This window comes from Papaver somniferum, chromosome 2, assembly GCF_003573695.1.
Source record: "Papaver somniferum cultivar HN1 chromosome 2, ASM357369v1, whole genome shotgun sequence".
NCBI lineage: Eukaryota > Viridiplantae > Streptophyta > Magnoliopsida > Ranunculales > Papaveraceae > Papaver > Papaver somniferum.
In genome coordinates, this window is record NC_039359.1 from 106,348,162 (window position 1) to 106,420,250 (window position 72,089).

Consider the following 72,089-nt stretch of genomic DNA (forward strand, 5'->3'; position numbering starts at 1 on the left):
CACTCTGTATTTTTTTTTATCGGTAAATAAAATTATATTAAGAAGTAGGCATATTACAAAGCTGCAAAAGCCACCATACAGAGGAAAGCCAAAAGCACTACGTAGAAACGGAGAGATCGAGATACACGCCAAAAATTACTAAAGGATATGCAAACTACAAGCACTAGTATAAACTGTCACATAGGCCACATCTTCAGATCAAAAGCCTAGCCACACCAAAATATTTTTCCGTGGCTACAGGCATATATTGTTGTTGTGGCCACGTTGATCACTCTGCTGTAGCCATATGATACTATTTGTCTATGGTTTTAAGTATAAACCCATGACCTGTAACCATAGATAGGTATATGGTCACGTTAAACAATTGTGTGCGTGTCTAATGCGTAGGGTGGCAACAGACACGCCTATTCAGCCGAGGCGGAAAACAAAATTATTTGGCCATATTAATTCTTTTATATGTCCAAAATCTAGGGTTTATTAGACACTTTAATTCACTGAGGCAAAATCAAATATATTAGCCACTGGGATTTTAAAGAAATAGACACAGTTGTCCAACATATCCAAAGATAGACATATAACTACATGAAATTCAATTTTTTTGGATTATCATATAGCACGAATACGTTTACGTATTCAGAGTGTTTATATATCATATGCAGTTGCTATCCGATAAAAATTAGCTATGTACGATCAAGGTCATTAGTAGTGACTGGTTAACACCGTGTACTATGTGCACATGGCCTTAGCAACTTCGTGGTCGGTGTATCCATTTTTTTCCTTCTCTGAGAAACCGAATGAAAATATCAGTTCCTCGATCAACTGCAACAAGTGTTTTATTTTGTGTTATATCTTTTTTGCCTTCTATTTTGTATGTTGGCCGGGCCAGAGATAGTTGGAGATTTCTGTATTCAGCTGCTTCATCATAAAACCAAATGTTTGGCACTATTGATTAAAAAAAGTGTCATCTATTGGCTTTGGAGAGAGTAGAGTAATCATAGAATATTGTTTAACATCACAAAACAAATTCAATAAAATGTCGGACTGTAACATTTTTCTTCATAAGAAATTTATTAGTTAGAACAAGAAAAAAAATGTATACAGATAATGCATTTTATATTTTTGAGAAAAAATAAAATGTATATGACAAAACATGAAAACTTTTGCACATATAGTAACTCAACAAAGTCAATATCTTTTATTGCACACGAGTAACTCAAAGTCATTGAATATCTTTCGTTAAGATTAGGCATCAACAATATCAATTAACCAAGCAAAAGTTACACAGCTCGTCCAATGTTTCACTAGCCTATAACAGTCATTCTTTTTTGCTCAAAAATAAAGACAGAAACCAAAATTTTCGATGCAAATAGATGGACTAATTAACTTTCAGGAAACTAAACAACAAGATTTACGGCACTAGCAATCCCTGGCTACATTCCTTCCCAATTGGACCAGTAATTGCTGATCCTGAAATTCAAACAGTAGAAAATTTAAACAGTAAAAAAAATTACCATAAAATTACAACCAAACGAGTATATTTGTACTTGTACGAAGAATCACAAGAACTAAACTTCCACATATATACGTGGATTTGTAGCTAACATTTTACCGGTCCAAAGATTAAGCTCGGGAAACATACAGTAGTGCGGGAAACAAAAAACTAGTAGTAATAAGAGGCAAGAAAACAAAAATACAAAAATTAAGCAGATAGCCCACAATCAGGAATTTTACATTAAGCAGGTCAAAAGTACTCAATGGAAAGTTGACAACCAAGTTCCAAAGACTAGTAATTATGTATTGATATTTGAGACACCAAAGTCGACAGAACTTTCAGAATGAACCTAACTTAAGCTACCAACAACATGAAATTGAGATATCTAATTTCATAAATGTCAACCAAAATGCACAGACTCAAAGAGATCATACAACAAAGCAAATATAAACGTTTCACTATATAACAAAAATAAATACCAACATTTTAAGCAACATGACAAAAAATATACCAACTGTCATTCTCTTGGATCTTTATTTAAGAGTGACCAGAGTAGGAAGTTTCCAAGTACAAGAGTAGCAATTGCAATTGAAGTTCCATATGAGACACGAATGAAATCATGTCATTTTCGAGCATGCTAAGGAACAGGAATAAACAAAAGGACCATCATTTCCGTTCTATCAAAATCATGTCACTAACTGAATAACCACAGATTAAAGGAAATAAAGCGACGTACCAGCGGGAGTGTGTCATTTTGGCTTGCGTATAAGTAAACCCCGGCAGTCAGTTCGGAAGTAATCATTTCGAGATTCTTTACCCAAGTCTTGTGGATCTACAGCCGACAAGACATTATCATTCCGAGAAAAAACTACTGTACTGAATTCCTCATCGTTGCCATCATCATCATACGCATCTCTATAATTTTTGGGAGGTGTCACAAAAACAATAGACTTTTTCTTATTTAGCTGGTCTTTGACATAAAATACCTGCCTAGCTTGTGAGGCTAAAATAAAAGGATCATTTTTGTGACCCAACATGGTAAGCTCAACAATATTGTAGCCAAGACTATCTCTTTTGACCCCGCGTTTATTGTCAACCCAATTGCACTTGAACAAATGAACATTTCTTTCACCGTAATCTAACTCCCATATCTCTTCCAAGACACCATAATAAGACGATTTACCATATGTTACGCCATCATCTCTAGATATGTGCATGTCATTTTCCGCAGCGCTAACCCCACTATTCTGGAGAATTTTACCATCACGAGATTTTGTGCGGAATAGATATCCATTGATGCGATATACGATGTATTTCGTTACTTCGTAGTGCGGGCCGTGTGATATCCATCTTAAGTTCTCTGAGATACTTTTTATGTCCACTGCCAACTGTTTCTCAACCTGAAATTCATTATCATGATGAACCTTGACTATAAAGGAATATAACACATCAAACATGACACCTTTTCTATAACCTATTACCTCATTTCTTAACCAATCGCCAAACGAGTTAAAGTGCTCTCTCTCCTGCCATGCTCGCTTTTTAGTAGAATATTTAGTTTGCAAATAGAGCTTATGTCGGATGGTATGTACAAAACCAATGTTATTATATTTTGAACTCTCGGAAAAAAAAGAAGGAAAATAAACAAATTAATACTTACTCTATGTAGGGCTCAATTTCAGGCGTGTTCTCCATTACATAGAAATGTGCTTGTCTCAACTGGTCACAGGTAACTTTAAACGGCTCTCCATCTAATAGCGGTTCTCCATCCATAACAGCTTCAGAATCCTGACCATGGTGAGATGTATTATGCCTATCCAAAGGAATACCAATTGTCCTGATGCTTCTATGGTACTCAAAATATATCTCAATCGTCTCTTCTGCAACATTCTCTTCGGCAATGCATCCACAAGGTTGATTCTTGTTCCGCACATGCCCCTTGATAACCTTCGTACACCCTTCGAAAGGATACATCCATCGAAAGCAAACCGGACCACATAATTTCACTTCCCTGGTAAGATGTACAGTTAAATGAATCATGATGTTGAAAAAGGATGGAAGAAAATACTTATCTAGTAAGCATAACGTCACACAGAGATCCTCTTGCAATTTATCTAGCTCTTCCACGTTGATTTCTTTGGCATATATTGATTTGAAGAAGAAACAAAACCTGATAATAGCATATCTCACAGTTGTAGGCATAATTGATCGAATTGCCACAGGAAAAAATTGTTGCATAAGCATATGATAATCATGATATTTAAGTACGATCAGCTTACGCTCTTTTTTTTTCACAAGGGTGGAAAAATTCGAACAATACCCTTATGGAACTCTTAACTCAGATAGTGTCTCCAAGAATATGTCATTTTCTTCCGTGGTTAATGTATAACATGCTGCGGGAAGTATCGTTCCTTTGTCTTCTGTATTAGGTTGCAACTCTGGTTTATGAAGTCACTGCGAGCAAGAGAAGCCAAGGATAAACAGATTTGGTGGAAGATCAAGAAACCAAAGACCATTACAAATTAAGGGGGAGTGTTAGAATATTCTAATTTGTAATGTTCTCCTTAGTAAGATAAGTGTGAATAGAGTTTAGTCTTGTTATGTGAACAAAATAAAAAAAGTTATGGTGTGTCTACCAGTGTGTGTACATATTACATTTAAGGGTAACTGTTATTTCCTCTTGACCCCTTCTAGATATAGCTTCTATCAGATTTGTAGACAACATCATGTTCTCAGCTTTGATTCATTCAGAAGTAGCATTTTCGGATGAAGCTCTTCCAAAGATTGTTCACCAAAATCAACCGTTTTGAGAATCAACTCACAAAGTACCTGAGAATGTGAAAACACAATTGAGTTAATCTGTCGTTTCCAATGGAGAAATCGAATACAAAGTTGTAAATCAAAAACTAAGCAGAAATTTACCCTTTTCCCCAATTGTGGTTGAACCTAATTGAGTTTTGACAATTTCTTCTACATTAATAAGAATGATTTTAGATTCAAATATTGTTGAATTTAAAAATTAAAAATGACTCTTACACAGTCGATAATGAAGATTCGCAATGGCGATTCTCTGTGATTCGAGAAAGAAGTGAGAAATCTAGACCGAGAGAAGGAAATTTCCTGCGTGTAATTTAAGGGGTTTCTGGTTTGGTGTTTGGAAACATAAATGGGGACTGGTGTGATAGTGCACGTGTCTGGTGTATCAGCTAGGTGCATTTTTTTTCCTTTTTTTTAAAGCAAACTAGGTGCATTTGAAAAGGGAGAATTTCATTATTAAAAAGGAAAAAAAAGTAAAAGAATAAAATAAATTATATTAATTAAGAAAATAAATTCAAATCTTATATTTAATTTTTCTGGTCGATAACGAATATATATAATGTTAAGCTCAAGATTTCGATTGAATTACGAGCACAATTGAATTGAATTAGATGATACATGGTCATTACGGGCACGGTCGAGTGATCTTCTGGTAAAATTGTGGATATTTTGATTGAACTAGAAGGAAATACATACACAATAAGCATAATCACCCATAATGACTATGATCAAGTGATTTTTGAGTGTAATTTTTCATTATGATAAAACTTGATCGAACTTTAATAAAAAAATATTTATATTGTTTTTGATTTATTATAATTGAAGGGTCAATTTTTATTCATGTAACTAAATTTTGACACAAATTGCCTCAATTCAAAAAGATGAAGTTACCTTACTCGAGCTCGTTCCAACTCGATCGCTTGAATATGAAAGGATGAACTTCCAATTTATTCAGTTTTCCTCGAATTCGTTCCAACTCGATCGGAATTTCAAATGAAGTGTCCAGTATTGATTATGTAACTAAATTATGACGCAAATCGTCTCAATACGAAAGGATAATGTTCCAGTTTCTTTAGTTTTCCTCGAACTCGTTCTAACACGATCAGATTTTTGATTGAAGTGTCGAGTCTTAATTATGTAACTAAATTTTGACGCAAATCATCTCAATACGAAAGGATGATATTCCTGTTTCTTCAGTTTTCCTCGAATTCTTTCCAACTCGATCAGAATTTCAACTGAAGTGTCGAGTCTTGATTATGCACCTAAATTTTTACCCAAACCGCGTGAATTCGAAAGGATGAAGTTCCACTTTCTTCAGCTTTCCTCAAATTCTTTCTAACTCGATCAAAATTTCAGTTTAAGTGTCGAGTCTTGATTATGCAACTAAATTTTTACCCAAACCACATGATTTCGAAAGGATGAATTTCTCGTTTCTTTAGTTTTCCTCGAATTCTTTCCAACTCGATCAAAATTTCAGTTGAAGTGTCAAGTCTTGATTATGCACCTAAATTTGTACTCAAACCGCGTGAATTCGAAAGGATAAAGTTCCATTTTCCTCGAATTTTTTCCAACTCGATCAAAATTTCAGTTGAAATGTCGAGTCTTGATTATGCACCTAAATTTTTACCCAAACCACGTGAATTCGAAAAGATGAAGTTCCGGTTTCTTCAGTTTTCCTCGAATTCCTTCCAACTCGATCAAAATTTCAGTTGAAATGTCGAGTCTTGATTATGTAACTAAATTTTTACCCAAACCGCGTGAATTCGAAAGGATGAAGTTCTAGTTTCTTCAGTTTTCCTCGAATTCTTTCCAACTTGATCAAAATTTCATTTGAAATGTCGAGTCTTGATTATGCAACTAAATTTTTACCCAAATCGCATGAATTCGAAAGGATGAAGTTCCAGTTTCTTTAATTTTTCTCGAATTCTTTCCAAATCGATCAAAATTTCAGTTGAGATGTCGAGTCTTGATTATGCAACTAAATTTTTACCCAAACCGCATGAATTCGAAAGGATGAAGTTCCAGTTTCTTCAGTTTTCCTCGAATTCTTTCCAACTCAATCAAAATTTCAGTTGAATCGTCCAGTCTTGATTATGCAACTACATTTTTACCCAAACCGCATGAACTCGAAAGGTTGAAGTTCCAGTTTTATCAATTTTCCTCGAATTCTTTCCAACTCAATCAAAATTTCAGTTGAAGTGTCGAGTCCTGATTATGCACCTAAATTTTTAACGCAACCGCGTGAATTCTAAAGGATGAAGTTCCACTTTCTTCAATTTTCCTCGAATTCTTTCCAACTCGATCAAAATTTCAGTTTAAGTGTCGAGTCTTGATTATGCAACTATCCGCATGATTTCGAAAGGATGAAGTTCCTGTTTCTTCAGTTTTCCTCGAATTCTTTCCAACTCGATCAAAATTTCAGTTGAAGTGTCAAGTCTTGATTATGCACCTAAATTTTTACCCAAACCGCATGAATTCGAAAGGATTGAAGTGTCGAGTCTTGACTACCGACAACATCTCGCTGCAATTCCACTGTAACATTTATAGTCAAGTAACATAATTTTATGCGAAACTGGACAACTACCGTAATAATTGCAGCATGCCATATAACTAATAACCACCGACTTGATTATGAGCGAGACCAGGAAATATTCCATCGATCACAGAGTATCATATACAATAACTCTAATTTCTAATTTTAATTAAATTTGTGTGGCAATATTATTTTATTATACTCACAAAAACAATTTTACCAAAAAAACTTTACATTCTTTTTTTATTGGTGCCAGTCAACCCAGTCAAATCCGTTTAAAAATAGTAAAAGATAACTTTGGAGTGGAAAGAGCTATAGTTTAATGCCAAGTCACATTCGAGATTGTGTGAGTCTCAGTAGAGGTATGTGCTTGGTGGGCTTATGGCGTGTACGTTTACTAAAAGAAATATAAAAAGAAAGAAAATAAGGAAAGACGCGTGTCGTTGATGTCACGGATGTCAAAAGAAAGTTTTCTTCCAAATCTGTTCTAGATCTACCGTATCTTCCTCACTTCATCCCATCTCTATCCTCATCTTCGGTAAAAAAAAATTCTTTCGGAAATTCTAATATTTTGGCAGAAAATTAGGGGTTATTTAGAGGAGATATGGTCTGCAATTTTGGAAATTTTTCAGCATTGTCGTAGGATGAAAATCTGATGTAAACAAGGATATCTTGACAAGGAATGGAAGAAGAACATCTAGCGGGAATAATCTCGGTCAATATTTTTCTCGATTTGAACCTTAACAATTTCATTTGGCGGGATGAAATCAAAAGAAAATCGTTTTGGGCGGGGATTATTCCCGCTTGCTGTGAATCTGTCCGCCTATATAAAGAGCCCTAAAATGATAAAGAAATTGCATCGAATTTCATCTTCATCTTATTTAGGTATGTTTTCTTCTGGATTTCTCATCAACTAGAAAGGGAACCCTTAGCCTTGAATTTTTTGTTTAAACCCTAATTGGTTTTAATTTCTGTTGACAGGGAACTTATCTGAATTGGATTGTGGTTTTCTTAAAGGTATAATTCTCAAACTTGATTTTACTGAATTACAATTTTCTAAATACATTCTCGGTTTTTTTTATATCTTGGGTAAAATAGTTACAGGTTATGAATATTTTCTTTTGATACTGTGGGTTTTACTCTTCATGGTTTTGTTGTGGCTGGTTAATTCCCTAATGACCTAGATGTTATGTTTGTTCAATTTGATTCTGATGTTACTTGGCATTTTTAATTCCCTGTGTATTTTTTCTTGTATCACTTGGCATTTTAATTATTAGTCCTAATGTGTAAATTTCCATTGAGATGTGCTCATTATTTTCTCTCTTAATATCAGGTGCAATTGTCGCAGCTGAAGCCGAAGAAAGGGAAGCCGAATAATACGTTTGGATTGAGTGAGTATTTCCATGTGGATAAGCTGAGGATAGAATGTTTGTCTTAGTTTATGTTTCTCGTATTGTTGTTATGTACGTATATTATCTTGTATGGAAGTCAGAATTAGGGAGCACTTAATATATAAGATCTTGTACAAAGTTAGTAGTATCCTGTAACATAGCTGGACACCTAGGAAAAACATTGAGCTCACTGCAAAAGCTTTTCCCTGTCATATACGTTCTCTTGTCATATCCAATCTTTATTTGTCATGCGATTTTTTGGCGATCTTCCCTATAAAAATATAGTACACAAAGCTTGTGCAAATTCTCAAAAAGCCTCCACATTCTGATGCAGGTGTTTAGATTAGACCAGATGAGGGACCTGGGATCTGGACTTTAGATGGATATAGGTTGGAGTCGTTAGACCAAATGTCAGTCAACAAATTAGGTAGATGTAGTGCAAAATATGTATGCACATATTTATTTTCCACCTGCAATAGCTTATGTAGGCGATATTTCTTTAGCAGAACAATACTTATGCAGAAAGTAACTAGCCTGCATCATAGAAGATTTGTCTTAGTTTATGTTTCTCGTATTGCTGTTATGTAGGTATACTATCTTGTATGAAAGTCAGAATTAGGGAAAACATAATGTATAGGATCTTTTACAAAGTTATTGGTATCCTGTAACATAGCTGAACACCTAGGTATTATATTTGAGTTCTATGTTTGGATCACTCGTAAATCATCTTAATTATGTTCATGTATATGCAGTTTCTGATATGTCTACACACAAGAACTTGAGTTGCGATCCAGAGTATGATGATGAGTATGCTGACAATGAGACTGCAGTCTTGGAGGCTCGAGCCTTGCAGAATGGAGAAGAGTCAGAGGATGAAGGCGAAGATAGCGACGATGGTAGCTCCAGTTCTGATGGCAGTAGATCCAGTTCTGATGATGAATCTGCTGAAAGTTCTGAGCATCTTGGTAATGTTAGACCTGTTATACTAGCCTGATTTCTATTTTGGACTTAGATAGAATGAGTTTTCTCTTACACCAGGTTTACTCTTATTGTGGGTTTTTAATCTATAAAAAGACACAGGGGAACCAAAGAGTAAAGCAGAGTCTAAAGAGAAGAATGTCCGAGGTTTAACTAGGCTAAAGAAGCTAAGGAAAAATTGGAATGGCCAGAAACGTGTGATAGAATTTGATAAATTGGGTCATTTTAAGGGGAAGTACAAATCTGAAATTGCTAGTTACATGGGTGTAATAGTACGTCGGGACGTAGGTCTCAGGCACTTGAATTGGAAGAAAGTAAAGATAGAGTTGAGGGATAAGTTATGGGACGAACTAGTGGTATGTGTATACTGATTTCTATATTTAATGTTAATATATATTTGTTACTAATTTTTGCTGAGTTACCGCCATTAACATCCAATTCATATTTTGGCAGCGGTTTTATGAAATTGAGGAGACTAGGAGAAATCGAATTATGAAATACTTCGGTGAACATTTGCGCAATTTTAGAAGAAAACTGTATGTAGGGGTGTAAGTAATACCCGAAAATACTCAGCCTGCCTGTACCCGCCCGAGCCCGCCTGTAAACGAAGTAGCCCAAAGCCTGTTATGGTCCGTCATGGGACACCCGACATGGCCTGGCTTAATTTATTGGGCGGTCCCGGGGTTTGCAATTAATTATGGTACTCGGCCTGATACCCAGCCTGGTACCCGGCCTGGTACCCGGCCTGAAAGCCTTCTATGTGCCATTAATCATTTAATATCCTCTTAAAAAGACTTAAGCATTACAATTTTATAATTGTAAATTTTGTGTCAAGAAAAATAAAGTATATAGTTGTTTTTACTTATAATTAACCTTTTCAAAACATTAGTGGTAATATATTTTCTTATTAGAAAGTTTACTATACTCTAATTAATTAATTATTATAGGCTAAAATTTAAAATTTGTCATTGTAATTTAAATATAAAATAATACTATCACTTACGGTATGCAATGTTAGAAAGGAAAGGATATCGTATTAAAAGTAAATAAATTTAATATCGTTCATTTGAAAATTTAAACTGAAAAAAAAATTGTGGCATGTCCGGCCCGATCTGGCCTGCCCGTATAAAAAGCGGGCTTTGGACGGTCTTTGGGTAGCAAATTATCTACTTTTGCCCGGTCTGAAATTGTTTACGGGCTCATAAATATTAAGCCTGGCCTGCCCGACCTGTCTTAGTTTTTGGGCCGGGCGGCCCGGCCTGCCCGAATTTACACCCCTAACTGTATGTGAAGTTTATAGTGCCCAATTTGGGTAAACCTGCTAAACTTATGACTATTCCTGAACAATATCGTTTGTTGCTGAACCAAGAACAATGGGACAACTTCGTAGACTTGAGGCTGTCTGCTGAATGCAAGGTTGTATATTACACGCTTTAGTATCATTATCAATATTAATTTCATTAATTAGTCTAAATTTTTTATGAATGAAATTCTTTTAATCTATGTGTTCAGAAATTGTCCACTAGGGGAGTTGAGGCGCGTGAGCACCACAAATATGACCATAGGTTGGGAAGAGCAGGATATGCGGCACTCCAGTTTGTTATCATACGACAATGTCCTGATAGCTTGTATGCTTAATTAGAGGGTACATCTAATAATGATATGAAGAGTTTATCTAATATTTGGCTTGTGTATCTAATAATTACTAGATTGAAGAAAAAAAGATTCGTGAAGATGAAAATCCTTCACGGTCTTTACTGTGGAGGAAGGCACATCAAAACAAAAATGGAGAATATGATGATGATGGTGTTAGGGAAAAGGCAACACAACTTGTAATGCGACTGAAACTACCTAGATATTTGTTATGTGTTTGAGTGAATGTGCAAATTAAGTTTGTTTTAATTGATTAACACTTTTAATCCCCTAAATTTTTTGTGCAGGAGGAGTTTTATAAGCAGCTGGAAGATGAACTTTAACAAAAAAGCCAGGCACAGATTCTGTCACACTTGTGTTTGGGGAAGAACATGGTGGGCGTGTAAGATGTGCAGGCAAGGGAGTAACTCCAACAACATACTGGAACCTGCCACGGAAAGGAGCGTCCAAGGAGCACATTGAACTGAAGAAACAGCTGGATGATGAAAGACGTGTGAACCAAATGGAGAGAGATAGGAAGGATAAAGAAATGAAGGAACTGAAGGAAGCAATGAATGTACAAGCAAAAATGATGAACAGCTTAATGTCTCAGCTCAAATCTCAAGGAGTATTGGAAAAAAAAATCCAACAACAAAAAGGCACGGGTAAGCATATTCCATATTGCTTATAGGTATGTTTTGTTTTGATTTGTGCTGAATTTCTATGTTGCTGGTTTATATCAGTATTTTTAACTAGGTATGTTTAAATTCATCTAAGCAATTTTGATTAAGTATGTATTTCCTAATAAAATTGAAGTATCTAATATTTCTTTACCCTGTCAACTGCACTCTACAGAAATCTCCTATTATAGAGAAGTCTCTTATGCCTGAGGTCCCTGTTAGAAGCAATTCTCCAATTGAAAGACAGTAATCAAATTCAAATAGCAAGTCCCCTGAATCTCAACGTACATCTCAGTCGGCGACATCGAAAGACAAATATGAACTCCAAATGGTGTTCTTTTTTTTGCCGGTAGTTAATAAATATATAGTGTTTTGAGAGTTAAATATGTTGATGTTAATATAGCATATCTGTTTGCAGACTGGAAAATTCAAACAAACGTCTCTTGCTTCTGAGCATCAGTCCCTTAACTCTCAGGACGAATCTCAATCTAAAGACCAAACTGAGTTGTCAACGATATGTCCTTTTTGTAGATGTTTAAATCCTTAGCGTTTTGAGAGTTGAATCTGTTGATGTTAATATAGCATATATGTTTGCAGATTGGTAAGTGCAAACTGGCTAGTGCGACACTGAGAAACATCATTGCATTGGGTACCATTCTTCCATCAAAACCAAATCAGTTAGTACATGGAGATCCACTCAAGGATGATTGTGTTAAAGTGTCGGTTGATAAAGCGATATTTCCGAATCATTCTCTGCCAATCCAATCTTCTCATCTCAAAACAGTAAGGGATGCTGAAAAATCTTTTGTAGCTTGGCCCAAAGAGTTTGTGATCTCTTGCTCTACTGTAAGTTCCTATATTCCTTAATTTAGTCCATCTGTTATAACAAATATGTGCGACCATGCACAAGCTTGCTTGTGTAGCTTTGACATCATCTCTGAACATGCTTGACTCAACTGAATGCTATGTTCAGTAATGTAGCCGTTAACACAAGCAAATATGAGATAACTATATTTTGTCCCCGTTGCACATATTTTTTATGTTTGTTGAGGCAGTTAACGGAGAACATTTGAGTTATTACCTTAGCATAGTTTGTTGCCTTATACATCCACTTGCTTGCTGCAGAACCAACCACTTTCAGACCCTGGTGAACATGATGCCGACCCAAAGACTAAGAAGACAAAGAAGAAGAAGAAACCTTCGACGAAGAGTGGGGAACTGAAGTCTCAGAGATCCAGCAAGAGACTCAAGACTGCAGCCTAATTAACTAAGAGAAATAGTTGTGGACTGAAGAGTTCGGATGTTTAAGATTTAAATTTCCCTTTCAAATTTTGTTATCTTAAGGTTATTGCCCAACTGTTCAGATATTGAGATGTTTATCATATGATTAATAAAATTTATTTTTGGTTCAATTTTAATCCTGGTGTGATTAAATTTTGTGAATGGTTATTAAGATGAGTTTTGCTACACGTGATAGAAAGAGGAGGCCAATAGGTCCCTAAAGACTCGGTATAGGTGGCCAATACTGCATTCATGTGGTTGAGTATAAGATACAACCACCATTTAGATTCAAAACCATGGCCAAAGAATAAACCGAGCTATGAAAATTTCAATATTTTAGCGTCATGGTTTATCAATATTTTGAGTGGTTAAAAACTAATATTTGCCATATTGAATACGTTTTGTGTGATTTTATAAAGTTTAGCGCCATGGTTAATTGTATCTCCCATGTCTGAAACGTGAACAACTGAAAACATTATGTGTGATTTTATAAAGTTCAGCGCCATGGTTTATCATATTTTCCTTGTGTCCAAAACGTGAATAACAACCACATTGAAAACATTTGGTGCGACTTTCGATAGCTTTTATCCATGGTGCTGCAAATTTGTAGCAGCCATAACTAATCAATTGGCCATGTAAAAATATTTATCATGTGTTCGAAAATATGGATGGTCATGGTAATATAGATTGAACGTGACTGTAAGTCATGTATTGTTCAATTATTTTCCGTGTGACCGAATGATAGAGATGGCCATCGTTAAGAAAAATTAGTGTGACGCTAGGGTAATTGTAACTCATGAATTGGCCATATAAAATGAATTTTGCGTGTCCGATTGATGACAAAGGCCATGGCTAAAATAAAGTTCACGTGACTTTAAGTTAAATTTTAGCCACGTTTAAATCAAATTGTGTGTTTATAAGGATCTTATGGCCACGGTGATAGGTAAAATTCTTGACTACATAAAAAAATATGAGTATCATATAGACACGGTTATAGAGGTTTCGGCCATGGTAAATCATGTCTAATAGTCACACAAATTTTATGTAGCCATAAAGGTATCCATTTGTCACGACACTTGATACCACATTTCTGGAATGAAAAACACCGATAGAACCCTAATAGTTAAGACTAGCTATAATGCAGATAACCTAGTATCAAAAGCACACGCAAAAAAGAGGTTAAAAAGTATTGGTTTACACAAGAGATAACTGGAATTCCCCGTCCCATAGACGAGTGACATCAGTTCAAGTACGAGGGTGGTCAACACAGACTAGGATGAAGAGGAGTTCCTGTCTTGTTTTTAGTCATTCTTATTAATTGGTGTTGCTGGTTGGTATTGTTGTTGGTGGCTGCTATTGAAGGACAATGCTTCCTCTTCATTTGTTCCTGATACATGATCCTATTTTTTGCCTCTTGGTGGAGTTGTATTGTGCAGTCAACTGCAAATATTCTTCATGAAAAACTTGGTTGTGAATGCTGATTTTCGATGAGGAACCAATGTGTCTGCTAAGTAGGCTTTGCCGCCGCTCCAGATTATATATCTTTAGAAGACCATATTTTTGTATGTGTGATGGGCTAGAAGTTTCATATGATAGGAAGTCTGGTTAAATGTCAGAGCATAGAAGCTAACAGAGCTTCGAGATTTAGGCAGTGCATGGACTTCATTAAGCTGTACAGAAATGATCTCATCATTGGGCATTGGATTAGCTTCAACTTTCCACTCTGACCATGTTCTTTCCGAGTCAGTTGATATCCCAGAATAGAAGTTAGCTTGATTGTATCATTCGCCAGAGGCAGCACCCGCGGAGTAAGATAATACTGATTGTTTTTACCACGTTCTTACCGGTCTCCAATACGTTGAATAGATGACCGTGCAACGGTGGGGTTTTTCTTTCTTTTTATGTAATAAAACAGATGAAGGACATTGTTTGGACCCTGCAGGATCCCGTCATTGACATACATGATATTGACATTGATATTTGTTTATGCCGAATGTAAGTTTTGAAGTAATTGCAACAAGTTTGGACCTTACCAAATAAGTTTCCTAGAGCCATGGAATTGGCTGCTAACTTTGCTAAACTGACTGTCGTTTTGTTCTGATCCTGTCCCACCCTGATCGGGTTGTCTAGCTGTTGATAGTGGATTTTCGACAAGGGCTAAAATCGTAAAACCATAATCTTACCTATTCCTGATCCAGCAATCAGATGAATATTGAGGCTCATGTCTCTCATGAGAGCATGAAAACTCATGCCACAAGAACCTCTGACTGAGTATACTGTCTACCAGAGCATACATGAATATGCAGTCTCTCAACTGAGGCAACGACACATTTCATGAATACTAAGCAATTTCAGTAATCACTTTTACATAGAATCGAACGATTGGACGGCTCCTAAACAGCTTGCCTGCTAGTATAGAGAGAAACGTCTCCAGGACGTAACAATGTTTTCCCTGACTATATAAAAGACATGTGTATAGAATCTTAATGATTGGATGGCTCCTTGGTAGGCCTTTAAGAGTGTAAGAAAATAAGACAATGAAGCAGCCTACATGTTATACCTGCAAGTGCACAGGGTCAGTTGTAGCTTGTGTGCAAGAACAGGGTCATTCCACAGGGACTTGGGTGTGTGATTGAAGATTTCCTAAGCTAATTCTCTAAGCTAAGCAGTGAAAGTAAGTGACAGTGGCAGTGAGCCAAAGAAGCAAAGGCAATGAATAACAGTGAGCAATGAGCAGTGAGTTCTCTAAGTAAAACAGTGACAAAGAAGTAAAACACTAAGGTCTTGAATCCACCAATAACCTATGCTAAGGCAATCTCAGTTTCAATATCACTCTTGTCCCTGGTGTAGATATCAGTGAGCTTCTAGGCTTGCTGACTATCTAGATGGCAGTGAAGGTTCAAGCCTGCTGCTCATCAAAGGGTTGTTTCAAGAGGATGGTTTAGTATCACTAAGATAATTATCTAATCCTAGTATTAGCTGTCCTCTCACAAAACAAACTAACCGCAGATCAATCACTTAGATGAGTAAGCAATCCTGAAGGATAATTTATCCTAAACAGTTCTAGCACAACAAGAACAATATCTATGATTTCAACTAACTAGCAGTGGCATTGGTTTCATCTCAACCTTAGCACCAGTGATTTAGAACATAATGAAATAGCACAAGAAAGTTAACTACACATGACAGAGCATACTTGAAACTTAAACATTAACAAAACATTGAACACTAACACAACAGACATTAACAGTGGATAAGAAGAAGATATGCATTGGATTGAAAAATCAAATTAACCCAATTAGGGGGTTTCTCGGATGACCCAAGAACCGTTTTAACATCCTACATCAGTTTCTATTTATAGCTTACATCAAATTCCTAATTTCTAAAAACCCTAATTTTGAAAACCCTAAATTAATTTGGGGAAAATCAAATTCTCTCACCCATGTGTGAATTCTGCTCGACCCATGCCCTGTTGATGTTCTACTGCTCCTCCTCTAGCTCTTGTTGCGCTGTTGGCCTAGCCCTAGACTTCTGTGAACCCTAGCTTCTCTCACTGTCGAGTTTGTAGCATCAGGACTCGATGCTACAAACGAGAAAGGAAGAGACAAGGGTGGTGATGGAATACTGAGTTTGTCGGGGGAAGGTGGTAGTGGTGGTGTTCGAGATGGTGATGGAAGAGATGGTGGTGATGGAGATGGCAGAGTTTTCTCTGCAGACGGAGTGGAGGAGAAGAACTCGATGTTTGGGAAGAAGGGTGTGTTTGGTTTAGGTCGATGGGTTCGATGGCTAAGGTGTTGAGCGGAATCATCTGAAGTTGATGCACAGCGATGATATCCGTTGGATAATCACTTACTAATTGAATCGAACGGCACGATGTAAACAAGCTCTGAGCGAACGTTGGATTAAGTGATACAACGAAGCTGACGGCTCCAGATGGAGTTAGGTGCTGTAGTGTTAGACAGGAGCTTCAGACTTTGATGTACGGCGATGCTACGACCGTAGGATGCTGAGATGATCCAATCTGACGGCTAGAAAGGGTAACGGGTATGGATATAGGAAATGGATTTGGGTGAGGGTTTTGGGACTTGGGTATGCCAAGCCCATATCTTCTTTAAGAACAATTCTTCCTCTTCAAGCCCACTTCTAATTGATCCGGCTCTTGCAAACATCATTCTTCGCTTCCTCCTAGCGGGAGTCTTTGCCGGTTCTTTTGCTCTTTTCGCTCCGTGAGATAACCAGGCTTTATTTAGTACCTAAAAATGCAAAATTAATTAAGAAAAGTATTTATTCTTGAAAACAACGAAAACACAGAATATGGGATAAAATGTAGAATTAATGCACAAAAGATGAGTTAAATGCCAAGAAAAATATATAGAAATATGCACTTTTTAGCACTCATCACTCCTAGACAACTTGCCTGCTAGTATAGAGCAATAACGTCTTCAAGATGCAACAACGTTTTCCCTGACTATACGTAATAAATAAATATGACGCTTCAACTATCTCATATCGCCCAATTCTCAAATAATTAATGCTTCTAGACAGCGTGCTTGCTAGTATAGAGCCATCAATTATTTATTTCTAGTCATTAAATTCATTAACTGAATACTAGAAAATATTCTACGTTTACATAATATTGCATTACTTCAATTCATGGATATTCCCATCAGAATTCCATGGGTTAGTAATAAATATTCAACGTACGAGTATCTGAATCGCTCTCGAGTAAGCTCCGACCAAAATAGAGCAAGTGTACTCAACAATAATGCACTAACGAGCATTCAAAATACGAAGGAACGATGAACCTATGCAAAATAGGAAGAAAAATAATATTAATAAAATATTGGCTAAGGCGCCAGGGGACTGGGCCCACCGGACGGCCGGTCGTGTCGTGGCCAGTGCCACGCCTAATTATTTATTTTATCATATTTTATTATTTTTCCCCGATCTCATGAAAATCCCTTCAGTTTGAACAAATCTCATTCGTTTTAAGGAAACTCCCCAGTTTCATGGTGTTTCCTTCGTATCAAGGAAATAATATAAAATAAAAAAAAGTGTCACGCGACCGGGTTCACTAGCCGGCCGGTCATGCCCTAGTTGTGTCCGGTCCCACACCTTGCGTTCCTCATTATTTCTTTCGTCCCATGAAATTCCTCAGTTTCATGATATTTCATTCACATCAAGGAAATAATATAAAATTAGGAAAGGTTTACGTGACCGGGCCCATTGACGGCCGACCATGCCCTAGCCATGGCCGGCCCCACACGCCCCTTATTTTATTATTATTATTATTTTTATTATTATTATTATTATTATTATTATTATTAATGAGAGAACGATGATTACATAACTAGTTGGAAGCCTAACAAGCTAAGCTCCAACGGCGTACTACTACATGAATTAACAGGTTGCTGTGCTAGCCTACCAGCGGGCCTCATGGGTAACCTTTCCAAGGGGAGCCGAAACGGCGGACTGGGAGGCGAGATTGTGTCACAAGGGGGGCAAGCGAACTCTAGCGTCCATAATAATTCCTGAAATATTACGCCATGGAAGACTCGAACCTGGGACCTCCTGGAGCGCATCACCTTTGGGGAACGGGGATGACCAGCTGAGCTAGTGCCCATTATTATTATTATTATTATTATTATTGTTTCCTTCATCTCATGGAAACTCTTTCACTTTAAGGAAACTCCTTTGTTTCAACAAACTCCTTGATTTCATGATATTTCCTTCAAATCATGAAAATAATACTCCCTCCGTCCTAGTTTACTTGCCAAAATATCATTTTGCAAAAATTTGAAACAAATTCAAATTACTTCCACATACGCCATCAATCTTCCAAGTTACTTGTTTACTATATTAGTTTTTATATCCTAGTTTTTATTTCTTTCTTAATAATTAGAAAATTTTAGTGGAAAATATAGTAATTTTTTGGTACACTTTTGCTAAAAAAAACTCAATTTTGGCAAGTAAACTAGGACAGAGGGAGTATAAATTAGGAAAAGTGCCATGGGACCGGGCTTATTGGCCGGCCGTCCATGCCCTATACATATCCGGTCCCATACTTTATGATTCCTTATTTTATTATTATTTCCTTCATCTTATGAAGTTCATCAGTTTCAACAAAACCTTGATTTCTTCATATTTTCTCAAATGTTGCTCAAACGCGCATCAGAAAATATCAAAATCCTCAGGACTGAGACACGAGCGCTTTGGTGACATGGGCATATTACCTTGACCGACCAAGGTTGGCCCTTTATCTTGCAAGAAGCCGGTCCCACATATTTTCATAATTTGACCTAATTTGTTCATATTAGGTTCAAACTCTTCCAAACAACTTAGAATTTCATCAAACGATCGTCATTCGATCCCACGACCAACCAAGGCTGGTTCCATGACCCCTTTGTCGATCCCTCACTCGTCATAATTAGGTTTTATCACCTAAGGCTCAGACGAGCATTATTTTAATAAATGATTAAACCAGCATTTAATCATCCTTTCACCAAGAGACTTTGGTATTTGCTCACTCGAGCATCTGGGCGCTACATGGCCAGTCCATCATCCCATGTAGCCGGTCCCTCCTTCACTCCGTGGTTGATTTTCAATAAATCATCAATTAACCAGCAATTGATAAAAATTAGGGTTTTGAATCCAAGGCTCATAATTTTCAGCAGGTTCTAACATTGATAATTTTACGTTGATCCCGTGATAAACAGTTTAATTATTATACTCGGCCCAGTTGTCAGTATCTTAAATTATTATTTCATTTGGTCCCGCTACCAATAATTCATCAAACGCGCAACATTCGCTCAGATGAGCAATATTTGCTCAGACTAAGGAATATTGGTTCAACTGTCAATATTCAACAATTCATCAAATGAGCAACATTTTCTCACCTTAAATTTCAACAATTTATTCGACAATTATAACTCTGTCTCAACAGACACGTTCAATTCACGAGTCCTAGAACATTTACAAATCACGTTCGACTCAGCAATACAAAGACTCATCGTCTCATAAAGTCAACATCTGACTAACTAAATACATGTCTGCCTTGCAGACTCCACAATCACGAGACATCAATCGTGTCACATGGGGGATATCAACTAGGGTTTTGGTCTGGTGGTCTACGGAACCTGTGTTCATACACAGGATGAGAATGTGAGCAAGTCGTGCAAGCAGTTAGAGGAGTTAGCAAAGTAGTGGGTATGAAATCAACCAAGTCTCCGCACGATGAAAAATTGATTTTAACACGATTTTAACTTCCCCAGTAACTGTCACACTTCGTGGGATCAAGGTGTCTACAATTCTTGCAATATAAATAAGTCTCTGAATCATTATTGAAAAAAATAAGATAATCTCTCATCAACAGACAACAAGAGATTAAGAACTCAACGTCTGAGAAATCACTCTTAACAGAGCAACTTCAACCAATCAGAACTTATCTTATTTCTTCATACAGAATACACAACACACCTGCAATCTTCGATCACCATTGATCTCACACATTTCTCAGCTTTTCTCCTACAGATCGACCCATCCTCTCTTGTGACCGAATTGACTCTGGAACGGACATTGTCTTGGTTTAGGACGGAGTCCTACAGATTGATCTCTCGAACTTAAAGCACTCCCTTCTTGCAGTGCATTTATGTGAGGTTAAGCAGTTTGCTCGGTTCAAGGAATCTCCTCCGCCCAGTCGTCTCCTCAATTCCTTAACAAACAATAAATCGTTTTCCCCATTTAAAGATTGGCGACCACAGTGGTAGATTAATATCTCGGTTGCAACCTCAAACTTTCAAAAGATGGTCAGTCTTAGGTCTGGTTCAGTTACCAATCCGGGTTAAACACCCAACTCTAACATTGCAAGTTATAGTGGTACTACTACAAGTACTACTCCTCTCAAAGTTGCAGGCTCTAGTGGTACCGCTAACACCACTCTTTCGGCCAGCAACATCACGCCACACGCTACTACTACTCCTCCGAGTGTTGATGCTCCAATGATCACCCCTGTCAGTGCTGCAATAAATGCTACTGACACTATCAACAACCCGCCCACCATAGGTAATCTCATGAAGGTGCAAAAGACTCTTGGCAATAATCAGATCGATATGGACACCACTCAGAAGGAGTTATGCAATTATCTCAAGACTCTTACAGACAAGATGTCAGAGAAAACTCAAGAAAAAGGAAAAGCTAAAGAAATATCTCCTGCCGTTGATCCTGAAGTCACTCCAATCCATGTACCAGATGATGATGAAGTTCACAAGGTTTCAGACAACCCACCAGTGAAAGAACCGTCTAGTTTCATCACTCGTGAAGACTTGGAACGCCTCTTGGAGGACCTTGGAATGATAAGACGTCCTCTGTCCACCGTCACCAACCTCCATACCTTGCTGCTAAACAAAGGATTCCTCTGCCAAAAGGTTATACCTCTCCAACATTCACCCTTTATGATGGAACAGGCAATGCTCGAGAACATGTTTCTCGGTTTCTGAAGGCATTGGGTGAACATGAGCACAACCATGTCGTCCGTCTGAAGGAATTTTCAAAGTCTCTGAAAGGCAGAGCATATACCTGGTACAACAACATCGTACTAGGAAGTTGGGGAGAAATGATTAACGCGTTCTACAGAAAATATTTCTTCGTTTCAGAGGAAATCACCCTCTCTGATCTTGGAAGGATGTTTCAAAGGAGCAATGAACATCCGAACGATTATGTGAAGAGGTTCAAAGTCCAAGCTTTGGATTTTCATGACCTGAATGTCACTGAACAACAACTGGTAGACTTGTGCATCAACGGAATGATCCCGGTCTACAGAGCCTTGCTGAAAAATCTCTGGTTCCAGAATTTCTCAGAGATTCATGAAGCAGCCAAACGATTAGCGACCACTGCACCTGCTTTACTGGAAAGAGCAAAGTATGCAAGGTCGAGGAACCTCGAAGCAGACGACGCCTAGTCAACAATCAGTACAATCTATAGCCTTCAACAAACGTTGTTGCTAAAAAGGAATTAAAGGAAATCCGAGACACTGCATCAGAGCGCTTCTCCAATATCCCATGCTCCTATGAAGGCGCAAAGAAAAGATAACCAATCCTGAAATGTACAAACCTCGACCCGGCATCAACAAACGGGAAAATGATCAGACAGACTCAAGATCCTCTCTTCTCATGAAGGAGTGATCGAATCACTGGAAGTATGGGTGGTGCAAAATTTTCGTTCATCAAGAGAGAGCCAACTGAAGAAGAAATGGAGAATCCTTGGTACTGTCTCCTTCTTAGGTTCATCGATCATCCAACAAGTAACTGCAATATTTTGAAGCACATATTTAAAGAGAAGGATGATCCATAATAGCTTCAACTGGGGACTTAAGGAGTACACAAAAATCCTCTCTCAGTCAGAGCCTTTACATTCTGAACAACCAGTCAAAGAAGCAGTTCAATCGTTGATCTAACATATCTGTGAATTTTCTCTATCTGGCTAAGGCACAAAGGAAAGGCATGTTCACAACACTGAATTACATTGTGTCAGACGTCTGTCCATCCCGGAAATACTCCTTGAACCTTCATCCATAGTGTTTGTGGGTGAAAACTGCTTCTGCCAGTTTTGGTAATTTTGTGTGTGTGGATGAGAAACGAGTATAGACCCTAAACAATGCACTGCACGGGAGTACTTTTGATTCGAGGGATCAATATGTACAATCCTGGCCTAAACCAAGAAATGGTCGTTCCAGGCTTGCTTCAGTCACAAAGTGAAGGAGAAGGGTTGGTTTTAGGGAGGGAAGCGAAGAAAGTGTTGAGACCAGAATATTTGATTCTGAAGGTGTGGTTGTTTATGACTTGTATCAGAAAGTATAACTGGATAGCAGAATGGAAAGCTACCAGGAGATTTCTGGATACTATGTTGTTCTCCGACCAAAATTTTTTGTCTGGTGGAAATAGGTGAGACCTATTTATACAAGTCGCAATAAAACGTACCCTGGTCTCGTAGGAAATGGAAACGATTGAGAGGTGGAAGAGTAACGTGTAACGTTGGGATTTATGTTTCCATAATGAGGAAGGTGGATCCGCTCACTCCATTACTCCTTGCTATTACTAACGGCCCCACTTTATGACACTTTCTTGTAACGCGCGTATTGCACGCCGCACGCTGTAAACCGCCAGACCAATACCCTGATGTGCATCCCCCAGTTTGTGACATGTTTGATGTCTCGAGTGTTTTCATGGGAAACATGTAGCATTTTTCTACGTGTGGCAAGTTAAAATCGAGAGGCCTGTCATAAGAAATATCACGTGATGCTATTAAGCTTGTCTTGGATAGTCGCCTGAAACTTTCCACGAGCCTGCCAACTCGGTGGCGAACTTGGATGGCTGAGATTGCATCTCATGAGGAAAAGTAGCCGTTGATTATGGCTACCTTATGTTGGCGCCTGATAATGGCATAATGGCACCTTTGGTGCATGCCAGCGGCGATGCAGCATGGCTCGTGCATGCCAGTGGAACAGTGGTGCAAGTGGCACCTGGCGTCCTAATCGGCACTAGATTTAGGCGGCTGGTCGCCTAAAAGTTGCCACAAGTCTTTCAGTTTGGTGGAAAACTTGGATGGCCGAGATTGCATCTCATGAGAAAGGGTAGACGTTGATTATGGATACCTTATGCCGGCGCCTGCTAATGGTGCAGTGGTGCCTTTAGTGCGTGTCAGCGGCGTTGCACCATGGCTGGCATGGCTCGTGCATGCCAGTGGCACGGTGGTGTAGGTGGCGCCTAGCGTAGCCATGGCCACTGGATTTAGGCGGATGGTCGCCTAAAAGTTGCACAAGTCTATCCGTTCGGTGGAAAACTTGGATGGCTGAGATTGCATCTCAGGAGGAAGGGTAGGCATTGATTATGGTTACCTTATGTTGGCGCCTGTCAATAGAAAAGTGGTGCCATTGGCACATGCCGGTGACATGGTGGCATGATCAAATTTAGGTTTTGGCGTCGCAGCCAAAATTAAGGTTTGGCGGCATGGCCAAACTGGGATTTGGCGTCGTGGCCAAAATTAGGGTTTGGCGGCATGGCCAAAGGATTTGGTTTCGTGGACAAAAATTAGGGTTTGGCGGCATGGCCAAAGGATTTGGTTTCGTGGACAAAAATTAGGGTTTGGCGGCATGGCCAAAGGATTTGGCGTCATGGCTAAAATTAGGGTTTGCGGGCATGGACGGCATGGCTCGTGGATGCCAATGGCGCAGTGGTGCGAGTGGCGCCTGGCGTAGCCATGGCTACTGGTTGCCTAAAAGTTTCCACAAGTCTGTCAGTTCGGTGGCAAACTTGGATGGCTTAGATTGCATCTCATGAGGAAGGGTAGTCGTTGATTATGACTACCTTTTGTTTTGTGTTAACTCATGAAATTTCGTAATCAGAAAATTCAGATGTGGGACCCTCACTAAAATCGTTGTAGAATTCTCATACGAACTCGGATTTCGACGGTCCGTCTCTCTATTTTGATCGGAAAAGAATTTCCTATCTCCGTAGAAGTAATATCTAGGTTTTGAGCTCGTTTAGGAGGTGAAAACATCCCGACAGTAAAACTTAGGAAGAATTCAGGAGGGATTCTGTCAGTTTCATCCATGACCTAGATCGCCTTTTATGTTGTATCTTTTAGCTCGTTGCTCCGATTGATTTAAATTTTTAGTATGTTATGCTAGACATCCATACGAAACTTTTGGCATGTAGATCATACTAAAATCTGTTTACCAGACGTTCCCAGTTGTTTGTACAATCTTTGGGAAGCCGATTTGGCATGGTGACCACTTGACGCAATTTCCAGCTCTTTCAGTGTTGTGGCAGGTTTAAAGCAACCTGATTGGTATATAAAAGGAGGGGAAGGCCAAGCACGGGCGTGGCCACCTTTTGGTGCGCGTGGCAGGTTTAATGCGACCTGATTGGTCGATGGGAAATAGGGCCGGCAAGTATGGGCCCAGCCACAACTCATTGGGAGTGTGGCAGGTTTAAAGCAACCTGATTGGTCGACGAGGAATAAGGGCCGGTTGGGTATCATGGGGTGTGTCCAAGTGACGCACGCTTTCCTCGTTGTTGCTCCTACTCCACGGCTCTGTTTGCTTTCAGACTGAGTATTTCGTGCAATGACCTTAACTTTGGTACTTGGATATCCGTGCTACTCTGCTGCGAGCGAACACAAATCCGTCATGTCATACCGATATTAAGGGTTCTTCCAGGGAACATATCACAGGAAAAGTACTCAGTGAATCTTATATTAATAAGTAATATGAGCAAGGCGCCGAAATTTACAGAGCATCTGGGATTGTTGCTACATTCGCCAGTCTGGATAAATTTCATGTGAATATATTGAACGGCTCAATAAATATATCAGTGGACAGGTTGACACTCACGGATTTGTTTCCTCGCAGAGTGACGTCACATCAGATGCAAGGTTTTATAATTTTAACCCTAAGCTAAAAACCACCATCAACACATAGACAAGGAGATGCAGTACTGGGGACTGCTTACCACAGTCTATCTCATAGGAAATGAATTCGGAAGAACGTTGATCGATGCTGGCACCACTATCAACATTATTCCATGAAAACCCTCAGAGCCGCATGCATCACTTGACAAGAAGCTACTCATGATCCCATCTCAATCAGAGACCTTGAAGGAACGCTCGGAAATACTTATGGATACATCACCCTCAAACTGAACATAAGTTCAACCTGGACAAAAACCAAGTTTCACATAATCTGGAAGATCCTGGATATGCTATGATTCTTGTACGAACATGGATTCATGCTGAAAAGATGACTACTGAGGCGCCTACACCCCTCTCGGACGGAGAAAGCTCTGATTCGGAAAATTCAACGGATGTTCCATCCACAGAGCATTTAAAGCAATTCCAAACTTTGATGGAGTTTAAACAAGAGCCCGAGGAGGATGTGCTAGCAGGAGATTACGCACTCAGGAAAGTCTCATTCCTCCTCATACATCCATGTCATCTGTTTTCAAACATGCTCTTCTAGTCTGAGGACTCAATCCTACCAACAACTCTGCTATTGTGAGGCGTTATGAATGGATAGCTTCACCACACCAATATTTTACCAAATGGTTGAATCTGGAACCTCTTCAGATTGAGCATCTCACTGGACACTCATTGCTGAAATGATGTCTAAACACGAAGAAGAACATCTCGGATATTCTCCTCTGCATGAGTGTCCACATGTTCCACAAGCTTGGAAGGCTCACGTGGAACCCTACTGGACGGTCAAGTCTAACATAAGATATTCAGAGCATGGACGGTCAAGTCTAACAAATTTCATGAAAGGAAATCATCAAAGTAAGATTTTTGCTCATCTGCATTCTTCAAGACCAGCAAATGCGGACTCTTTCTCCAACTCCAGCTCCTTGGTCAATCCAGCAACTGCGGACTCTTTCTCCATCACAATTTCATTGGGAAAGGGTATTTTCTTCTCACAAGAATCCTTGATAATATTTATTCTCTGACCAAGCCACTTCACATTGAAGCTAAGTGTTCTCCAAGTTGCACTCCTAATCAAAGGGTATGTCTTGAGTAACAGTACTTATAGATCTCGCATGTCGTCCATGACACGCAAGATAGCTTCTACTTTCATTGTGAAGAAGTAAACACGTTTGGAGTCTTGGGTAACGATGATATGACCGTACCGCTCGCATATCTTTTCGTACAAGCCGGCATATTAAGTGCGCTGAATCCACCAACTAGTTCATGATACGAGAGTAACTCACTGAATGAAGGAGCAAAGGAAATACCTGCATTAGGTTATTCGTTCTCCGCTATACGAGTCTCAACCATTGGAGCAGCTTTTTCTATCCATTGAAGCAGTTTCTTCAATCCTTAGCATGGTTTTTCTTCTACCCCTGAAGAGATGACGACGGTTTCTTTAATAGTTTCAGTAACAACCTCCTCAGGTGCAGAAATGGTTGCGTCAATTATTTGATTCACAATACCGCTCTTACCATCGCCATTAACTCGGTTATTCTCAACTTTATCATTCGACACCTAATATGATGATTACATGAGAATAGAGCGATCCAAGCATATAAAGCAAAGGCAATCATAAATTCAGGATGTAAGTGATATAACAACATCAAAGTTCTTCATTATGCCTTCAAGACACAAGCAAATAACGTGAAGATACAAGAAAGACATTTTACAAGCAAGTCTGTCTGAGTCAATTTTACACTGCCATGTACAAGACGATGAACTGGGAGCAATTGGTAAGGAATATAAGGTTGAGTAATATATTATTCTCTTCGTATGGATGTCCTCTACAACATATCTAAAACGCACATCAATTGGATAAGCGAGCAAAATGATGCGGCCGAAACACTCAACTACATGCAAACTAAAACTTTCTGAAAACTTTCTGGAAGTTTGTTGTTTCGTCAATTTCGACTCCTAAATATGCTTAAACTCCAAAAAGATTCTGTGTTAAATCTAGGAAATTTCCTGGGCATAAGAAAACAGGGGAGGACCACAAAAATCCGACATTGAACAAAGATTCTACAGTATTTTTGCTAAAAGTTTGAGTTCTGAATTTTCTGCATTCAAGGAGTTGCCAGCATCGCCATTAAGAAGATCATCGGTCATTTGGTACTGGATTCTGGGACTCTTCTTCTTCGCCATCCTCTGAAGACGAGCAAGCATCATCTGTACTCTCCTTTTTCATGGAAATTTTCTCATGGGAGCTGCTTGTCCAGCAGTAGGGAATTGAAGGCCGTCAATACTCGATGGAGCAAAATTATGAAACGAAGTAACAAACATTGGTTTTGTGATCCTAATTGCGCGGATAAGAAAAGTCATGATGGAAGGAGCGTTAACAACTTTTGACTTCTCTGCCCCAGACACTTTCTTCCAATTCCGTGAAATCCACAACAATCCATGGTCTCAGCATCAACAAGGATCTATAAAGAAACTCCTTCCACGGTCTCAACACTAACAAGGATATCTGACGCAATTCCAATTGTGATCTCAGCATTAACAGCGATCTCAGGAGCAACATCCTGAAGATCGGCTTCATCAACTATCCATCCTCTGAAGTGATTACTCGATGGATCACACTTCTCTAAGCACTAATAATTCGTATCAAGATATGAAGACATGAAAGTCTCCTCAAATCTTGCACGTCGAACAAGCACAAGACGAAGTCTTCTACAAGATGTTATCATCACCTCTATAAATGAGATACAACATACTTCAGGCCATGGGTTTAAAAAAACGTACCAATGAGTGAGTAATGGGACAATACTTCCTTGATAAAAAATGTTCATCTATGCATCTGATACAATATACTAAAAGGGCGTATCAATCGGACATACGAGCAGAAATATACGGCTTTCACACTCAGGTTTATGAAATCTGAAAATTTTCTCGGGATTACAAGTTATGAATGTGCACGCGCCATTGACCTCCATAGACATCTCCAAGCCGAAGGATTATTTTTGCATATGATTCCTCGGTCTCTTAGCTTCGAAATTTGGGGTCAATCATCAAATTTAAACATTGTATGAAGTTTCGGCAACTTCCAGAGAGGATGACATACAAGCAAAAATTTCTACACGGAAATTCATAACACTCACAGTTGAGCGACGTCCCCTAGGTATTTCCACAAAGTCTTTAAACCTCGATATGTCCATCTTTCTATAAATAAGAAAGAATAAAGAGAACGAACGAAGAGAAGATCCCATCAATACTAGGGACTGGCAGTCTGCTACTGTGATACTACACGTCCCTCCATGGCTCCATAAGTTTCGAAGACGCAAGAAGATGGATGTTTTTGCAGCAATCTCTTCGAGATGATATTCAGAATCATCATAGACAACATCCAAATGGTCATTTTCCTTACATTGAACATGGAAATTGGTTTTGGATAAATGATCAACCTTCATACCGAGTGGATACGACTCAACCCTATGATCAACGGGTTCTAAGCTTTTCATCTTCGCCCCTCTTCTTCCTCAGCTGATCAAGAGGCGTACCACGAATCAACTCCCTCATCTCAGGGTGATTCACCTTGGAACGGACATCTGCAAAAATCCCACATGTTTGGTTTGGTATTTCCAGATTGAAGCATAGACGCGGCTATAATCAGAGGCTACCATTATTTGTTACGAAAAGTCTGGAGTTAAACACATCAGTAATAAGACGCGCTGAAACAGATTTCCTTTCTCGGGCCCGGACCCGTGAATCCTAAATCGACCAAGGTTCCATCACTAGCGGTGCTACACCAATTTATGCTCGTCAGACGATGCTCTATCATGCTACTGGGATCTTAGTTCAAGCCATGGCTCGCTCGTACAATCTAAAATCCGGTAACATTCTATCTTACGACCAAGTTCAATTACTTATTGTGTATATAACTAGAAAAATCACCATCTAGTGCTGACTGAGGAACATGATTGTCCCTCACTAAGCAAGGGACTTAATGTTGATGGTGGATTTTTGACAAGGGCTAAAATCGTAAAACCATAATCTTACCTATTCCTGATCCAGCAATCAGATGAATATTGAGGCTCATGTCTCTCATGAAAGCATGAAAACTCATGCCACAAGAACCTCTGACTGAGTATACTGTCTACCAGAGCATACATGAATATGCAGTCTCTCAACTGAGGCAACGACACATTTCATGAATACTGAGAAATTGCAGTAATCACTTTTATATAGAATCGAACGATTGGACGGCTCCTAGACAGCTTGTCTGCTAGTATAGAGCGATAACGTCTTCAGGACGTAACACTATTTTCCCCGACTATATAAAGGACATGTGTATAGAATCTTAATGATTGGACGGCTCCTAGACAACTTTCCTGCTAGTATAGAGCAATAACATCTTCAGGATGCAACAACGTTTTCCCTGACTATACTAATAAATAAATATGACGCTTCAACTATCTCATATCGCCCAATCCTCAAATAATTAATGCTCCTAGACAGCGTGCCTGCTAGTATAGAGCCATCAATTAATTATTTCTAGTCATTAAATTTATTAACTGAATACTAGAAAATATTCTACGTTTTCATAATATTTCAATTACTTCAATTCATGGCTATTCCCAGCAGAATTTCATGGGTTAGTAATAAATATTCAACGTACCGGGCATCTGAGTCGCTATCGAGTAAGGCCCGACCAAAATAGAGCAAGTGTACTCAGCAATAATGCACTAACGAGCACTTGAATGCACGAACGAGCATTCAAAATACGAAGGAACGATGAACCTATGCAAAATAGGAATAATAATAATAATAAAAAATATTGGCTAAGGCGCCAGGGGACTGGGCCCACAGGCCGGCCAGTCGTGTCGTGGCCACTCCCACGCCTAATTCTTTATTTTATCATATTTTATTATTTTTCCCCGATCTCATGAAAATCCCTTCATTTTGAACAAATCTCCTTCGTTTTAAGGAAACTCCCCAGTTTCATGGTGTTTCCTTCGTATAAAGAAAATTATATAAAATAAGGAAAAGTGTCACGGGACCGGGTTCACTAGCCGGACGGTCATTCCCTAGTTGTGGCCGGTCCCACACCTTGTGTTCCTCGTTATTTTATTGTTATTTTCTTCATCCCATGAAATTCCTCAGTTTCGTGATATTTCCTTCACATCAAGGAAATAATATAAAATTAGGAAATGTTCACGGGACCGGGCCCCTAGCTGGCCGACCATGCCCTAGCCATGGCCGGTCCCACACACCCCTTATTCTATTATTATTATTATTATTATTATTATTATAAAGGGAGCCACTAAGGCATTTATTAATCAAAAACAATATTACAAGAGATGGTGGGTAGCCTAGCAACAAGTTGGGCACCAACACCTTTTTGAATAACGATTCCTAGCCTATGAAAAAGAGAATTGCCTATCTTAAAGTTGGCATCATGTCCTGCCATGCAATTCCTTAATCTCTTCAGGAAAGTTAATAAATTCGTACTAAGCTCGCGAAAAGTGAAGAAAGCCAAAACACCGAACCCATATCCGAGAGAAGTGCAAACATCTAAGTATTTAGTGTTCTTGCGAGTAATTGCTGCAGAAATGGCATGACCTGGTATGAAGTGGCGTGTCTTAGCACTGGTAAACGGAGAGACCCCAGTGACGTCGATACAAACATCCTTCCCATCTACCCAATTATAAACCATGATGTCCGCCGGCCGAAAATCCTTATTATTGATGACTCCCAAAGAAACCTCTTTTCTAGCCGCAACCCCAGCTCTGTAACACATGTATGCCAGAATATCTTTTACTAAATCATGTCTGAATTTAAGCCCGACATGTCTGAATATCTTTTATTATTATTATTATTATTATTATTATTATGGAAGGTCACCTCTCAGGGATTTTATTGAAAATAAATAAAAAAATATTCATACAGAGTTTGTTGGTAGTCGAGCTACCAACTAGGCGCCAACACTCTTTTGAATTGCAATGCCTACTCTATGAAATAGAAAGTTGCCAGTGCCACTGGCATCATTTTTAGCAAGGATGTACTTCAATCTCTTTAGAAATATGGTAGTGTCTTCACCTAATTCGCCTAGTGTGGTGAATGCTAAAATGCCCAACTCGTATCCATGTGCTTCACAAGTAGCGAGGTATTTGTTGTGCTTGCGAAGGAAAACTTTTGCAATAGCCTGATCAGGTGAAAAATAACGGATGTCGCTTGTAAAAGGAGATACACCGGTGATGTCGAAACATGTATCCTTCACGTTGGTCCAATTGTACACCAGTAAATCAACGGGTAGCAAGGTAGTGTTACTCCCTATAGAGAGGCCTAGTGACGCTTCTTTCCTTGCCGATATTCCAGCCCTAAAACATATGTCGACAAAGATATCTCATACAAGATCATGGCGGAATTTAAGGCCGACCTCACTGGCACAGTGGAGTGCACGATCACCATATATGTTCATTTCTCTATTGCAATAGGAACATCGACTTCCTTCTTCGAACAATGGGATGTCGTAACGACAACTGAGAACGCATCTGAAATGGCGAGGGCTAATTGTATGGTTTAAGACACTGATGGGTATCGCCAGTAAATAGTCTTGTGCATGCATTATTTTGTTACTATGCCATAGCACAGTATCCCACACAGACATGGTATAGGCAGTGGGAATCTGTCTCTTGATAGCTTCAAAATAAGTCACAGCCAACGAATGCATGGAATGCATGGGGAGGGGGGTGTAGTATTAAATATAAGAGGAGAATATTGGATTCCACAAACCTGGATGTATGTCTGCAAGGCATGCTGCGAAGTTGCAATTGGGCTTGAAGTTTCAACGCATTGCAGTATGGTTCGTTGGACCGACTGTGTCTGAAACTACGGGGATAAGTAGCAGTACTTAGATGTGTCGGACATCGTGTGGACTCCCAGGACACCATCTTTAATCGGGAGCGTCGCCAAACGGAACTGAAGTGGACCAAAACCGGAGCCATCTGCGGTAATCAACTGCCGTAGGTACTGATGCAGAAAATCATCATAGCGAAAGGCAGCATGCTCAACAACAGTTGATGCTTTAGTTCCCATTGTGACACCTACACAGTTGCGCAACAATAACAACTCGCACTGGGTATCTTTAAGCTTTGTCACCGTGTTCATAAGGTGGACAGTTTTCTCCACGCGTTGTGAGACCATGTCTTTACAAAACTGAAGGTCTAAGCTAACAGGGACGCCAAGTAATTTGACTCCAAATGTTGGCCTGCAAATGTCAGGTGGAAAGACATCTTGGTTGTGACTCCGAGGATCTGTGTTGCGCTAAAAAACTTCCGTTTTGTGAATATTTAGGTGTATACCTCGACTGCTACCTTCTTCCGATGCGATGTTTTTCACAATGGGGTGTAGTGTGAGAGCGAAGAGCAGGGGTCCGAGAAGATCTCCCTGTTGTACACCTTGCGCCGAGGAGAGGATGAAATCCTTATAATATAGCCTGGACGGAGTCGCATAGAAATATTCTACCCAACGTGACAAAGTGGGGCAATGTATTCTTACCTCCTGAATTAATGAAGTCTGATCCACCATGTCAAATGCATTCATAAATTCAATAAGTAACACAGAGGTATCAAACCTATTGCCTTTGATTTCCAGTAATCTGTTGACTGTGTGAAGGATGCTTTCACCACCGCACGGAACGCCAACTCCAAACTGGTAGTCTCCAAGGTAAGACGACATTTCTTTCCCAACTTTAGAGGCAGCAAGTTTGGAGACCAGTCTCCTCCAAATAGTACCGACGACAATTGGTCGAATGCCACCACCAGGCTTTTTCAAGGGAGTTAGAGGGGCGCTGACTAATAATTATCCAAGAGAGGATGGGCACTTGCCTGCTAACTACGGGTTAACAACCTTGGTGATAGAATTGGTCAATTCATCCGTGACTGCATTGGCTGAGCTTCTCATTGCGTCAAGGAGATGTTGGGCTCTCAACCCATCTCTTCCACAGGAGGTACCTTTGGGGAAACCTTTGATGGATTCAGCCGGAATATTAAGCACTGACACATGATCAACTGAAATGGCATCACACAGGATGGATTCAGCCGGAATGGTTGGTGGAGGAGCCAGAGGGTGTTTGTGATGTAGTTCTGTGAGTGTAGATTCATTGCATGGAGCCAAACCATCGGAGGAGAGTACTTTGACGGCTGCAGTGTAATGTCCATCAGAAAGTTTCTTACGGTAAGCTTCCATATTTGCACAGGCCTGTGCTTGTTTGCTCTTAGGCTTGCTTAACTGACAGTGTTTCGGCTAGTACAACATGGTGTTGATCAGAGTAATACAACCATTTGGGTCTCTCCAAGTTACCAAGGATTGGTTAATCGATGCAACTTGCAATCTTTTGCGTGTTCCAGAGCGTTCCTCTGATGAATTCTTGGGAGTGTATCGGTTGAGGGTGCATATGGGAAGTAGCAGGGGTCTATACAAGGAGATATCTCGCTGGGGCTGGCAATTACTGTATCTAGGCATGATTTAAGGGTCCTGGAAAAACTCAGCCTGCAAGGTGCAGGGATGGAAGAAATAGTGATGAATTGTCTCTGAAAAACATCTTTCAGTAACTCCAAGGAGAGGGATACAGACTGGGCATCTGATGAGGTAGATGGAGTATTACTGACTGCCATTAAGGGCATTGGTATGTCTTATATGATAAAATTCACGGCTTCACCATTGGATGGTCCAGGGATGATGTCGTTACCATGTTTGCAGGATTTTTTCCAGGCGTGTAAAACGATACAGTGGCTTCATAACCAACAACGCAATTGTTGTAATACTTTCTCCCAAGCAATGTATGTAACACTATCAGTTGCCAAACGTTCTCGGCATTGCTGTTTTGCTTGTTCTGATGGGAAGTGCCTGTCAGTAAGATGTCTCTGAAACGAACTGCGAACATATCCCCTTCCATTAGTCCCATCGTTACAGTCGTCGTAGTTTTTGAATGGACAGTGGATGCGGCCATCGTCAGGAATGCTGGATGTTGAACTATAATTAGGCTGTGATGAAGAGACGACAGTAGACGCAGGAGGAGAGAATGTTATTGCAGGTTGAGAAGAAGAACGCGCCCGTCTTCTTGCCATGGTGATAACTGCCAGTAACCGCCCAATCGATCAAAGAGAATCGAAGAACAGTGCATGAAAAAGGCATTGATGAAAAGAGTATAACAAGGGGGATCGAGTGAAAAGTGTTTGATGGATAACCGCTGGAGAAATCCAGAGATATTGCCGGAAGTGATTTGCAGACTTTCTGACGCCTGTAAATCGCTCGGACTTTCTCTCTCGTCACCCTTTATTATTATTATTTTAAAAATAGGGCCACCGAGGCATTTATTAAGAGAAAAACATAAGAGTACTTACAAAGTTTGGCTGGGAGTCGCGCAACAAGCTTTGCCCCAACACCTTTCTGAATAACAATACCTAGCCTATGAAAAAGAGTACTGCCTAAATGGTTGTTAACATCATGATCCGCCATGCAGTTCTTCAATCTCTTCAAGAAGTCAATAACATCATTTCCTAACTCCCCTAAAGTTGAAAATGCCAGGACACCAAAACTATACCCATGAGACGAACATAAATCTGCATATTTGTTATACTTACGGGTAATGGCAGCAACTATAGCATGCCCTGGAGTTAAACTACGGTTGACCCCTTTAGAAAACGGAGAGACACCAGTGACATCAAAGAAAATATCACGTCCATTTTCCCAATTGTACACCATGATATCTGTCGGTTTAAGTGGAGTATGCCTGTCGGTTGTGTGACCAATCGACATTTCTTTCATCGCTGCCACACCTGCTTTGTAACACAGCTCGGAAAAAAGGTCCCGTACCATATCATGACGATACTTCAAACCCACTGCACTTGCACAGTGAATAACATGATCGCCAAACTTGTCCATAACTCTTTGGCAACATGAACATACGCTATCATCATCGAAGAGAGGGATACCAAGTCTGTATTGAAGGACTGCCCTGAATTGTCGCGGCCCCACTGCTTGGTTTAAGCCCTGGATGGGTATAGCTTTAAGATAGTCTTGTGCCTGAGCTTTCTTATTGCACTGCCAAAGAATGGAGTCCCTTTCTGACATATCATAAGTAGTGGTATCTTCTTCGTAATAGAATCAAAGTAATAATTCGCCAAGAGGTGCATGGGCTGTGGGGCGAAGTTACTAATATCAAACAAAGATGGAGACAAACCACATGATTGTATGTAGGTGCTCAGAGCGTCTTGAAAATGAGGACCAAGATCATCTGAAGCCTGCAATAATTTGTTTTGGAGGTGCCTGATTTGATAACACGAAGCAATATAGCAATACTGGATGCTATCAGCCATCGTATATACTCCTAGACCCAAGCCTGGATAATGTCACTGCAATATTGCTCGTTTAAACTGACGGGACCACCTTAAGGATCTAATGGAAATGTCACTGGATAATGTCACTGCAATTATTATTATTATTACTATTGTTTCCTTCATGAGGATCTCATGGAAACTCCTTCACTTTAAGGAAACTCCTTTGTTTCAATAAACTCCTTGATTTCATGATATTTTCTTCAAATCATGAAAATAATATAAAATTAGGAAAAATGCCATGGGACCGGGCTTATTGGTCGGCCGGTCATGCCATATCCATAGCCGGTCCCACACTTTATGATTCTTTATTTTATTATTATTTCCTTCATCTTATGAAGTTCCTCAATTTCAGCAAAACCCTGATTTCTTCATATTTTCTCAAATGTTGCTCAAACGCGCATCAGAAAATATCAAAATCATCAGGACTGAGACGCGGACACTTTGGTGACATGGGCATATTACCTTGACCGACCAAGGTTGGCCCCTTAGCTTGTAAGAAGCCATTCCCACATATTTTCATAATTTGACTTAATTTATTCATATTAGGTTCAAACTCTTCCAAATAACTTGGAAATTCATCAAACGACCGTCATTCGATCCCATGACCATCCAGGGACGGTTCCATGACCCCTTGGTCGGTCCCTTACTCGTCATAATTAGGTTTTATCACATAAGGCTCAGACGAGCATTATTTTAATAAATGATTAAACCAGCATTTAATCATCCTTTCACCAACTGGTCTTCAAGAGACTTTGGTATTTGCTCACTCGAGCATCTGGGCGCTACATGGCCGGTCCATCATCCCATGTAGCCGGTCCCCCCTTCACTCTGTGGTTTATTTTCAATAAATCATCAAGTAATCAGCAATTGATCAAATTAGGGTTTTGAATCCAAGGCTCATAATTCTGAGCAGGTTCAAACACTGATAATTTTACGTTCATCCCGTGATCAACATTTTAATTATTATATTCGGCCCAATCGTCAGTATCTTAAATTAATATTTCATTTGGTCCCGCTACCAATAGTTCATCAAACGAGCAACATTCGCTCAGATGAGCAATATTTGCTCAGACTAAGGAATATTGGTTCAACTGTCAATATTCAACAATTCATAAAATGAGCAACATTTGCTCACCTTAAATTTCAACAATTATACCTCTGTCTCAACAGACACGTTCAATTCATGAGTCCTAGAACATTTATAAATCACGTTCGACTCAGCAATACAAAGATTCATCGTCTCATAAAGTCAACAACTGACTAACTAAATACATGTCTGCCTTGCAGACTCCACAATCATGAGAAATTAATCGTGTCACATGGGGGATATCAACTAGGGTTTTGGTCTGGTGGTCTATCGCACATGTGTTCATACACACGATGAGAATGTGAGCAAGTCGTGCAAGCAGTTAGAGGAGTTAGAAAAGTAGTGGGTATGAAATCAACCAAGTCTCCGCACGATAAGCAACTGGTTTTAACACGATTTCCACTTCCCCACTCTTAGACTCCAGTAACTGTCACACTTCATGGGATCAAGGTGTCTAAAATTCTTGCAATATAAATAAGTCTTAAAAATCATTATTGAAAAAAACAAGACAATCTCTTGTCAACAGACAGCAAGAGATTAAGAACTTAACGTCTGAGAAATTACTCTCAACAGAGCAACTTCTATCAATCATAACTTATTTTATTTCTTCACGCAGAACGTACAACACACCTGCAATCTTCGATCACCATTGATCTCACACATTTCTAAGCTTCCCTCCTACAGATCGACCCATCCTATCTTGTGACCAAATTGAGTCTAGGATGGCCATTGTCTTGGTTTAAGTCGGAGTCCTACAGATTGACCTCTCGAACTTAAAGCACTCCCTTCTTGCAGTGCATCTGTGTAAAGTTAAGCAGTTTGCTCAGTTCAAGGAATATCCTCCGCATGGTATTCTCCTCAATTCCTTAACAAACAGTAAATCGTTTTTCCCCATCCACACTAGCACAAAATCGATTGCCTCAAAATTTCCAACCTTCACCTAATAAAATCCTAGGTTGAATCTGCCTTGAACTTATCTGTTGTAAGCTTCGTTTATTCTTTTAGAGTTGCATCGTCCTCAGCTTGATAGTCTATATTGGTCCCTTGCAACTCCTTTCCCCATCTCAGATCTAGTTCACTTCATTTCCTTACTCTGCAGTCCCTAGAGATTGAGTCTTTGAAGTTTCTTGCTCCCATGGTCCCTGAGAATGACATGGTAACAAGAGCGAAGTTAGTATACATGTAAGAGTTTTTTTAAGCTCCAATGGAATGAATATCCATTGTGCTTATGCTTATAGTGACCTAGATTTTTCTTTGTGGTGTCTGATAATCCTTTCCCTGATGTCATGAATATATCTTTGGTATAGAGGTTGTTCAGGATATGACTCTGCTTGTGCATAATTCTTTCAAAGAAACAGAGATGTTGTCTGATATTGTTAGCAGTAGAGTCATCCGCAAGAGTTAAAGTTTTGAAGATAAAATCACATTTTTCTTTTCATATAAACCAACAGATAGTGGCATAGGTAGAAATCTAGCCGCTGAGAGGATTCTGAGGGAGGAACCACTTGTTTAGCCAATCCAGAAAAATAGTAGAGTCTCCAAACACATCATGATTATGAGATCCATATAGTTGAGCCCATGGCGAGGAGGCATATGGACATGACATCAAGGTATGAGTGGTGTCCTCTTCAGCTATTTTATAGAGGTTTCATATTGGATCAACGTAACTGAGAATACTAGAAAACTTGGCATTAGTATGAAGGATACCACGAGCACATTTCCATATAAATAGTTGGATGGATGGTGAAGTATCCATTTTCCAAAAAATTTACCAAGCAATGTTGATGGTATTGAATAGGAAAGGGAACCAAGTACACCACCAACTTTTGCGTTCAGAAACCTGTATGGACAAAACCTAACACAATTGCAAGCACACGAACTTAATGATCCTTGACAGTATGTATGTAAAGTTTATATCTTTATCTTTTCTCAATCAGTATGTATAGACTAAGGAGTCTGTGAACCTTATTGTTAAGAAGAGTACTTGGACGATCTTACAAATCAATATCCAAGATCAATCTAGTCGTATCCAAATAATCAAATCGGAATTATTCCAAGTAATAAAATTATTATCTATCTTTCAAGATACGAATTCTACAAGAAACAAGTCTCCTAAACGTATCTACTAATATTGAATATAGTCCAGATTTGAGCACAAAATTGTATTAAGCCGCAACAAACACTAGCCTACTATCAGACTTCATAATGGAATTTAATTCAGGCCGAATCTACCCTCTGAGAGATTCAGTTACAGTCGCGCTCCTTACTTCTCTTGAACCTCGCAAGGCTCTACGCAAATTGATTTCCTTAGATGACATTTTTTACATCCTAAGAGTTGCTTCAACCTAAGTGAATATTTTTGATACCAATCTACCTCTAACAAATAAGTCTATTTGATTTCCCTTTAGATCAAAGATCAAGGATTGGAAATCTGTTTGCAATAGACAAAGCTATCAAACCTCATAAATCCGGAACACTTACGCTCACTTAGATGAGAAGACTGTATTCTTTATCACCTCTCAAGAACAATCTTCAACTTATCAATTAAGAATAGTTTTCAGATATCTATCTTGAGGAATCATAAAGTCTGAGACGAATATAAATTTGTGATTACTATCTATCTTGCCTGAAATAGATTACGAGAACCTCGATAACAGAAAAGAAAGATCAGGATACACGGAGTATCAAGGTATAAGATAGTCAGACTTGGCTTTACCAATCCCTAAAGCGAAGTCTTTTAGTCCTAAACCTAATAGCGTTTCAGAGAGGAAACTTAGGTCAATAGAGGACGAGTCTAGCAATCAACTAGGACGCAAAGTGTCAGGGATTGAATTACCCAGTTTAAATAAGATCTCTATTTATAATTTTTCAATACTAAGGGTTGCTTAGAATTCAAGCTAAAATAACTTGAGAATCAAGCATATACTTTCTCGGTTTTGACGAAACTCTAATTAGGGTTTCAAGTAAGCATGTGAGAAATTGTCTTGAAACCTACATAGATTTATATAAACAATGGTCCGGTTACAGAACCGTGTATAATGACTGTTCTTTTTGGAAAATATGCATTATGAACAATAAGCAATTTGATGTTCATTTAAAGACTTCAGAATTTAATCATGATACACATACACAGGTGTTTTAATGATTATGATGTCTTAGAGGTGTTGTAAGAGAGTTGTAGCAACGCTAAACATATTTAAAAAATAAGTATTTGAGTATCCGCTAAATTCTACTGGGACTATTGGTGAAACGATTCGTGAACTGTAAGGCTAGTTCACTAGTCAGAGTGCTATGGTTCGTGAAATGGGTCCGCCAACCCTACTCGGCTCGAGAAATCATATTGACATGGTTCGTGAACCGGATTTGCCAACTATTATCCACTTATCCTTTTATACCAAGGATAAGTGGTTTTTAGCTTAGGGTTAGAATTGTAAAACCTTACATCTGATGTGACGTCACTTTATAAGGAAACGGAGCCATGAGTGTCAGCCTCTCCTCCGGCACGTTTATTGAGCCGTTCAATATACTTACATGAAATTTATCCAGACTGGCGTATGTAGCAACAATCCCATGTTCTGTAAATTTCGGATTTGCCAACTTGATGGTGGTTTTTAGCTTAGGGTTAGAATTGTAAAACCTTACATCTGATGTGACGTCACTTTGTAAGGAAACGGAGCCATGAGTGTCAGCCTCTCCTCCGGCACGTTTATTGAGCCGTTCAATATACTTACATGAAATTTATCCAGACTGGTGTATGTAGCAACAATCCCATGTTCTGTAAATTTCGGCGCCTTGCCTATATTCACTTAATATAAGTTTCATTGAATGTTTTCTATGCTATGTTCCCCGTCTGAACCCTTAATGTTGATATGGCATGATAATTTGTGTTCACTCACAACAGAGTAGCACAAATTTCCAAATATCAAGGATAAGGTCTTTGCATGAGGTATTCAATCAGAAAGCATGCTGCTCAGAAAGTAAGTCTAGGAAAACTAGGTAATTAATCCACCATGGATTAGTAGGTGCAAAATCTTGCCCAGAAAATAGGGAGCCGCAGCAGCAAAGGGAGGCGTGGCCATGACTTGGAGCCACTTTCCATTGGCCACGCCCCATCCTAAAACCGACCATATTTCCCTCGACCAATCAGATCGCTTTAAACTCGCCACACGCACATAAGTTGTGGATGGGCCCATACTTGCCGGCCCCATCTCCCATCGACCAATCAGGTTGCTCTAAAGTCGCCACACTCACACCAGAAGTGTAGTTGCTCCCATGATTGGCCGACCCCTCTCCTTCCTACCAACCAATCGGGTCACTTTACATGCGCCACAAGCACTAGAGGTGTGGCCGCGCCTTATGTTTGGCCGGCCCCTTTTCTTAGCCAATCACGTCGCTCTAAACTTGCCACCATATGTTAAAGGCCAAATGCACCCTGCCGCGCCACCATACTAACTGGAAAGAAAAATGCGCCCTGACACAACAACATGTTGATCGGCACGCAAACATGACACTCTGCCGCAGTAACATGCCAAACACGCCACTTCGTGGAAACATGCCATAAATAGCGCCCTATGTGCTAACCTACCTCCTGTTCGTGGCCAACGCCATGAAAAAGCTTAAGATTAGGGTTTTCTGGTCAAAAGAACGCCTATGCATTAACCAAAGCCCTAATTTCCAGTCGTGGAAAAAATTGTGCCACTTCGACCCCACAACATGCCACGAGCCGTGTGGGACCCAGGAAGCCCTAGGGTTGGCGCCATATCATAGCCACCCACATCAATCCCTACTCTTGTGGCCGTTTCCACACTATGACCTTGCCATAACTCCTATGGCATAGCTATGGCCCCATTTGCACAAAAGTATCGCCATGCCGCCGCCGCATGCCACACGCACTAATTAGGGTTTCAACATGTCAAACCCTAATTTGGGCAAAGTTACTACGCCAACCAAAGCCGACTAGATGCCTAGATCTAATGGCCATGGCTACGCCATGCGCCACTTTCACCACCGTGCCACTGGCATGCGCGAGCCATGCCTGCTCTGCCACATTACCACTGGCGTACATTATCAGGCGCCAACGGAAGGTATCCATAATCAACATCCACCCTTCCTCACATGATGTAATCTCGGTCGTCCGAGTGCGCTACCGAACTGACAGGCATGTGGCAAGTTTTAGGCGACCAACAAAACGAGCCTAATAGCATCACATGTTATTTTCCTACGGTAAGTCCCTTGACTTTGACTTGCCACACGTAGCAAGGTGCTACATGTTTTCCACGAAAACACTCGAGACATCAAACATGTCACAAAATGGGGGATGCTCATCAGGTGTTGATGGTGGATTTTAGTTCAGGGCTAAAATTGTAAAACAAATATTGTATGCGCTGTCACCCTGCAAAGGGAAAAGCCGTTTAAGAAGTGACGAGTGTAGAAAACCTCTTCACTGTATTTGAAGCAATTCAATAAATATACGAAATTCACCCAGAATGGTGCGTGCAACAACAATCCCAAATATTCTGTGAATTTTATTAGCATTATTAATTAATACATTATTTGCCTAGTATTTTCCGTGCTATGTTCTCACCAAACTCTCATTATTGACATGACATGACGATTGAGTGTTCACTCTCAGCAGAGTAGCATGAATCTCCCGAAGTGCTGATATAGAGATATGCACGAAATACCCACGCAGGCTACATCACTCTCTGACATAGAAAGTCTCGCATCGACGCGCTTTGGTTAGCCCGATCGAGCATGCTTAATTTCCTTAAGAGAAATCTAGACTGTCCATATCAGTCCCAGAAACGATCGCGGCCACACAACATGCCATGAGCCGTGTGGGACCCAGGAATCCCTAGGGTTGGCGCCATATCATAGCCACCCACGACAATCCCTACTCTTGTAGCCGTTTCCACACTATGACCTTGCCATAACTCCTTTGGCATAGCTATGGAGCCATTTGCACAAAAGTATCGCCATGCGGTTGCCGCATGCCACACGCACTAATTAGGGTTTCAACATGTTAAAGGCTAATTTGGGCAAAGTTGTTACGCCAACCAAAGCCAAATAACGTTTCCAGAGTGTTGGGATTGATGCGGAAACATGGCCAATGTTTCCATGCCACATGTAGGTCCAACACCGAGGTGCCAAAGTCTAGCGGCCATGGCTACGCCAGACTCTACTTCATGCCACTGGCATGTGTTAACTATGCCAGCCATGCCAGACAAACCCTAACCTTTGGCCACGACGCCAAACCCTAGCCTTGGACATGCCGCCAAACCCTAACCTTTGGCCACGACGCCAAATCCTAGCCTTGGCCATGCTGCCAAGCCCTAACTTTGTCCATGGAGCCAAATATTAGCTTTGGCCATGCTACAACGCCACAGGCGTGGTGATGCCACAACGCCACTAGCATGTCGTTATGCCACGACTACGCCATTGGCATGCTTCTATGCCACGGCTACGCCACTAACATGCCGCTATGCCATGGCTACACCACTGTCATGCCACTAGCATGCCGCTATGCCACGGATACGCCAGGCGCCGCTATGCCAATGGCGCCACTTTTCTATACAACAATATATGGCCATAATCAATGGCCATCCTTCCTCATGAGATGCAACCTCATCCATTCAAGTTCGCCACCGAACTGACAGACTTGTGGCAAGTTTCAGACGACTAGCTTCCTAGATCTAATGGCCATGGCTACGCCAGGAGCCACTTGCACCACCGTGCCATTGAAATGCGCGAGCCATGCCAGCCGTGCCACATTGCCACTGGCGTACATTATCAGGCGCTAACGGAAGGTAGCCATAATCAACGACCACCCTTCCTCACAGGATGTAATCTCGACCATCCGATTTCACTACCGAACTGACAGGCCCGTGGCAAGTTTTAGGCGACCAGCCTAAACGAGCCTAATAGCATCACATGATATTTTCCTACGGTAGTCCCTTGACTTTGACTTGTCACACGTAGCAAGGTGATACATGTTTTCCACGAAAACACTCGAGACATCAAACATGTCACAAACTGGGGGATGCTCATCAGGTGTTGATGGTGGATTTTAGTTCAGGGCTAAAATTGTAAAACCTGTATTTTATGCGCTGTCACCCTGCAAAGAGAAAATCCGTTTAAGAAGTGATGAGTGCAGAAAACCTCTTCACTGTATTTGAAGCAATTCAATAAATACACGAAATTCACCCAGAATGGTGCGTGCAACAGCAATCCCAAATATTCTGTGAATTTTATTAGCATTATTAATTAATACATTATTTCCCTAGTATTTTCCGTGCTATGTTCTCAGGCGAACTCTCATTATTGACATGACATGACGATTGAGTGTTCACTCTCATCAGAGTAGCATGAATCTCCTGAAGTGCCAATATAGAGACATGCACGAAATACCCACGCAGGATACATCACTCTCTGACAGAGAGAGTCTCGCATCGACGCACTTTGGTTAGCCCGATCGAGCATGCTTAATTTCCTTAAGAGAAATCTAGATTGTCTATATTAGTCTCAGAAACGATCGCGTGACACAAGTTGGCCGCACAATTTAACAAGCCTAGACAAACCCTGTCAAGAATAGGCGATTGTCGTGATGACCACCGGCGGTCCCACTTACTCCCTAGCCGGTCGTACATCACACGAACTTCTCCCGACACTGTCAAACACTAACCCTAAATAGGGTGGCCGTGCTGCTTTGAAGAATTTCGTTCGAACAATAGGCTGTCTCGCGCAGTTTTAAAACGATCATAACTGTCCAACTTTTCCAGCCTGGTTGGACGGCTTAAATCGCACAATGAACGATTGGGAAGCGCTAACACACATATTGGCGGGCCCACCCTACCCTTACCTGATCGGTTTGCTCGCGACGTGGTCATGGAGCAATAGACGTTTTCCCGAAACATGATGGACGTGATGCTTTCCAAGGGTCGCGGAAGTCCACTAGGGTCTTAAATCGATCACGACCATCCAACTTCGCCAGCCTATTTAGATGGCTTATATCGTATTTAGGACCACCAGGAAGGTGCACATGCGTTCACTGTCGGCCCAACATGGTCCCCACGTGATCGATCTCCCAAGAGGAGGCTCACAGCATGCCAAACCGCTTGGCCAAAGTCACGTGTGCATGACTGATTCAAAACCCTTATTAGGGTTTGCGGAAATGCACATCTGTCGTGGTTCGATCGTGATCGTCCATCTTCGCCAGCCTAAACGGAGGGTGTAGACATAGACTCAAGAGGTCCCAAGGATGTCAACGTGATCACCATAGGCCCACCTTTGCGTGTGACCGGCCGGCATACGCACACCAGGGCTCGGCACCTCGAAACGCGCGTCCCAAAGATGGCATGCCACACAACCTTTAAACCTCTTTGCAGCAATATGTTTCTGTCGCAAATCGATCACGACCACTCATCTTTACTGGTCAAATTGAGTGGCCAAGATCGAACATATGTGGGACCGAGAGGGTCAAGCATGCACGTCAGTGAGCCATCTTCACGCACCCCCGATCGACTCATTCAAAAATAGCGCCCATGCTTGGATTCGATCAAGCCAAAGAGAGGATGTTGCACACCTCTAAAAAACCCTAAAATCCATCAACGGCAGCAAGTATGTGCCGTACATTATCTCGTTCGTCCAACTTTGTCAGCTTGGTCGGACGCTTGGATTAAAAGTTAGGCGATCAATGAAGCATCTCAATGATTATGTCCGCCACTCTGCCACAGGGATTGATCGACCAGATGGTGGCCCACCCATGCGGCCTCCAATCACTCAAAGATGTTTGGACGTACTGCCATTTTAAGACACTTAATCCGCGACTTGTTCAAACAAACTTTGAAACAACGATGCTTCATACATATCGATCGTTTTGAGTTGCTTGCGTAAAAGCGATACATTACATGCATCGAGCATACACGGTATTTCATGAATATGAATTCCATAAATAACATAGTTATTTAACCTGATAGCACCGTATGTTATTTCTTGCGGCGGGTCCCACGACTTGACCCGCTCATTCGAGGCATCAAACATGTCACAAACTGGGGGATACTTACTGGGGTATTGGTATGGCGGTTTGCAGCGTGTGTCGTGCAATGCACCCATTACGAGAACGTGTCAGGAGTCATGAATGGTTAATGATGATGAGGGAAGTGGGCAAAGACGTGATCGTGTGACAATCACATACACAACCCCACTACTCCATCACTTCACTTCCTCCACTTCCTACGAGATGAGGGTTGCGCTCAATGACTTGTATAAATGTGTTCCCCGACCTATTTTCAAACAACACACAGAAAAACCAAGTGTTGTCATAGTATCCAGAAACAGCCAGAACTGATAGCTTACATTGTGCAAGCCAGTTCAACATTCTGATACAAGTCATAAACGGCCAACACCTTCATAATCTCAACACCTTATTCGCTTCCCTCCCGAAGATCAACCCTTCTCCTTCACCTTGTGACCGAATTGAATCTGGAACGACCATTTCTTGGTTTAGGCCAGAGTCTTACAGATTGATTTCTCGAACCTAAAAGCACTCCCGTTCAGTGCATTTGTTTAGGGTTTGAACTCGTTTTTCATCAACACACCCCAAATTACCAAAAACAGCATAATCAGTTTTTACCCATAAACAACTAGCGACCACAGTGGGAGATTAATCTCTTGGTTGCAAGATCAATTTCAATTTTCAATTTTCTCGAATTCGGGAAGGTGGTTTTAGGATCTAAACACATTCTTTAACTCAATTTCGTTTTAATCACAAATCTCAAAACTTCCATTCTCTGATGCATCCTCGCCTGCCAAGCCCTCCGAAAGTCATGAATGATGGAAACGCGGAAGACATAGCTAGGGTATTAAGAGATATTCTCACAAGTCAGACTGATATATCCAAACGGCAAAACGAGATGCTTCGTCTTTTACGAAGTATGGTAAACCGATTTTGGAAAGAATTGACTAACACCATTAACGATAAAGATGACATTGGACCTTTATCTGAAGTCCACACTTCTACCAGCGGTGATGCAGACAAGATACATAGCCGTAGATATGAGCTGAAAGGAAACGATCAAAATCCACTCAACAACGAAGGGCCAAATACATTTCACAGGGAACATGGCTCTCCAGGAGTGTCACAACACTTTCAGAATAAGATTCAAGGTCCAGCTGATGAAACTCTTTTGGAGAGTATATATCTCAAGACCCTTGCAGAAGTTCAGAGAGTTGTTCAACAGTCCACGCCCCCAACCACAACGTCTTTACCAAACATAGAGGCACTTGAAGAAGGAGAAATTTACCAAGTCCATCATGAGAATGAAAACTTCACTAACGAACGGTACTCAGTTCATCTGCGTCGTAATGCCAGTGATGCGGGGCCCTCGGGAGGAGTTACACTTCGGCAGAGCCACCAAATTAAACGGTCTGCGTCTATGTCAACGCACAATTCATCCCCACTCTCGAAATGAGCCTTGTATCAAAACCCGCAAGAATTATCACGACAACAGCTGCAAATGCAAGAAAAGCCATACTCAGAGTACCCGCATTTCCTATTTTCAATGAGAAAGGTTCTGGACCTGTTGGAGGCTTGGTTGCAAGATGGAGTAATTCAACTACCTACTGTATGGCGTTCACCAACTGATCAAGAGATGATTGATCCGCGATAATTCCATCACCACAGATTCATCCATCACCCCACCAGTGAATGAAACGGCCTAAAACGCATTGTCTAGGAAAGAATCAATTCAAAGGAGTTGCGCCTATGAACTGGGAACATTTCCTCTCTCCACAATCCGACATGCGCAGTTTCACAGGAGAGATCGAATCAACTGGCGACTTTTCATTAGCAGAGGCGTGTTACGACCGCTTGACACGCAACTTGGATTTTAAGAAATTATCTGGGAATCCCAATTTTATTGGAACTTCGTCAACAAGTAAGTCTCGTTAGAAAAATTATTTGCACGAGAAATCTATTAGAAATTTGTTGGGGACTCACACGCATCCCATTTTTGAGAATGAAGTCAATATCGTTCTCAATCTCCATCTTATGTTTGGCTTAACATGTTCTCCTTTCATGTGATGTTTGCAATTTTCATGCAACATACACAATTTTTTACGGTACATTACCTGCATTCAAAAATGGGAATTTCTATTGACCCGCTCATAATTCCTCTCAGAGAAAACTACTCATAAATTATCCCAAAATCAAATTCAAATATCTTCATAAAAGCAATCACTTCTGATGCAAAAAAACAAAAAAAAATCAAGTCAAACTATGAAAGAAATTCCTCACATCACTCAAAACATCTAAAAAAGAGAAGTATAAGAAAATGAGACGTAAAGCATTCAAGGGAAGTCTTTCAGCGACAACTCATTCTTCTGGGAAAGAGTAGCTTTCATGTTCTGGAGGGAGGCCTGCTTCAGATTCAGCTCCTTAGATAACTTTTCGATCTCTTCTTCCTGGCGAGCAATGCATTCTGCGGAGGGAACTTCACGCATCTCACCTTGCAGTTTCTGAAGCTTCTGGATTTCGGAAAACCCTTTACAGAACCAGTAGGCGTTAAAATCATACTGCACGAACACATCCCGATGGAACTCCCAGTTTAAAACTATCTATTCAGAAATGGTACAGCCCAGTCACGACACTCATGCCATAGATGGTGGATAAAGCTTCTTCAAAACGTTTGGCCAGTGCGAAGCGACTCTTAAGTTTTCCGAAGGTGGCAATATGACCATGTTTTTTCCATATTTTGGTGTATAACTCCTCATACTTGGATGGTACGCTGAATCCTCCAACCAACACATGATCTGTATAAGGAATATCAAAAGGAGGATCAAAGATAGCTCCAGGGACAGCAGGATACATCACCAACGCTTTGTCAGCTGTAGAAGATTCTTTAGAGGGCGCCTCTGCAATCGTGGATGTAGCCTCCCCAACGTTCCCCGTACTGTTCACTTCACCCTGAAGGTTGATTTCTGCCACGGTCTCATCTACCAACTCATTGAAACGATCAGATTCCTTGCCACTCTGGAAGAATCTTTTTTCGTCGCCAACCGAGTTTGCATCATCCTTATCGTCAACTTCAAGAAGATCAGTACTTCCGGATTTCTCATTACGGGCCAACCTTGTAAAAGCATTTACCTTCGGGATCCCCTGATTTCGAACAAGAATCGCTTTTAGTGAAGGTTACTTGGTAGGTTGGGAAACCTACAATAAAATACTGCAAGTGCACAGTGTCTAACTAGTAGAACAATGGCAAGTATAGGTCGTTCCCACGAGGAGTGTGAAATACTCTACCAACTAATACCACAACTAAATAATCAAATAGATGATGTTTTAACGATTTTCAGAAATTCGGAACAAAATGAAATAACAAATAATCGTAATAATAAACAAAGTAGGAGTGGGTTATTAGGGTCTTCGATTTCCACCAATTCAATCATATAAAACTCTACTAATCTCTATTTATTACTCAAGGCAATTTCGAAATCAATCTCATGTCTCGGAAGATGGTATATTAAATTCTAAAATACAGTTTCTCCATTGTAGTTTCCTTCGCTTCATAGGTAGTGATTCTAAAGCATTACATATCAATCCTAAAGCATACCACGTCAAAGGACTTAACCCAAGCACGAAATATCAATTGAAAAGCATAAATAATCAAGAAAATCACATGAACTATTAAATGTCAAGCCATATTTGAAGAGAAATCACTAGTCGACGAATTATTATTAGAAATATCATCATACAGTTTATAAAATTAAATTGGCTTCCATCTAAACCCTAACATGGCTCTAGCTAGACATGGTTTTCTCAAAAACCATAAACAAATTAAAATCAAAAATTGTAGCTAAGCGAAAATGGAATTGAAGAAATGAAACTTCAAACCATAATCTTCTCTTCCGGTTGCGGCTGTGTAGCCATCTCCTCTGTAGCCTGGTCGGCTTCCTCCCTCTTCTGTTTCTTCTCGATTCCCATATAAGGTGTCGTTGGAACTCCACCTAAGACCCAGCAGAATTGCTGAGGCTCGGTACAATACCCACCATATTTAAGCCCATTGTCAAGTCCAACTTCTGTTTAGCCATCAGTCGCAACTTCTCTGGCCATCTCAATTTCGTCAACCACCAGCGTAATCAATTACTCCAGCTCCTTCCTTGACTACCCACAACACAAGATTCCACTTCACACACCAGTTTTGAACCATGTAGGAACCCGAGTACCGATCTCTACCCTCTGATCCTTATCAGCCAAGAACATGGCCATTCCTTCCAAGACCAGCGTCTCAAGTCTTTGTTTGCTGCAATTCGTTCTCCTACACACCAACTTTCATTCCCTGCTTATCTGACATCACCTCCACTACGAATTCAACTCATTCAACATAAGATCCATCTCAAAACCCATCATTTACAGCCACGAGTCAATGGCAGCAACACTCGTATCATCACCTTCTTATTCTCGTATCAACTCAGCCACACCCATCTTCTTCGCTTCAACTCCATTCCAGACCGACCACCTTCCGACTAATCAAACCATATTGCACTGCCATCTTCTAACAATATCAACAGCTCATACAAACTGTCCGCCTGAGAAACTTATTGACTTGGTTTCAAACAAATCTAACACAGCACTAAAGAATCAACGACAAAACCATTCTTCTTCATGCCTGCACGGCCATAACAACCACCGCCAGTAAGAGAGCTGCAGCCAACTGATGTTCCATGATCATCTAAGCCTCTTCCCGTTCTCATTTCCTTCTCGAGCTTCCATTTCTTCAGAACTTTCGACAACAACATACATTTCATCTATCACAGAATGCAACCATCTCGATCACAAACCCAAGAGATTCAGTTGATCTAGTGCTTACAGTCCATCTTCATTCCATTCCAATCTGTGGATAAGAGAGATCACCACCATTTTTGTCCATCTCATGCTGACACAAAACCGTTCGAAGTAATAGAGAAACACCACCATTGTAATCATTTTTTCGACTCCAGCAGCTCAAGTATCTACTCAATTTAGCTCCATCTTCTTTGAACAAAACACAAGCTGCAAAGTCCATCCATACCACCTCCGTGTACCGATGACAGCAACTCAACCATCTCTGCCGGTTCATTCTCGTTGCTGCAGTGTCTTCCCTTTGTAATCTTCCATCGCCAATTTCTCTGTAGATTACTATTTATCACCAGGAAGAAACTGTGATACCAGCTGCTTGGAAGAGAGTATAGGAAATGCATATTCTGCCTCGTAAGGAAATGAGGCAGTTGGGAAACTAGACACGTCTCCCAGATTCCTACTTCTTTAACCCTTCTCGGTTAAAAAATGCCACCTGCATGAGAATTCCATTTGTCTCATATAAGAAATATGAAATATGATGTTGTGGTGGACACGTCACTTGCTTGAATCAAAGAATGCACTTCTCTGTTTCACAATTTACTATCCATGAAAATTGTTAGTGGTGCTAAAACATATTTTACTTGATAGCTCGTAATTAATTAAGTTGTCTCCCTCCCTCTGGTGTCTTGAGACGCTCCGGTCATTTTTGTTGCAAACGCGCTCAAGCTTTTAAATTTAGCCGTTTATTTTTGGATGATGGTATTCACTCGTACTTTCTATAAAAGCACACTAAAATAGTGTTATAAGTCAAAATATCGAGTCCTACTTAATACAAATATGGGTATAAAATGTAGCACATACGTGTTTATCATTACTCAAGATGAATAAAATTGGAGGATCAGAAGAAAGAAGTTCAAAGTATCTGCATATGAGAGGAATTGAAGACCACGGGACCGCTTGCTCGTTTCTTGGATCTCACTCCTGCATCTTTGGGACTGTGGTCATCCGAAGCGTCAGCCCTGGTTCGCTTACCCGGAAGCGGCTTCAACCGTTTATGCTGCTTCAAAATTTCGGGGGATGGCTCGCCGCGAGGAACTGCCACAACTTCCTCCGAGAATTTCTGAAAAACTAACAACTCTTTCCTCCAGAAATATTTGTACCTACCAGTTGCCGCTGGTTTTATTTCAAGGAGCAGAAACGGAAGACTATGCTTCGTTGCAAAAATACTAGCATCAAGAACAGACGGTACAAGCTCCACTGAAGGCATATGCGAACGATCAAACAAGATGCCTTGATCGAATCCCATCTGACGGGAGCCCCTGTCAATATTATAAGGAACTGCAGTAAGGAGTTCATCAAAAAAGGATGGAACGTATCCCGGTGTACAACTTCGCAGGAATATAATCTCTCCAGAGCTCAGATCCTTTCCATCGGTATACAACACAGCGTCGGGAGCCGTGGCAAAGGTTTTCGGATGAATCACGGAAGCATGAACCGGACCCCATGGACGGAAATCTATGGCGTACACGTTATCGAGAAAATCAATGAGCCTCATCCCAGGTTTTGGACGTATGTTTTGCCAACGGAGTATTCTCGAACCGCCATACAAACTAGAAAACGAAGTTGCAGGAACAGGAGCATAACCTTTGAAGTGTTCCCATAACTACGCCTGAAGGAAAGCAATATGAACATATGATTACACTTTCTAATATCTGTTGGAAGCATGCATGTCTGCTGCCAAAGAATCCATATGAAAGTACAATGATCCAAGGAATAAGCTGCTGATAGACACATTTTTGTATCTAATTTGATCTCAATACTATATATTCTTGGCACTCGATTTTGTACTAATTTTGTTATTTTATGTATTTGTAGGTATTTTTTGGAAATAAATATTTTTGGAAAATTCGGCTCGAAAAGTTGATTTTGGCACCCAGAGGACAAGTGTTATTCGGACTCTCGTTTTTGGATAAGGGGTAACCTAATTACTAAGGGGCACCCCCAGATCACCCCAGGTCACCCCAAGGCAGCTGTTATTTGCACCCCAGTTCAGGATAGGGGGACACCCTTTCTTCTTCGTTTGAAAACTGAAAATTGGCGGGAAACGAAGAACAGTTCTGCATGATTTTTGATCGAGAAAATGAAGAAGTTGGAATGCGATTCAATCGCTGAAAATTGGCATAAAGATGTGATATGACATAGGGAAGACATTTTGGGCATCAAATTTGATCGACATTGGCTGGAAAGCTCGTTTTAATTCACGAGCTCAAAACAGAGCAACGTGAACTGAACACGAGCTCAATCGTGTTTCTGCTATGCATGGAGTGATGTGGAGGCGCGGGAAAGCTTTTGAGGCGTGGAGAAGCTGATTAAGAGCGTACAGGGAGTGAGTTAACGTGTGGAGAATCTAAATTTGGTAATTATTCCTATTTCTGTGCAGCGAGCAATTAGAGGATTAATGGGAAATTATACGCATTGATGTTAGTATTTTTGGGCTCCAAACCACTATAAATACTAGCCTAATTCGTCGAAAAGAGGTTGGCAAGTCATTGGGAGAGTCTTTGGGATAGTTTAGAAGCCAAGAGAATCGAAAGAAAAACCAACAGCGTGAAAAGCTTCCTGCTGGTGCAAGGAAGAACACGAAGAACATTAGACGGTAAGAGAAAGTCATTGAAAAGTGTCGCTTAATTGCGACAATTTCCAATTCCTTTCTCGCGACTTAGGAATAGCGCTTACAGCACTCCAGTTGTGTCGTTCTTTCGTGACGCTTCCTTCGTGTCGCAACGGACGGTCTTAAGTCGATTTTCCTATTATTTCATCATTTGTAATCAACTTTTGAGCACTAATAAAATCTTTTGAGATGTATTACACCATGATGAGCTAAACCCAATCCCAGGGGTGACGGAGGAAGCCATTCACACAATATTTATGTGGTAATTGTTATTTATTTAATTTTTGCAATATTTTTATACGATTAATTGCATTGAAAAAAAAAAGATTTAAATGGTTTTTATTAATCAATTGTATTTTCTCTTGATAATGCATGCTTAGTTTTATACTCTTGATGCATTATGCTTGCGACTAACATTTGATATTTTGGAAATCTGCTTTTGGCAATTATTAAGAATCAAATCAATTGTTTAATTTGCATAATTAAAATTAAATAACATTACATAAATATTGTTGAAAGGTGGAATCTTCACCTCTATTTTTCTCCATAAAAATTCACATCACTTTGTTTAATTTTGTTACATTTCTAAGTTTTAAAAAAAAATCTATCTTCACAAGTCTGAAAAGAACCCTGTTTTAAAACCACTATCTACAACAACTTTTGAAAATACATCAAATTTTTGGCGCCGCCAACGAGGACCTGTGCTTAGGTGGAATTTTTTTAGGTTTATTATTTTTTTTTCCTTTTTACGTTTCTTTTTGTCTTTGATTTGCAGGTTCGAAGTGGAGTACTAAGGACCTTGGAAGGAAAAGCTTAAAGCGAAAGGAGCGAAAGAGGAATTTTTTTTGTTTTATATATAGAAAAGACAAAAAAAAAGAGAGATTTTTATATATTTTTTTTAGGTTATTTTTCTTTTTCTTTTGCACTTTACTTTATTTGGACTTTGGACTGGACTCTTGGACTTTATTATTATTTTTTTTTAAACCCTACGGAAGGGTAGTTAAATACAAACTGTGTGCAGGGAAGGACGGTGATTACAATATCACCTCGGACCCTCGGGTTCGCACACGGCATAGGAGTCGTGGCCCGAGTCGACGAAAACGGTTCATCCCCCGTCTGGTACGGGAGGTAAGTCCAATCGAAACACTCGCGAATCTCCTGTAAGCGAGTTACTGTATTCCTTAAGGTGATCATTGATTGAGGACGAATTTGGACTGTCTTTATTTTCCTAGTAAAGGACAAGGCCTGGCCTAAACAAGATAAGGGTTCAGATTTCATCACCGCTCCCTTCTTGCCCGCTTTAGGAGAACAAAACCTAACGCGAACCCAAGCTTTAAAATCTGATTAGAAAGAGACCTATAGGGTATCGAGCTTGTTAGGAAAAATTTTCGAAGGATATTGGTTATTCTTTTAGCATACTTCGAAGTTCATGACGGTTTCTGTGAGTTGAATGCGTGACTGCGCCGCCTTGTACTGCGGTGAGGCCTTGGGTATCAAAGCTCCACTAACCTTCCCTCGCCTCGATTCAACTTACTTTGACTCGGATTGATTCCAGAGGGGTTTGCTTAAATTGTAACGAATTCCCCTTCGAGATATAGAAGCTGGTCTAGAAACAATCTAAGTGAGCCATCATGCTTGTTGTTTGCTAGAAATCTCTAGGTTTGCTGTGGTAAAGTCGAGTCAGCCTGCTGTGTGATTGCTAGAACCTTCCTGTTATTTTTTTTATTTCTTTTTGATTTTTTTAGTGTATGCCCGATTTTGTTAATAGGGCTTGGAAAAGAGATACTCTAGGTCGATTGATTAGCGAAAAACCTAGTAGTTCTTCTGATTTAAGCAGGGAGCTCGAAGATTGTTCTTTTGAGAGCCCTGTTTTTGGAAACTTCAGTTTTGAGAATCTGTCTCTTCGTGAAAATCTCATAACCCCTAGTACTTCTGTTGTGCCAGCGATGGCAACTTTGAAAGATTACATGTTCCCAACTAGGACCAACCGAGCTTCGTGCATTAAATTGCCAGCCACTACGGCTAATTTCGAGATAAAACCTAGTATTCTCCAATGATCCCTATATTCTTAGGAAAAGATGATGAGAACCCTTATTTCCATATTAGGGACTTTGAGGAAATTTGTGGGACAATTAGAATAAAAGACCTTACTGATGAAGTCTTGAAACTTAAGATGTTTCCCTTTTCCTTGAGAGATAAAGCCAAGACCTGGCTGAACAACCTACCATCTGAATCCATTGAAACATGGCAGGAACTTATTGCCGCTTTCTATATGAAATTCTACCCTAAGCATAAAACTGCAGCTGTTAGGCAGACAATTAGTGCTAGTGTGCAACAAGAGGGAGAGTCTCTTTATAGATTTTTAGAGAGATTCAATGATCTCCTATCTCAGTGTCCTCACCATGGATTTGATAAGATGAAACTCGTACAAATTATTTATGATGGTTTAGACTATTCGACCAAAGCCATGGTTGAGTCTATGTGCGCTGGTGAGTTCACTAGTAAAAGTGCTGATGATGCTTTTACCTTCTTAGAAGTTATCGCTGAAAAATCCCAACAGTGGGAATCTTGTGTTGAACCCCCTAAAAGACTCTTGGTCAATAGAAGTAGCACCAATGTGGTAGATACGAGTTTTGTGTCTGATGCTAAGTTTGCTGCTTTGTCTAGAAGGTTAGAAGCTTTGGAAATGGGTCAGTCTAAAAATAGGTCCCTTGTTGAACCTAATAGAGCCTCTCAAGTCTCTAGTTGTGGAATAGAGCCCGATAATTCATTTTGGGAAGGTCAGGTTAGTGAAGAGCAAGCTCATGCTGTCTATAACAATGCTAGGTTTGAGAACCGTCAGAAGATTGACCCATACTCAGAGACCTACAATCCTGGTTGGAGAAACCATCCTAATTTTTCTTGGTCTAAGGGTCAGAATCAAGGACAGTCTAGTAATTCTCAGCCTCCCCCAGGATTTGGTTTTAAGAACTCTTCGGGTCAAACTCAGTTTCAGAACACTTCCGAGAAAAACATCTCTGCCTTAGAGGAAAATCTCATAATGCTATCAAAGAACCACATGAGCTTTCAACAAGAAACTAGGCAAGAATTGAAGAATACTTCCAAAGTCTTGCCGAATTAAAACTTCAAGTAGGACAAATAGCTAAGTTTATAAGTGAGAGAGAAGATGGAAAGTTCCCTAGTCATACTGAACCTAATCCCAAAGGGGAGAAATCACATCATGTGAATGCTGTCACAACCCTTAGGAGTGGAAAGAAAGTAGACAACAAGGTTGCCATGCCTGATAGTGAACATGCTGTAGTTCACCCTTATGAGCCAGAAATGAGAGACTGATAGAGTCTCTAAAGAGACCAATGAGGGTCATGATTGAGTCTGATTTGTTCCCAGAGCCCCATTCCCACAACTGCTAGTTCCGACTAAGAGGGAGTCCAACTTTAATGATATATTGGAGGTTTTTAAGCAGGTTAATATCAACCTTCCATTATTAGATGCAATTAGGCAGATTCCCTCTTATGCCAAGTTCCTTAAGGACTTGTGTACGCGAAAGCGTAAGCTCAGTGTCCAGAAGAAAGCCTTCATAGCTAGTCACGTGAGTTCTATTATTCAGAATACCACTACTCCTAAGTATAAAGACCCAGGGTCCCCTACCATTGCTTGTACAATAGGTAAGTACCGTGTTGAGAAAGCATTGCTTGACTTAGGAGCCAGTGTGAACTTACCCATACCATGTGTACCTTAAGCTAGGACTTGGTGAGATGAAACCTACCCAGATGACACTTCAGTTAGCTGATAGGTCCGTTAAAATTCCTCGTGGTGTGATCGAGGATGTTCTCATAGAGGTTGACAAGTTTATTTATCCAGTGGATTTTATTATCCTAGATACCCAACCTGTCCCTGACCCAGAGAACCAAATACCAGTGATTTTAGGTCGCCCGTTTTTAGCCACATCTAATGCGATCATAAACTGTCGAAATGGTATTATGAATCTATCTTTTGGTAATATGACTATTGAGTTGAATATTTTTAATGTCAATAAGCTACATTCTGAGCTAGATGACACGTGCATTGAAGAGGTCAACATGATAGGAACCTTAGTTCCGAAGTCTGTACCAAACACCGAATCGGAAGATCCATTAGAGAGTTGTCTAGCCCGTTTTAGCATGGATTTCGACGATGATAGCAACATTGAACAAGTAAATGCTCTGTTGGATTCTATTCCTATGTTAGATACCGATAGATGGAAATCTAGGTTTGAACCATTACTAGCTACCGAATCTACCTTAAGCCCTTATTTCGAAGAGCCTAAAGATCCTCCTAAGTTGGACCCCAATTATGCATTTGTAGGCCCATCTGAGATTTTGCCTATAACTTCCGATTTGGATAGTGATCATGAAATTAGGCCAGTAACCGTGCTTCAACACAATAAGGAAACCTAGGGATGACCATAGAGGATATGAAACATATAAGTCCTATAGCTAGTATACCTCAAAAGAATTTAGAGGATGAACCACCTGATTATAACTCAGAGAAAGCAATTGACCTTTTTCAGGAACCGGATGGTCTAGAAATTAGGAATATTGTGACTAGTTTATGTAGAGATACCCAAAACTCTAAGTTTGGGGGTAGTGAACTAGAAGAAATTCAAGCCATAGTTAAAGGTCTTACGGAGAATAGTGATTACCCTAAATTTGGGGGTAGAGATTGTCAATTATCCCCAGTAGAAGTCCCTAACTTGGGACTCAAGCCTAGTGCATCTGAGGTATCGCTTGAGTCTATTCAGACTCCACAACCTGATCCGCCTGATACTTCAGGAGGAAATCCATATATTAGAAACCCGTTTTTCGGATGAATCTATTTTTCAAGACACTCTTATGAAGCCCAACTGGAGGCTCTGGATAGATCCGGTTGTCTTGCAAGAAACCTTAGATGAGGATGTGCTCCTTCTGTTCATTTTTCTGAACCAGTGCAGTTGTCTCATATTGGTGTTAGCTCTATTTGGTATTATGGACCCACAACTCTTTCGGCTATTGGTATATGACTTTGGAAGGTGAAGATCCTTTTTGAGGTATTTGATGTCTGGCTGAAGACTTTAAACTTAGCACTTCTTGGGAGGTAACCCAATCTCATGCAACATGGTAATATCTTTCCTTAACTCTTTTTCTTCAAGTGGTAACAGTTTCTCCTTGTTCATGCTTTTAATTTTATCTTTAGAACATTGAGGACAATGTTAGATTTAAGTTTGGGGGTGGGGAAGAAACTTTTTGTTAGTTTTAAGTTGCAATAAATAAACTCCAGAGCCTAGAAATTTACGCCTATTAAGGATGGCACTAACCAATCTAAGTGGATGGAAACATTTTTATTTTAGGAGTTGAGGAACCAATCTGACTAGATGGAAAAATCTATAAAGTCTATTCATAAAAGCACAGAGCTCAGGTGTTAGAAATATCATGATAGTTTCGCCATATCTCGTCGAGTCCTTTTCACTTTCTATTTTTAGTTTTCTTTTATTTGGTGGGGCACACGATTCAAGTTGTTACCTTTGCTAGGGTGAAATAGAGTGACTGAGTTATCAACAAAAAAAAAAAAAAAAAAAAAGACCGGACCAGTTAGACCAATCGGAATAAGTATTAACACTTGGATAGCAATATGCGTGTGTTCTCCCTGTTTCCGTCGCGTAAGCAAGCGTGGAATGCAGGACCCGTGGGAACTATCGTGTAATCTACTGACAAGAAGCATGCGCTTGGATCAAAAAGATCTATTCATGCCGTTAAGTTAAAAAAAAAAAAATGGTTATTGTTATGTGTAGTCAACTGCTGGTTCCCTTGTATTTGCCAGTTTGTTGATCTAGATTTAAGTTATTGACCACTGGTTCCCTTGTATATGCCAGTGTGTTAATATTAGTCAGACCGGTATCTCAGTCATTTAGGTTAAGTTCATCTTGGCAGAGGCCTTCAGACAGATATGGGAAACACCGTTCACTTTTCAACCATCTACATTTTTCTTTTTCCATCTTCTTAATCTTTTCATGTGATTAGTTTGACTCCGAGTATGATGTCCATTGTGAAACTATCTTAGTAGAGCTCTGTCACTTATATGAATTTTAGTATGCTTGAGTGCAAACTCGTGTACAGCAATTAGAATTTCGCATCAGGGTTCTTCCTCTTAGAGTCAATAATTGTATGCCAACCAAGGAGGTTCTTTAGTGCTTTCCAAGGTTCTGCGTAGATAGCTAGGGTCTGGAGTATTGGTTTTTATGGGTACACCTCTGATAAGCCCACCCGAGATTAACTCGGTCACTTTTTCAAGAATAAATTTTGCTCGAGGACTAGCAAATAATAAGTTTGGGGGTATTTGATAGACACATTTTTGTGTATAATTTGATCTCAATACTATATATTCTTGGCACTCGATTTTGTACTAATTTTGTTATTTTATGTATTTGTAGGTATTTTTTGGAAATAAATATTTTTGGAAAATTCGGCTCGAAAAGTTGATTTTGGCACCCGGAGGACAAGTGTTATTCGGACTCTCGTTTTTGGATAAGGGGTAACCTAATTACTAAGGGGCACCCCCAGGTCACCCCAGGTCACCCCAAGGCAGCTGATATTCGCACCCCAGTTCAGGATAGGGGGACACCCTTTCTTCTTCGTTTGAAAACTGAAAATTGGCGGGAAACGAAGAACAGTTCTGCATGATTTTTGATCGAGAAAATAAAGAAGTTGGAATGCGATTCAATCGCTGAAAATTGGCATAAAGATGTGATATGACATAGGGAAGACATTTTGGGCATCGAATTTGATCGACATTGGCTGGAAAGCTCGTTTTAATTCACGAGCTCAAAACAGAGCAACGTGAACTGAACACGAGCTCAATCGTGTTTATGCTATGCATGGAGTGATGTGGAGGCGCGGGAAAGCTTCTGAGGCATGGAGAAGCTGATTAGGAGCGTACAGGGAGTGAGTTAACATGTGGAGAATCTAAATTTAGTAATTATTCCTATTTCTGGGCAGCGAGCAATTAGAGGATTAATGGGAAATTATACGCATTGATGTTAGTATTTTTGGGCTCCAAACCACTATAAATACTAGCCTAATTCGTCGAAAAGAGGTTGGCAAGTCATTGGGAGAGTCTTTGGGATAGTTTAGAATCCAAGAGAATCGAAAGAAACCAACAGCGTGAAAAGCTTCCTGCTGGTGCAAGGAAGAACACGAAGAACATTAGACGGTAAGAGAAAGTCGTTGAAAAGTGTCGCTTAATTTCGACAATTTCCAATTCCTTTCTCGCGACTTAGGAATAGCGCTTACAGCACTCCAGTTGTGTCGTTCTTTCGTGACGCTTCCTGCGTGTCGTAACGGACGGTCTTAAGTCGATTTTCCTATTATTTCATCATTTGTAATCAACTTTTGAGCATTAATAAAATCTTTTGAGATGTATTACACCATGATGAGCTAAACCCAATCCCAGGGGTGACGGAGGAAGCCATTCACACAATATTTATGTGGTAATTGTTATTTATTTAATTTTTGCAATATTTTTATATGATTAATTGCATTGAAAAAAAAATGATTTAAATTGTTTTTATTAATCAATTGTATTTTCTCTTGATAATGCATGCTTAGTTTTATACTCTTGATGCATTATGCTTGCGACTAACATTTGATATTTTGGAAATCTGCTTTTGGCAATTATTAAGAATCAAATCAATTGTTTAATTTGCATAATTAAAAATTAAATAACATTACATAAATATTGTTGAAAGGTGCAATCTTCACCTCTATTTTTCTCCATAAAAATTCACATCACTTTGTTTAATTTTGTTACATTTCTAAGTTTTAAAAAAAAATCTATCTTCACAAGTCTGAAAAGAACCCTGTTTATTGGTTTAAATTCTAAAAATATTTGGAGGATGAAGTTTTTGCAGTATTAATATTTATGATTTATTATATTTAAATGGGTTATGGGATATTGGTGTTTACGTCCGTGAACTATATTTGTCCCATACTTTGTCAAAAGTAAAGTCGTCCGTGCTCGGTATTCACGTACTGGTAAAATAATGAATGAACTTTTGATAAGTACAAAAGTTAAGCCTATATTGTCAATTATCTTGATGGAAGATAGGTTAAAATCTTTTGTTTTCAAGGATTATGTCTATTATTGTCGTTATGCAAACAGTAATTGAAGATATAATGAATCCTTGTGTATTCCGCAGTATTAATCATCCCTGATCCATATTTTATGTATTACTGTGAGGCTCCGTAATGTATCTTATGTTGAGCATCATACAACCAAGTTGATTTTCTTAGATTAGTTGTTGTTCCGTGAGATATGTTATGTCGAGCATATTGAACTAAATGACAATTAGCTTAGTTGTTGTTCTGGTTATTTAGTTATTGCTCCGTAAGTATTCTTATGTCGAGCAAAACAAATGACAATTAAATTGATTACTTTTGTAATTAGTTTGGTTGTGTATTCCAATTAGATTAATTATGGGTTCTCTTGTAATTAATCTAGTTGAGTATTTTCATGACTCCATAAGGTTTTCTTGTGTTGAATATATGAACGGTTAAGCTAATCATTATCTTATGGTTAACTTAGTCGTAGCTCCGTAAGTTATCTTATGTTGAGAACAATCAATTAATTGATCACTTTTGTGTTTGATTTGATTGCGTATTCCGATTAAATTAATCATGGGTTTACTTGTGATTAATTTGATTGAGTTTTTGGATATAGAAAATCATTTTCATGTTTTTTGGTGTCCAATAAAAATCCTTATTTTCTTTTGAAATTAAGGTCGCTCTTGTTGTTCTTTCGGGAATGACATCAAACGGGGGATAGTTCTTTTGAACTTGTGCTTAATGGTCATATCTTGAGGGGTGTGCGGCTGTGGAATTTTAGAGGGGTTATCTTGTATCTTTAAACTCCTTGATGAATGCATTTAGCTTCGGCTTTATGATTGCATCTAAATTAGTTGGTATGTATTTTTTTCTTTTAGTCATGAAATGTCTCTTTTGGAAATTTCATTATGATCCCGTTCTTGTACCTTTGCCAATTTTATTGAGAAAAAGGGGGAGAATTAATATGTAGTTCACACTACAAATACATATGGTTTTAGGATCATTGTGTAAGAGGGAGTGGTTTCCAAGTGAGATGGAGTATTGACTAGGGGGGGGGGGGGTGATACATATCACCATAGTATTATTGTTGAAGTTGTGATACAATTGAACTTTGACGTTGGTGTAATAATACTATGACATTGTATAACAATGATCAAAAACTATGTTTTCTCATTGTTATAGCTGTGGATCTTCAACAACGGTGATGCTAAACTTACAACCTTTGGGATCATTGGAGTACTTGGAAGTGACGAGGATTTCGAGGAATGTTGAAGATTAGACATGTGGAATAGGAGCTACCAAAGTTTCTTTATCTTTTTTGTATTCCATATGTATTGATAGTTTTGTCACTAAAATTTACAAAGGGGGAGACTGTTAGAGCATTGCTCGGTCGAACTCGCATGCGTTGCTATCTCAAGAATGTTTGTCAATGTTAGTGATCAAAACTATAAGTCTTGATTTCTAGTCTATTATAGATAAGTCTCGTACTAGGATAAAAAGTGTAGTTGAGCTCAAGGACTTCATGGAGATTCATCATACAAGAAGAAGAACTACTCAAGGAACCGGTGGAACTTCTCGACAAAAAGGTATGTGAATACTTGAACTTATCTGTCATTCAAAAGTCCATCTTCTCTATCTCGTACTCTTTGAGACAAGAAGTCGTATGTTATATATAGACTTGAATTATACACATTTGGTATTTAGAGTCGAGTATACCTCGCCTATCTATATCTCGAAATATGTATTGGTAAGCTTTTCGCTTCGATCAAGTTTATCTTTACCTAGTGACGAAAGTCATGTTATATTTCAATCACTTTGAAAATTCGCTCTGACGAAAAATGGTTTGTGAATAAAAACTATGTAATGTCCTCTGAGAATGTTTCAATGATTGAAATGAGAGTTTAGATTACATAACCAATGGTGGACATAAACATTGTTGTGGAAACACATTTATGTATAAGTCATATTCCTTGAACCAAAGTTTGCGAACTTTGATCAAGAGAACCGGAGGAATGGCGTATGTCAAGTCCTCGAACTCAGTCCGCGAACTGGAGAAGTTCTCAAACCCGAGAATTGTTGCAGGAGTTTGTAAACTCTGCCCGGTAACTTAAGTCCGCGAACCTAGTCTGCGAACTTGAGAAGGTTATATATCTGAAGATGATTTCTGAACTTAAAATTAAAAAGACTAAGGAATGCAGTTTGCAAACCGTGGCTATAAAAGTTCAAGAACCGATTCAAGTGAATCAAATCATCTTTGCTTTAATTGTGTCTTGTGTAGTACATGAGATTTCCTTGCAATTGAACAAATCTATAACTAGTTCATTTGAAGTCGTTTGGACTAGGTATGGTGAAGAAGAACATGGTTGATATGAAATGCTCATATGGCTAACCTTTTGGTTAACTATTGTTGAACCAACAAGTGCATACGTTTGGGTACGGTAAACAAACCTAGAGGTGTGCATTGTCAAGTGTGTGTAACAATCTAAGTTTTCGATCTAATGGTTGAGAAATATTAGCTTGAATCTAAATCAGGTTTTCATCTAACGGTGAATATTGAATGCTTTGTTACTAAGCTAACATTGATTGCGAACCCTGATTTGAAAGACTATATATATAAACGAGGCATCTAGTATTGTGAAAAACTAATCCCCACACCTCACGTGTGATACTAGTTTGCATACTAGAGTCTCTTCTCCTTTAACCTTTGGTTTTCTTCTTCTAAAACCAGGTTAACGACTTAAAGACTTCATTGGGATTGTGAAGCCATACCGATACTACTTTTATCGTAGTTGTGTGATCTGATCTTGCGTCTTCTATCGTACGAGTACAATCAGATTGATTGACTTGATATTGATATCTCCGATAGGAAAGATATAAAAAGTAATCACAAACATCTTCGTCTCATTGTTTGTGATTCCGCAACATCTTGTTTCGCTACCATACGATTAAGATTGTTGCGAGGTGATTGATAACTCTAGGCTGTTCTTCAGGAATATAAGACCGGATTATCAATTGGTTCCTGTTCACCTTGATTATTATCAAAAGACGGAACAAAACCTTTAGGGTTTATCTGTGGGAGACAGATTGATCCTTTGATAGACTTGTCTGTGGGAGACAGATTTGTTTATTGTCAAAGCCTGCGATTTTGGGTCGTAGCAACTCTTAGTTATGGGTGAGACCAGCTAAGGGAATCAAATGCGCAATATCCTGCTGGGATCAGATGCGTAGGAGCATAACTGTAACTTGGATCAGTGGGAGATTGATTGGGGTTCAACTACAGTCCAGTCCGAAGTTATCTTGGAGTAGGCTAGTGTCTGTAGCAACTTAATACAAAGTGTGTTCAATCTGGACTAAGTCCCGGGGTTTTTCTGCATTTGCGGTTTCCTCGTTAACAAAATTTCTGGTATCTGTATTATTTCAATTTCCGCATTATATTGTTTTATCTTTATAATTTAAATAATACAGGCTGTGCGTTTAGATCATCAATTAGAATAATCCAACCTTTGGTTGTTGATTGTTATTGATTGATCCTTGGATATTGATCTTTGGTACCATCCAAGTTATTCCTTGTGTTTGATTAAAGACTCGCTGATTTCTATTAGCTCGAGTAAATCAAAACAAGAGAGAGATATTAACTCCTTGAGATACTTTTACCTAGATTGAGTCTGACTGTCTAGTTGATTCTCTAGAAAGTATTTCGGAGTTATTCCATACATATTGCTAAGCGAAATATTGGGTGGTGTTGTTAGACCCCCGCTTTTTCAATTGGTATCAGAGCAGGCAAACACGTTCAAGACCTTACAAGTCTGTGTTTGTAGCGATCCGACTCTATGGACAGAGGTGACATCTCTATTAACGTACCACCAGTCTTCGATGACTCTAATTACTTATGGTGGAAAATTGTTATGCCAGCTTTTCTTCAAGCGCGTGATTTTCAATCATGGGTATATGTTGTTAATGGCTATGATGCTCCCGTTGTGGCAATTGGAGATGTAAACGTTCCCAGGAATATTGGTGAATATAATCCTGCCGAGATACTTGCTGCAAAGCAAAATTTCGACGGTTTGAATGCCATTACCCCAAATCTTCAGCGCCATGTGTCAAATTGCACTAGGTCTAAAGATGCTTGGGATATATTAGAAAACGTAGTCGGAGGGAATACCAGTGAAAAGGAAGCCAGACTTCAAAATCTGAATTCCAAATGGGAAAATCTTCGCATGGCAGATAATGAACCGATTGATGATTTTTACCACAAAGTGTCTGAAATTGTTAGTGCATCATTTGCATTGGGTAAGACCATTCCTGAAAAGGATATTGTGATGAAAATCCTCAGACCGCTGCCATCAAGATACGATTCTAAGAAGCATTCCATCATTGAGGGAAATAACCCTGACACACTTTCCAAGACCTCACTGATGGAAAGTTAAGAATTCTTGATCAAGAGACAGGAAGAACGTTCGCACTTAACGTTGTGAACAAAACTGAGATGTCTTCCTCTCACCTGTCCTGGGATGGTGAATGTGATCGTTCACTAATATGCAAGGAGGTCAAGAATCTAATAAAAAGGAAGAATAAATTTGCAGGTTTTCCATCTTCTCTGTGTACTGAAAATAATTCAACAGAAGACAATACCTCTCAAAATAACTCAGAAGAGTCTAACTGGTGCAATGGATTTACTGCCCTTACTTCAGATTCTCTTTCAACTTCAAATTCTGATTCGGAACTTGAATTTGACACTGAGTTGGTTGATCTCCTGAATAAAGAGATTCTTCAAGAGAACCTTCGTCTTAAAGCCTCATTGAGGAATCTTGAATCATCACTCCAGACGAAAAATATTGAGATAGAGCATCTTAATATTAAATTCGTCAAAACCATATCTCTAAAGGAAGAAGAGATTAATTCTCTCAGAGATGACCTGCAAAGGTGTCTGGAAGCTCTGACAAAATTGCAGCAATGTTGTTTGGTCAGAGATCCTTTGGAAACAATCATGGTTTAGGATTCAAAAGCAAAACAGCAAAAGTGATGGATTCTGCAAATCAGGAAACAATGATTAGGTGTTGTGTCAAACAGGAAAAATTACATGGAGACGAAAAATCCACATTGATCTGCTCCTTCTGTGGACACTCAAGGCATGATAAAGATACCTGTTGGGGATTCAAGAAAAGCAACAAAAGAGTCACCAAATTTCAAAAGAACATGCAAAGAGTGAGTCTGGATAAAGATAAGCAAGATAAATATTCCAAAAGACGTAAGAAATCTGTTAGCACAACCAACAGTGACAAGCCACGGAAATACAAGGGAAGTGGGCATTTGCTTTCTTTCGCACATATCGCTTTACTCATCTTAGAAAGATTTCAACAAAAAGTAATACAAAACTGCTACATGGGATTACCAAACTCCATTGGGAAGATCAATCCAGTTGAGAAAATTATTTTGTTTTAAATGAATTTGGTAACCTCCTGAAGTTGACATGTACCAGAAGCAAATGCCTATCAAAAATAAAAACTTTAAATTCCAAGTCAATCCAGTAGTGAAAATTATTTTGTTTCATATGAATTCAGTAACATCCTGAAGTTGACATATGCTAGAAGCAAATGCCTATTAAAAATAAAACTAATATTTAAATATTAGAAGCGAAAGCTTATTGGAACAAAAACCATTAAAATCAATTTTTCTTGCGTCATAAAAATCAAACTAACTTTTAATTTTTCAACCTAACTAAGCGGAGCATCCGTCTTTTCAAAGTAAATCCAAACACTTGCCAATTTCCTGCAAATTTCCCCACTTTCCAAAAATATGAATACCTTGACTCGCTAATAAATGAGCTGGTGGGACGAGTGACAGTGAGCAGATCCGTTTGCACATCACTGCACCAATTTCCCGAAATGAGACGAATATTTCACCCCAGCCGATCCCGGTTGAAAATTTCAAAATTCAAATGGGAACCTGAATTATCGCTTCCCTTATATAACAAGTCATCAGAATTTGGTAGTAGGACCCACCACCGCAGAGAGCACAATATCTATATCTTTCCAAGTAAGCAACGTTGTTATAATTGGTTCAAAACAAAGTACTAAAATTTTGTCAGTGTCAAACTCGGTTTCACACTCTATTTAAACCCACGGTCTCAAAAGCCTCTTTTATCCTTCTCACCGTACACGTTCGCGCCTTGGTCGTCTTCTCCTCTCCTCTCTCCAATACCAAGTCGCGTTTTTATTCTAAAAAAAAAACAAAAAACGAACTTTCCTTTCACCACGAAATTGTAAAATTCTAGGGTTTTTCTGTCGACTGTGTGAAATCAATTTGGTATATCTAGGGTTCGTCATTACTTTTTTACTACTCCTCTCATGAGATTTTTATTATCAAGATGTTGAAGACTGAGAATAATAATAATTTTGATTTCTGGTCTACTGGTGATTTGGAAACTAATGACTGGGATAAATACTCGATTGATCTTGATTCACTTAATGCAATTCTTTCTGAAGATTCTGATCCGTCTATTGACCATAACCAGGTATGTTTTTTGTACTTTTTAAATTGGATTTTAGGGTTTTTATTTTCAAGATTCTATTTGATCACAGCTTGAAAAGTATGTGCACTAGAGAGGATATTGCTCATCTGTTTTCTCTGAAATGTTTTCAGTGAGATGAAATTGGTAATTCGACATTATTAGACTTTGATAGACAATGGTTATGTAGAGAACTTATTGTAGCTGCAAATGTAGAACTAGTCAATATGCATTGGGAATAGTCTAAAGCCTAGGTATTGGGTTTTCTGATGGGTTATGCACTTAAAATTGGATTATACCATCTCCATCAGAAGGCTTCTGGTCCCTTTAAAGCGTCGGACCAATAATTGAGCTTCTTTTGTAGCTCTGGGTGTGAGTGGCCTGAGCAAGAGCAACTTTCTGTTCTTTCGCTGCAGCTGCAACCTATTTGATTTTCACCATTTCCAGCTTCTTATGAGGTTCAGATGAACCTACGATCACCTCATCTTCTTCCCCACAAAAGTGTGTAGTAGTCTGTTTTCGGTCGGTCCACCATGGTGGTTTCAACTTCCAATGCAATTTCCAGCATCCTTCCTTAGTGCGTCGATTAATTTCACAATTATCACAATAGAGGTCACCTTGGCTTGCTGCTGCATAATCTATCATTTCCTCTCTTTGTAGACCTATTACGCATCATAGGGTTGATTCATCATCTCATTGTGCATAGCTTTCTTGCAACCATCGTCAATACAATTAACTAAGAAAAGTGTCAGCTGTGTCTGATTAAGGAATGCTTATCCTACCTTGTATTCTTCAACAGTTTCTGAATCTCTCATATTCACGTTCAATGCCATGGCTTGCTTGCGGCACTCAGTAAGGGATCCTTGCACGCTGATCTTCCACCGCCCACAGAATTGCACACTGTTAAGAGGCAGACTGGATGTGTATGCTTCCCACCAAATAAGAGCATGTTTACTAAGTTTTAGTCTGGGGAAAACTCACCTTTTGCTCCTCGATAAACCCCTTAGTGCTGAAATAAACCTCCAAAGACTCGATCCAGCTTTGTTGGACTTAATTCTCATTGCCTCCAATTTGAATGGACAAATTCCAACAGGCCTGAGCTATTTTTATGAATTCTGGTTAGGTGTCTGAATATCTGTTGTTTTGGAAGATGCAGATTGTAATCTATATACTATCTCCATCACTAGATTCAGCATATGTGTTCTGCCAATTCTCCATATAGAATTCTTGTGGACTTGATGATGTTAAAACAGATGTTTTCGCTGATTCATTCTTCTAGTGATTCTATCAGAATACCGGGATTTTATGGTACAAATGCCCTTCCATCCATCACAGGAAACATTGCTGTACTACCTTTTAGCTCAGATACCAACTTAGACCCAATAAGATAATAAACAGTAGCTAAACAAGAGAAATAACAGAAATAGATGATTGCTCAAGAGTATAAATAAAAAATAATGTTTACAACTTTACCTTCAAGTTGTTCACTGCCCTAGGTGTTGAATCTCTCTATTTAATTGACGTGGAGACGTTTACAACTATACCTTAGGTATTGCAACTCTCCTTTCATCTTATTCCCACTTTGAATTATTTTGTAGCAGTAATCTCTCTACCCTCTATATGTACCACCTAGCACACTATTTATTAATATAGCTCTTTTTAAACTACGAATTCGAAGGTTTGTAAACACTTCCCAAATAGGTTTTAGGAAATAGCCACTCTAGTATTTTTCTTAGGGATAGAATTCAAATTTTAAAATTATTCAGGGCTGTTTCTTAATGCAACTGTTTCTTAATGCAAAGTTGAACCTAGAAATGCATGGGCGTAGTGTTTTATTATGCTTTTAAAATCACGTGTCTTAGGTCTCAAATTTTGTCGAGGGATGATAAAGAACAAGAGAGAGGGATGATATCACACCCTAGATTAATTTCTAGGCACCACCAGAGATTCTTTGTTGCAAATATCTTTCTTTTGTAGTAGTTTCACTGGACAGTTACACTCTTGTTTATTAGTTTGATATTAGTTCTTTTTTGTACCCCTATTTAGTACCATCTCTGCCTTGGGCATTTGGTACTGTTAAGTGCTTTTCAATGTACGGCTCATATAATAACATAAAGTGATTTACAGAGTAGTCCAGAGGATCTGTCAGGTAAAAGCTTCATCCAAGCAGAGTTAACTTCTGATGATGTCCACAAGGCGAGAGCACCCGAACATCAAAATGGTTGGTTTCTATGGCCGTGACTCTTCCTATATATTTCACATAATGTATTTATAATCTCTTAGCTGTTCCCGATTGATGTCTATGTGAAGGTATTGGTAAGACCTAATTGCAAATCTGGGTTTGCATTTGTCTTTTTGACGTTGCTTTCAGGTAGTCAAGAATGCGGGGAGGCACATCAAGTGGGACAAGAATCCACAGCTTGGTATCCTCCGGCATATTTGGATCCATCATATTGTAACTCGGAGATGGAATCAGACTGCTTTACTGGGTCTCCAGGATATTTTGATGGCATGATATATGATCAAAGTAAACATGAAGCTCCATCAAGTACTAACTCTCCTGTTGATAGCTGCTCTGCCAGTCTTAGAGATTGGTTTTCAAGTTCTCATTCAGAACATGACATTTGGTCTGGGGAGAGGAGCACTGATTGCGAAAGGATACCGAACTTTATACCGGATTACAGTACTGCCTTATATCTTGCTCAAGGGGAAGGTAACCAGATTCCAAATTCCTCTGGTGGTATGAATTTCATGCACGTGAAGAGTGAAATTGCTGGGGAGAATGAATTCCAGCATCTGGGAGGAGATCTTCATTTGAGATGTATGTCATACTGTTTTATAGAAACATTCAATATTTGGTGCTGATTTGTATTGTACGACGTACTTAGTTGATGCATGGCTAAATCTTCTGTTGTCCTAGGAATAACTTTTTAAATGTTCAACCATGCAGGTCCTACACAATTTATGATGGAAACAGAGAAATCAGAGATCTCTCATGGAACTTACAGTGCTGCAAGTGGAAGCAGTATGGAAGATCTGGGATCACTGGAAAGAAATCCGTCTACATCTTCAATGGAGTTTCAGTTCATGGATACACACCAGCTATCACCACCAACTGCACCGTATTCAGAGATTAGTGATTGTAGAGTTTCTCATGTTAAGTCGAGCAACAATTGTTCGGCAGCAGTGTCTTGTGAATTCTCAAGTGCTGTCGCTAATAGTGGATGTGTCACTGACAATTCGACTTCCATTAAGAGAGAGAACATGATGTACACTAAGGACGGGGTAGTGGATAATGTTCTAGTGTATCAAAATGGGTGTACAAATTCTGAGACTACTTCAGGAGCAGAGGAAGTAATAACTAATGCATCTCTCAGTGGGATCTTCATGAGAGACTGCACTAATGGAAGAGATCCTTCTTCTAATGCCTCCGCTGCTACAAGTCTATCGCGGTCTTTAATTCAGCCACTGCCCTATACTAAGAAGGAAATCACTTCTGGGGAAGGAATTGGCAAAATTCAACATGTAGCAGATGCCATCAGTAAACGTGTTAAGTACTGCCCTTCACCAGTTGGTATCAATGGGCATTCTAGTAACAATGCTTTTCACTCGTTGGCTTCAAGTGAAAGGGACATAATTTGCATTGAGGATGATGCTGATTTATGCATCCTTGAAGACATCAGTGACCCCAGAACTCCAGCTTCAGTATTAGTGCATGGAAAATCTCTCGTTACAGCTCACTCTTCTGGATTCAATGACTCCATTAACCCAGAAATGGGAGTCACGCGGATTAATGCAATTGATGAAAGGGTTGTTTTTAGAACTGCAGTGCAGGTAATTATCACCAACATGTGTTTAGTAGTAAGTTTAGTAGTAATACTGGAAGTAGAACATGTTGAAATATATGTCCAACTTATGTCCTGCAAGTTTTTAAATTCTTATTTATGCCTAATACTCAAAATCTTTTATGTTCTATTTAACGTTAAGCGTGGCACAAATTTTCTTTTGTGGTCCTGATGGGGTCTGTGAAAAGACAGTAGGCAAGGCCAAAAGATTGGAAAAAACAATTGTATATAGCATACCTTTGTCAAGCCTGGTGATTTAGAATTATGAGGTGCCATGAAACTGCAGTTTCAGTGTACCATACTTTCTCTTTTTCATAAATGTTATCTTTCTGACCAATCCTCTGGTTTTGCTTAACAATTTGTGTGGGGTGCTTTG

General features: G+C 39.6%; 4 protein-coding genes across 6 annotated transcripts in view; 3 read left to right on the forward strand and 1 right to left on the reverse strand.

Moving 5' to 3' along the window:
* The first annotated feature begins 7,330 nt into the window (after positions 1 to 7,330).
* Positions 7,331 to 10,045, forward strand: LOC113353786. Its single transcript, XM_026597283.1, has 6 exons — positions 7,331 to 7,727; positions 7,824 to 7,859; positions 8,176 to 8,233; positions 8,986 to 9,198; positions 9,308 to 9,567; positions 9,665 to 10,045. Exons 4-6 carry the CDS (start codon positions 8,994 to 8,996, stop codon positions 9,761 to 9,763), a joined length of 564 nt encoding a protein of 187 aa, XP_026453068.1. The 5' UTR covers positions 7,331 to 7,727; positions 7,824 to 7,859; positions 8,176 to 8,233; positions 8,986 to 8,993; the 3' UTR covers positions 9,764 to 10,045.
* Positions 10,046 to 11,366: 1,321 nt separating this feature from the next.
* LOC113351727 lies at positions 11,367 to 12,935 on the forward strand. The gene is made up of 4 exons (XM_026595665.1): positions 11,367 to 11,471; positions 11,927 to 12,037; positions 12,121 to 12,369; positions 12,649 to 12,935. Exons 1-4 carry the CDS (start codon positions 11,367 to 11,369, stop codon positions 12,784 to 12,786), a joined length of 603 nt encoding a protein of 200 aa, XP_026451450.1. The 3' UTR covers positions 12,787 to 12,935.
* Positions 12,936 to 31,153: 18,218 nt separating this feature from the next.
* On the reverse strand, positions 31,154 to 34,571 carry LOC113353787. Of its 3 annotated transcripts, XM_026597285.1 has the most exons (3): positions 32,616 to 32,635; positions 32,047 to 32,521; positions 31,154 to 31,631 (listed from the first exon to the last, which is right to left on the reverse strand). In XM_026597285.1, the coding sequence occupies exons 2-3, from the start codon at positions 32,256 to 32,258 to the stop codon at positions 31,226 to 31,228; spliced, it is 618 nt and encodes a 205-aa protein (XP_026453070.1). In that variant the 5' UTR covers positions 32,259 to 32,521; positions 32,616 to 32,635; the 3' UTR covers positions 31,154 to 31,225. The 3 variants fall into 3 exon arrangements, 2 of the variants coding, with proteins under 2 accessions (XP_026453070.1, XP_026453069.1); XR_003361524.1 differs by having other exon boundaries at positions 31,154 to 31,939; positions 32,047 to 34,571; XM_026597284.1 differs by having other exon boundaries at positions 32,047 to 34,571.
* Positions 34,572 to 67,525: 32,954 nt separating this feature from the next.
* LOC113348701 (helicase-like transcription factor CHR28) overlaps positions 67,526 to 72,089 on the forward strand; it is a 10,537-nt gene continuing 5,973 nt past the window's right edge. Inside the window, exons 1-4 of the mRNA XM_026592543.1 lie at positions 67,526 to 67,874; positions 69,996 to 70,089; positions 70,240 to 70,689; positions 70,819 to 71,702. Of these exons, the coding sequence (XP_026448328.1) occupies positions 67,728 to 67,874; positions 69,996 to 70,089; positions 70,240 to 70,689; positions 70,819 to 71,702 (1,575 nt within the window). The 5' untranslated portion in view covers positions 67,526 to 67,727. The remainder of the gene's footprint in view (positions 67,875 to 69,995; positions 70,090 to 70,239; positions 70,690 to 70,818; positions 71,703 to 72,089) is intronic.

Excerpts from the sequence above, each read along its gene's own strand:
- LOC113353786 (XM_026597283.1), top strand. The coding sequence starts at position 8,994 with ATGTCTACACACAAGAACTTGAGTTGCGATCCAGAGTATGATGATGAG. Across the intron at positions 9,199-9,307 it reads TGAAAGTTCTGAGCATCTTG|ACACAGGGGAACCAAAGAGT; the intron begins GTAATGTTAGAC and ends ATCTATAAAAAG. Across the intron at positions 9,568-9,664 it reads AGTTATGGGACGAACTAGTG|CGGTTTTATGAAATTGAGGA; the intron begins GTATGTGTATAC and ends ATATTTTGGCAG.
- LOC113351727 (XM_026595665.1), top strand. The coding sequence starts at position 11,367 with ATGGAGAGAGATAGGAAGGATAAAGAAATGAAGGAACTGAAGGAAGCA. Across the intron at positions 12,038-12,120 it reads ACCAAACTGAGTTGTCAACG|ATTGGTAAGTGCAAACTGGC; the intron begins ATATGTCCTTTT and ends ATATGTTTGCAG. Across the intron at positions 12,370-12,648 it reads TTGTGATCTCTTGCTCTACT|AACCAACCACTTTCAGACCC; the intron begins GTAAGTTCCTAT and ends TGCTTGCTGCAG.
- LOC113353787 (XM_026597284.1), bottom strand. The coding sequence starts at position 32,258 with ATGGCTCCGGTTTTGGTCCACTTCAGTTCCGTTTGGCGACGCTCCCGA. Across the intron at positions 31,632-32,046 it reads CCTTGCAGACATACATCCAG|GGCTGGAATATCGGCAAGGA; the intron begins GTTTGTGGAATC and ends CATATGTTTTAG.